The sequence below is a fragment of the Citrus clementina genome, unplaced genomic scaffold (genome assembly GCF_000493195.1).
Source record: "Citrus clementina cultivar Clemenules unplaced genomic scaffold, Citrus_clementina_v1.0 scaffold_1, whole genome shotgun sequence".
Taxonomy (NCBI): Eukaryota; Viridiplantae; Streptophyta; class Magnoliopsida; order Sapindales; family Rutaceae; genus Citrus; species Citrus x clementina.
In genome coordinates this window covers 8430754-8502842 of record NW_006263303.1, presented here as the reverse complement: position 1 = coordinate 8502842, position 72089 = coordinate 8430754, and the positions used below count along the sequence as shown (strand labels likewise).

General features: G+C 35.7%; 2 protein-coding genes and 3 non-coding genes across 5 annotated transcripts; 2 read left to right on the top strand and 3 right to left on the bottom strand.

Moving 5' to 3' along the window:
* Positions 1-12947: 12947 nt before the first annotated feature.
* On the bottom strand, positions 12948-13523 carry LOC112095610. The gene has a single exon (XM_024177718.1). The coding sequence runs from the start codon at positions 13521-13523 to the stop codon at positions 12948-12950; it is 576 nt and encodes a 191-aa protein (XP_024033486.1).
* Positions 13524-14640: 1117 nt separating this feature from the next.
* Positions 14641-14747, top strand: LOC112096038. The gene has a single exon (XR_002904196.1). It is a non-coding gene; the product is annotated as a small nucleolar RNA R71 (small nucleolar RNA).
* A 6575-nt stretch (positions 14748-21322) lies between these two features.
* On the bottom strand, positions 21323-22906 carry LOC18055667 (malonyl-CoA:anthocyanidin 5-O-glucoside-6''-O-malonyltransferase). The gene has a single exon (XM_024178140.1). The coding sequence runs from the start codon at positions 22830-22832 to the stop codon at positions 21429-21431; it is 1404 nt and encodes a 467-aa protein (XP_024033908.1). The 5' UTR covers positions 22833-22906; the 3' UTR covers positions 21323-21428.
* Positions 22907-34812: 11906 nt separating this feature from the next.
* LOC112095958 lies at positions 34813-34916 on the top strand. The gene has a single exon (XR_002904118.1). It is a non-coding gene; the product is annotated as a small nucleolar RNA R71 (small nucleolar RNA).
* An 11818-nt stretch (positions 34917-46734) lies between these two features.
* On the bottom strand, positions 46735-46838 carry LOC112095918. The gene has a single exon (XR_002904078.1). It is a non-coding gene; the product is annotated as a small nucleolar RNA R71 (small nucleolar RNA).
* Between the last annotated feature and the right edge of the window lie 25251 nt (positions 46839-72089).

Genomic DNA, 72089 nt, shown 5'->3' with positions numbered 1-72089 from the left:
GATTAACCAACAGATGTCAGCAGGTATGTTATTCCTCATAAGTAATCGCATGCGTTCGGACCGAGCTTTATAGATCGTAAGGAGGGCATTCTGAGGAAGTGAAGGGAATCGCTTGTGAAGCTTCGCTAGAGTGTCGTTTATGTCCATACCTTCGCCTCAGAATATCAGTTATTATGGGAAACTGAAGTAACCGACTTGATTGTCACGGAGTACCGTTATCCGCCACTTCACCGAGGTAATAAAGTAAAGTACACAAACAGAAAAACAAATTAAAACACACAAAGAAAATTAAAATCGTCCTCTTATTGAATTTACCTCAAGCTCCAACTGGATGTCGTAAACACTTCTCTCAATGTCTCTGAGTTGGCGTTCTAAACCCTCAACATAGGCTACTAACTCTGGTGGTTGTAGAGCCCAAATGCGATGAGTTTTACAAAATTGAATCTGCCTTTTGAGATGCGTTTTGACACGTTGAACTGGTTTAAGAATGTTCAAGAGGAACGGTCTAAGTAAGGTACTCATGATTAAAAATGATAAAAGAAAACTTAATAGTTAAATAAACACACTTATGCAAAAATAATTTCAATTAGCAGAAGAATAATATAAAGAAAGAAAAAAAATCAAATCAACGAAAAGAAAAAAAAATCAATTCAACTCTGGTGGGTCACTCAAATTTATTTCGATATCTTCTCCACGTGGTTAGTACTCTAGATATGGCTTTAATCTTTGACCATTAACTTTAAACGTGACACCGTTCTTTGGATCCTTAATTTCAATTACCCCATGTGGAAAAACAGTATGAACAATAAAGGGACCAGACCATCGAGAGCGTAACTTACCTGGAAATAGGTGTAAGCGAGAATTGAATAAAAGCACTTTCTGACCTGGAGTGAACGATTTTCTCATAATTTGCTTGTCATGGAAGACTTTTATTCGTTGCTTGTAAATCTTGGCATTTTCGTATGCGTCATTGCGAATTTCTTCAAGTTCTCCCAGCTGTAATCTTCTTTCTGAGCTGGCTTGCTGCGTGTCAAAGTTGAATTTCTTAATAGCCCAATATGCACGATGCTCGAGTTCCACAGGTAGGTGGCAATCTTTTCCATACACTAGCCTGTAGGGTGACATCCCAATCGGGGTCTTGAAGGCCGTTCTATATGCCCATAATGCATCATCAAGTCTTAATGATCAATCTTTTCTGTCCGGCCTCACCGTCTTTTCTAATATGTGCTTTATTTCTTGATTGTAGATCTCAACTTTGCCACTGGTTTGCGGATGATACGGGGTCGCCACTTTGTGTGTGATTGAATATTTTGTCAAAAGAGCTTTGAATGCTTTGTTACAAAAGTGGGCACCACCATCACTGATTATCGCTCGAGGGAATCCAAAGCGTGAAACAATGTTGCTTTTCAAAAATCCTATCACCACATTGTGATCATTGGTTCTACATGGAATTGCTTCTACCCATTTTGATACGTAGTCAATAGCAACCAATATGTATTGATGGCCAAAAGAAGGGGGAAAGGGTCCCATGAAGTCGATACCCCATACGTCAAAAATCTTAACCACTAAAATTGGATTTAGTGGCATCATGTTTCTTCGTGTAATGCTCCCCATTCGTTGACACCTATCACATGAAGAACAGAAAGTGTAAGCGTCTCAAAATATAGATGGCCAATAAAAACCACATTGTAAAACTTTAGTCACTGTTTTCTTAGCACTGAAATGGCCTCCACAAGCTTATTCATGGCAGAATGAAAGGATATTTTGAATTTCACTTTCTGGGACACATCGTCTAACAATTTGATCAGCACAATACTTGAACAAATACGGGTCATCCCAAAAGAAATTCTTTATCTCTGCAAAGAATTTAGTCTTGTCTTGCTTGGTCCAATGCTCTGGAAGTTGACCTGTAACAAGATAATTCACGATGTCAGTATACAACGGTAATACTTCCACATTCATCAATTGTTCATCAGGGAATGACTCATTTAATGGTAATGGCTCTGTAGTTGTGTCAAAATGGAGACGAGAGAGATGATCCGCCACAACATTTTCTGGGCCTTTTTTATCTTTGAATTCCAAGTCAAATTCCTACAAAAGTAACACCCAACGAATTAGTCTAGCTTTTGCATCTTTCTTTGTGAGAAGATATTTAAGAGTAGCATGATCTGTGAACACAATTATTTTACAACCAATGAAATAAGACCGAAATTTTTTCAATGCAAACACTACTGCTAGCATTTCTTTTTCAGTAGTTGAATAGTTCAACTGTGCATCATTCAATGTCATACTAGCATAGTAAATGACATGGGGAATTCGATCAACTCTTTATCCTAATACTGCTCCTATTGCATAATCAGATGCGTCACACATGAGCTCAAATGGTAAGCTCTAGTTCGGGGGCTGAATGATAGGTGATGATGTCAACAAATGCTTTAATTTTTCAAACGCCACAAGACATGAATCATTAAAGATAAAAGGTACATCCTTAGCAAGTAAATTACATAAGGGTCTGGAAACTTTGCTAAAATCTTTAATGAAACGTCTATAAGAACCAGCATGCCCAAGGAAAGATCTTACTTCTCTGACTGTTTTGGGTGGAGGAATATTAGAAATGAGATCCACCTTGGCTTTGTCAACCTCAATACCTTTGCTCGAAATGATGTGACCGAGAACAATACCTTGTTTTACCATAAAATGACACTTCTCCCAATTTAAGACCAAGTTCTTCTCGATACATCTCTGCAGAACTAGTGTTAGATGATGTAAACATTGATCAAACGAGTCACCAAAGACAGAAAAGTCATCCATAAAGACTTCAAGGAATCGTTCAACCATATCACAAAAAATACTCAACATGCATCGTTGAAATGTAGCAGGTGCATTGCATAATCCAAATGGCATTCTCCTATATGCAAATGTGCCAAAAGGGCAAGTGAAAGTAGTTTTCTCCTGATCTTTTGGTGCTATGGGGATCTGATTGTATCCTGAGTAGCCATCTAGAAAGCAATAAAATTCATGACCTGCTAATCTATCAAGCATTTGATCAATAAATGGTAAAGGAAAATGGTCTTTACGTGTGACAGAATTCAATTTTCTATAATCAATGCATACACGTCATCATGTAGTTACCCTAGTTGGTATCAATTCATTATCAACATTGGTAACTACTGTGACTCCTGACTTTTTGGGGACAACTTGCACAGGACTGATCCATGAACTATCAGAAATTAGGTAAATGATACATGCGTCTAATAGCTTAAGGACTTCAGTTCTAACAACTTCTTTCATATTAGGATTTAACCGACGTTGCATTTCCCTGGTAGATTTAGCATTTTCATCAAGGTAAATGTAATGCATGCAGTCTACTGGGTTTATACCTTTAATGTCTGCTATGGTCCATTCTAATGCTCCTTTGTGCTCTTTTAAAACATCCAATAACTTACCTTTTAACTCGTCATTTAGGGATGATGAGATGATTACCGGCAGCGTACTTTTTTCTCCCAAAAATGCAAATTCCAATGTGTTGGGCAATGGTTTGAGCTCGAGTTTCGGTGATGATTCTGATGATGGGATGAGTTTCTTTTCTAATGGTGCTAGTTGTTCAACTCTTGACATCCATTTATTAGTGTCCATGGATGATGCTGAGTCAAGTAGGGCGTTGACCTCATCGACTGATCTGTCAATATCAAAATCCAAACCAAAGTGAGTTAAACATGTTTGTAAAGGATCATCATTAAGGTTTGAAATAAAAGTATCATCAACTAATGCTTCAATTAAATCCACATCAACAATTCCATCATCTGCATTATGAGGTTGTTTGGCAATGTTGAAGATGTTCAACTCCATAGTCATGTTGCCGAAGGACAACTGCATATTTCCGGTCCTGCATTGAATGTGAGCATCCGCAGTTGCCAAGAAAGGTCGGCCTAGAATAACGAGGATGTGCTTCCTCGAATCCTGTATTGGTTGAGTGTCAATTACAATGAAATCAACAGGAAAATAAAACTTGTCTACCTGGATAAGCACGTCCTCCACAATACCACGAGGTATTTTCGTGGGCCGATCTGCAAGCTGTAACACCACTGGAGTTGGGTGTAATTCTCCAAATCCAAGTTTTAAAAATACTGAGTAAGGCAAAAGATTTACACTAGCTCTTAAATCCAACAAAGCATTCTCAATTGTGTGGTTCCCTGTACTACATGAGATAGTGGGGGAGCCTGGGTCTTTACATTTCAGAGGAATTTTGTGTTGGAGTATAGAACTAACATTTTCTGTTAAAAATGCCTTCTTTTGAACATGAATGTTTCTCTTTTTAGTACACAGGTCTTTAAGAAACATGGCATAAGATGGAACTTGCTTTATAGCATCAAGCAAAGGGATGTTAACACTTACCTGTTAGAAGATTTCGAGAATCTCACCTGTGGATTTTCCCTTCTTTCCTTTAGCTAACCTTTGAGGAAATGGAGCTTTAGGAACATATTCTCATGGGTTGGTTTCTTCTTTCTCTTTGGATGGTGAGTCCTCAACATTCACAGGTACAATTTGATTTTCTTTTGTCACCGGCATCTCTACTTTATTGTCGACTTCCTTTCCTTTTCGTAAGGTCATTATTGGTTTGACCTCTCCATGCTGTTGTGGTGAACTGGTACTTGCTTCATGCACTCCTTTAGGATTAGGCACTGGTTGACTTGGAAATTTGCCTTTCTCAACAGTCATTGCCAAGGTCTGAACTAAAGAAGCAAGCTGTCCCACCATCTTCTCGAGACTTGAAACTGATTGGGCTTGTGAATTGAAGCCTACTCTCAACTCATTTCATAGTCCATCAATGGTGCGGTTCTGTTGCTCAATCATGGAGTGAGTAATATTCTTGAAATTCTGGAATGCATCATCCCATGGTCTGGGTTGAGAGTAGTTCTGGTTTTGATTGTATGGTCTAAATGGTGGCTGAGAGGCTTGAGGATTTTGTGGAATTAGTGGAGCTGGAGCTGTTGGTCCATTCTGTTGGAATCCTTGAGACTATGAAAAATTAGGGTGGTCTCTCCATCCAGGGTTATACGTGTTGGAGTATGGGTTGTAATTCGATGGTTTTCTCATTACACCTATGGCATTTGCTTGATCTGAGTATGAGTCATGGTTATGTGGCTCTGTTGATTTAGTAGTCGATAAAGATGCTATTTGTCGAGAAAGACCTTTAATTATCGCTTTGACTTCTTTGATTCCCGAAGTTGACTCGCCAATTTGAACCTCATTTACCCCCTTAATTCTTCTAGTATTCCTGAGTGATCGACTCCGTTGTTGGGAATTATCTGCTTGTCGCTGGAAGAATTCTCAAATTTCTGATGCACTTTTTGACATTAGCTCTCCTCCACTTGTTGCCATTAGTCATTCAAAAATTTAGTTACCATTTGTTCCCATGATGCAATGCTATTAGCAGGTAAAATATTTAACCATGAACGAGCTCTATCCTTTAAAGAAAATGGGAATAATCTGAGTTTAACATCATCGTCTAAAAAATTTTCATATTTAAAAGTTTGACAAATGGCATGAAAATCATTCAGATGATTATATGGGTCCTCATTTTCTAGGCCATAAAATGTGGGGAGACAATTTAGCACACTAGGTTTTAATTCAAAACTCCTAGCAGCTACATTTGGGTATCTTATACATGATGTGATCAAATTAGCTAAGGGACTAAAATAGTCCTTAAATGGTCTTTCCTGTGATGCTTGTAAATCCATTTTATTTTTTACGTGTTTGTGTGTGCGAAGTATTTTTTCTAGTTCAAGGTCTATAGGTTCAAGATTAGGAAATAATGACCTACGACCATGCATGCAAGGAACACAAAAATAAATGGGAACAAAACAAATAAAAATAAAGAAAAAGGAGAAATCACGATACTAACCTTATTGCGCTATTAAAACCTTTCTATAAAAATACACAAAAACAAATACGTGAAATAAATTAACTAAAAATAAATTAATAAGATAAACAAAAAAAATTATAAAAAAAAATTGAAAATTAAATTATAGAATTTTAAAGAAGAGAAAAAGAAAAGAAATACTAACCTTTAAATGTAGATTCATTTTTTTTTCTTTTTCTTTTTAATAAAAAAATACAAGAAAACAAATAAAAGAAATTATTCACAAAAATTAATTCTATGAATTAAAATTACTTACCTCCCCGACAATGGCGCCAAAAACTTGTTGTGCAAATTTTAATGTACTCGCAAGCGCACGAATCTATTGTAGTATAGATCAATGGTGACGAGTGTCGATCCCACGAGGAGGTGGATTTTAATTGTGTGTAGAATTAACTTTATAAATGGGTGATTGGATTTGTGGTGGAAATGATTTGGAATATGCTAAAACTTAAATTAAAATGGCGAGAATAAATTCTAAAATTGGAATTGAAATGGCGAGAATAAATTGAAGAGAATTCTATTGAAATGAAGCACTTGGGTATCCGGATCCGTATCAACATGCACATGGGCTAAATATTCCTTATTAATACCAATTAAATCATGAGGGGGGAATCCACACCTCATGAATCACACTCTAATCAATATGGTGCTAAGGGCTTATCGTGTCAAATAATAATAACCTTATACTAGAGAGCCGGTGTAACCAAGGCGGTATCTAGACAAGATTATTATTATTTGTCAACGAGAAGTCAAAACATCCACAAAAACTAGAGGGGAAGAGAAAATAAATTTACCAAATTAAGCTCATGACACATGTTGAGACTTCACCTTCAACCCAAGCTTGAAAGAAAATTAGCCACTCATAATTGAACTAGGGGTAAAATGAGAATTTATTAAAATACATAGAAAATACAAGATGGAGAAGGAATTAAAGAAAATGGATCCCAAAAATGGATTCAGAGATATCAAATTAAGGGGGAAAGACCCTTTTTTTATAGATACATGAAGTAAATCATGGCCATCGGATTAAAAACAGTTTGGACGCTCAGGATTGCGCCACGTCATCAGTAAACAGTACGCGGTTTGACCACGTAGATGAACAGTAACACGGTTTGACTCGGATGAACTGTAACGCGGTTTGGTTGAAAATAATCCTTTGTGATGCATGTACCATACGCGAGATTTTTCGTCCACTGATATGCTGCACGTCACCATCAACAGTACATAAGAATTTTAGCCCAACAGGATCGTGACACCTCATCAGTCAATGCCACATCATCGGTCAATGCCACGTCATCGTCCGTCTATGTGAACAATGTCGTGAACAGTAACGTATATAGTATCGTACACGTGAATAGTACCGTACATGTGAACAGTGTCATTTTTCCTTTTATGCTCCTCCTAAGGTTTTCGACCGTCTTGAGTTCAAAAGTGATGTCCGTTTTGCCATCTGATCTCTCGTTTATCGTGAAATGACTATGATGCCCCTAAAATACATAAAATACTTAATTAAAATAAAACAAATGGAATTAAATCAAAAGAAGGTTAAATTCATAAATGTAAAGGTGTTAGTAAGACTTGAAATGTGAAATGACGGTTTTTTCCTTTATAAATATGCATTTTCTAACACTCAACACCTGGCCCTCAGCTGTGATGGCTGCAATGATCGCTAGTAGTTGCTTGGCCTGCTCAAGTGTAGGCGTAACATTTGGCTGCTGCAGCAGCTAGCTCGGCATCAACTTGCTCCATTTCATCTGCAGAGTCTGGAGGTGTTGCCATTTTTACTTTACCCTTGTCCTTTCCTTTGCTCGCAAGGACTGGAATAGATGGTTCCTCTTCAGGGTCTTCCTCTTCCTCTTCTTGAATAATGTGCTGCTACTTTCGTCCTCAGGTGGGTCAGATGGTTCAACATCTTCTGATTCAACTACTGCTTGTGGTTCAGCTACAGTTTCTTCTGCTGGTTCATCTGTAGCAGTGGCTTCTTCACTGGCTTCTGCTGGAGCATCTGTGGTGTTGGTGCCAAAATTGTACTGATGGAGCAGTGACTCAGGGAAGTTCCGGTGAGTGCGTTTCATGTACAAGGCAAATTGGTGTAGTTGGTTGTCCAGGTGCTGGAGATAGTTCCAAAACTGATCGTTCTCCTGCTGTTGTGCGTCCGTACATTGAGTTATACTTGTGCTGAGAGCCTGGATGGTCTGTTCGAAGCCAAGAGCTCGTCTTGCTCCTGTCATAGCAGCTGGTTCAGTAGTTGTTCCAGCACTCTCACCAGCAACTCTCTCAATGGTTCGTGCCGTAAAGGCACTATCATTCTTGACATGGTCATCTCTAGCGTCAAGACGAACACCTGAAACTACACAAATGCTGGTGACAAGTGAGGGAAATAGCAAGGCAACAGTTCGGTGAGTCTTGACTGCACACTCTCGGATTTCTTTTACAATGATGCTACCCACATCTATGGGAAGTCCGCGAACAAGGACATATAACAAAACCAATTTCTCTTGCGAAACCGTAGTAGTGTGAGTGGTGGGCATAAGCCTAGATTTCAAAAATTTCACCCACACCTTAGCAATAGGCTTCAAATCTATCCTATTAACTACACGCCCTTCCTCGTTAGCCTATGATGCCCTTTCTATGGTAAGAGTTGTGAAAATGGTGGTCCACTTTTTCGAGGTCAATTTATCACGCAACTTGGCATACTCACAATTAATTTCAGCGGGTAAATTATAAAAAAGTATTTATAACTCGGGAATCTAATGGAACAAGTTTGTTTCTTACCCAAATGTTGTGTTGATCAGAGCTTACCAAATTGGCGTAAAATTCTTTGACTACTTGAAGCACATGATCACGAGGGTGATTGCAAAGCTCTAACCATCCTCGCTTTGCTGCAGCATTATGAATTGTTTGTACAATTCCAGTGAGTTGTTCTAGAAATTGAAACCCTTTCTCTTCCAGAATCTTACGCGACTCTATGAATTCTTCATATTTTTCTTCGGCGTGGTAGCTCTGGAAGCGTGACGGATCTTTGAGGCAGTTGACTGTTTTCTTATACCTCAGCATTGTTGTAGCAGTAACAAATTGAAGCTAATGTGCCTGAGAGTAAAAAGAGTAGAAGAGTTTAAGAATTGTTAGAGTTGTCTTTGCGAAGGAGATGTGGAATAGTGGCGTAGAGCACTAAGCACAGTGACTCTTTTTTATAATGGACTTTAATTTGAAGATAAATACGGTAACTAGAGATAATTGAGGGAATAAAATATTTGAATTAAATGTGCATATCCCCAAAATTATCGGCCAGTGAAATTAAAGCTTTAATTTCGGAGATTTGTTTCGGCAATTTCTATCCATATCCATGCATCCATCTATCACGATTTTATCTCCAACGGTAAGTGAAAGGCTCAAGCTTTTAATTTACTGTAACGGTAAAATTAATTACTGCAGCACCCATTCGCTTGTTCTAACAACGGATACATACTCCACACTAAAGCTTCTGACACGTGGATCACCTCTGCATTCTGCCATCATACACTCTCACTTGTCAATATGGAATTCAATTGTCATACTTACTTCAAACTAAAATTAAGTCTAAAATTATTAAAAGAAATAAATAGATCAAATTAAAGTGATAATAAAGAATGCAATAATGTAAAAGGATAAAAGTAAACGGTTAACATAAAAAAAATAAATAAATAAGATGGTAAAGAGGGAGAGTTGTCTATAAAACCAAAGGATATCACAATAGGTTTGAAGTGGTTGTCTCCCCAATGGGTTACCTCCCATGGAGCGCTTGATTTAAGGTCCTTCAGCCTGACCTTCTTTCATTGCTTAATAACTGGGTTCTTTAAGGAGTAACACCTCCTTTGAACAATCTGCTGCTGGATGTATGTAGTGCTTAACCCTGTGTCCATTAACCTTGAATTCTTGACCTGTTTGTTCATCTAAAAGATCAACAGCTCTATGAGGATAAAATTTGAGCAACTTAAACGGGCCAGACCATCATGACTTGACTTTCTCGGAAATAATCTTAGTCTTGTGTTGTGAAGCAATACTAATTGTCCAAGGCTAAATTGCCTATGTTGAATATACTTATCGTGCCAGTGTTTTGTCCTCTCTTTATAAATTCTTGCATTTTCGTATGAAAATAGCCGTAATTCATCAAGCTCACAAAGCTGAATCTTTCTTTGCTTTGCTGCAGTATGAATATCCCAATTTAATTTCTTCAGTGCCCAATGTGCTTTATGCTCTAGCTCTAGTGGCAAATGACAAGCCTTTTCATAAACAATTCGGTAAGGGGACATGCCGAGTGGAGTTTTGTATACTGTTCTATAGGCCCATAGAGAATCATGTAAGTGTAAAAATCAATCCTTGTTGGGTTCACCACTTTTTCTAAGTTTCTTTAATCTCTCTGTTGGACACTTCAGCCTGACCATTAGATTGTGGGTGATATGCTGTAGCTACCTTGTGTCTGACTCCATATTTTACCATTACTGCAGCAAAGATTTTATTATAAAAATGTGTTCCCTCGTCACTAATAATTGCTCTAGGAGTACCAAATCTGGAAAAAATATTTTTCTGCAGAAACGCCACCACTACTTTAGCATTATTGGTAGGTAATGCTGTAGCTTCTACCCACTTAGAGACATAATCCACAGCAATAAGGATATATAAGTTCCCAAAGGATAAGGGGAAAGGTCCCATGAAATCTATTCCCCAAACATAAAAAACTTCCACTTCTAGTATGTTGGTCAATGGCATTTCATGTCTGCTAGTTATGTTCCATGTCCTTTGACACATGTCACAATATTTAACAAACTCATAAATATCTTTAAAAATAGTTGGCCAGTAATAACTTGATTGCAATACTTTAGCAGCTGTTCTGTGACCACAAAAATGTCCTTCATATGCTGCAGCATGGTATGACTCCAGTATATGGGGAATCTCTCCTTCTGCAGCACATCTTCGTATTACTTGGTCTGGGCACAGCTTACATAAATGTGGGTCATCCCATTGGTAACTTCTAACATTATGAAGAAATTTCTTTTTCTCTTGAAACTTGAGCTCGGGTGGTAACAATCCACTTACTAAATAGTTAGCAAAATATGCATACCATGGAGATTCTGACTGCTGTAGCATCTGTGCTTGCTGTACCACCAACAGCTGTTCATCAGGAAAAGTTTTAGTGATGTCTTTCCTTGTCAATGTGCTTGTGTCTGCTTCCAACCTTGATAGGTGATCTACTACTTGATTCTCAGTCCCCTTTCTATCTTTAATTTCCAGATCAAATTCTTGTAGCAATAAGATCCATCTGATTAATCTTGGCTTGGCATCTTTATTTGAAATTAAGTATTTGATGGCTGCATGGTCTATATATACAGTCACTCTAGTGCCCACCAAGTAGGCTCTAAATTTGTCAAAAGCAAATACTACTGCTAGCAATTCTTTCTCTGTAGTGGTGTAATTGATTTGAGTATAAGTAAGAGTTTTGCTTGCATAATATATGGAGTGAAAAACCTTATCCCTTTTTTGCCCTAATACTGCTCCCACAGAATGGTCACTAGCATCACACATCAATTCAAATGGTAAAGTCCAGTCTGGAGATATGATTACTGGAGCAGTAATCAGAGCTTTCTTTAATGCTCCAAATGCTTGATGACACTCTTTGTCAGAGTAAAAGGGTTTATCATATTCCAGCAATGAGCATAATGGTTTAGCCACCTTAGAAAAATCCTTAATGAATCTTCTGTAAAATCCAGCATGACCCAAAAAACTCCTAATACCCTTTACTGAAGTTGGAGGTGGCAGTTTAACTATTACCTCTATCTTGGCTTTGTCTACCTCAATGCCATCCGTGGATACCTTGTGGCCCAATACTATTCCTTCTTGCACCATGAAATGGCATTTTTCCCAATTGAGTACTAAATTGGTCATCTCACATCTTTTAAGAACTTCTTCCAGGTTGTGCAAACCATCATTGTATGTTTCTCCAAAAACTGAGAAGTCATCCATGAAAACTTCTAAAGTCTGCTCTACCATGTCAGAAAATATAGACATCATGCATCTCTGAAAAGTTGCTGGAGCATTGCATAACCCCAAGGGCATTCTTCTGAAGGCAAATGTTCCATAAGGACAAGTAAATGTTGTCTTCTCCTGATCTTCTGGAGCTATAGCAATCTGGTTGTAGCCTAAATACCCATCTAAGAAACAATAGTATTGTTTTCCAGCAAGTCTGTCCAACATCTGATCTATGAATGGAAGTGGAAAATGGTCTTTCCTTGTGGCTTTGTTGAGCTTTCTATAATCCATACATACTCTCCATTAGTTACTATCCTTGTAGGAATAAGTTTATTCTTCTCATTAGCTATTACTGTTATCCCTCCCTTCTTTGGAACACATTGCACTAGGCTCACCCATGAACTGTCTGATATTGGGTATATGATTCCAGCATCCAACCATTTGATGATTTCCTTTTTCACCACTTCTTTCATGATTGGGTTCAACTTTCTTTGGTACTCAACTGAATTGCTGGAGCAATCTTCTAGCAGGATTTTATGCATGCAAATTGATGGGCTTATCCCCTTTATATCTGCCATTGTCCATCCAATTGTTCTTCTGTATTTTCCAAGCAAATCTACTAAACTCTATTCTTGACTTGCATTCAAAGTAGAAGAGATGATTACAGGGAGTGTGTTATTTTGACCAAGATAAGCATATTCTAAATGTGAAGGTAACAGTTTTATTTCAGGACTAGGAGGTGATTCAATAGATGATAAAGTTGTTTTTATTTTCCTGTCTGAAAGATTCAAATGTTCAATAAACCTGGTATGCCTATCAGATTGCTTTTCTTCCATCCAATCTATCTGAATTGCTGTAAATCTTCCTCTTATACATCATCAAAGGTATTGACTTTGTCAAATGCCTTACTGTAGCATCTATCCATTCTGTCCGCTACAACAAAATCCACTACACTCAAGAAATTGCAGTCTTCTACTTCATCAGGATTTCTCATAGCCTCTAGTACATTAAATGTGACTTACTGATCATTCACTCTCATGGTGAGCTCTCCTTTCTGCACATCTATCAGAGTCTTTCCAGTTGCTAGGAAAGGTCTTCCAAGTATAATGGGTACTTCTTTATCAGCTTCAAAATCCAGTACAATGAAATCCACTGGAAAGATGAATTTATCAACTTTCACCAGTACATCCTCTATTTTTCCTTCAGGGTATACATGAGATCTGTTAGCCAATTGTAGAGTGACTGTTGTTGGTCTGCATTCCCCTACTTCAAGCTGCTTAAATACAGATAATGTCATCAAATTAATGCTAGCTCCTAGGTCACAGAGTGCTCTGCCAGCATACCTAGTTCCTATAGAACATTGTATTGTGAAACTCCTTAGATCTTTCACTTTTGCTGGAATCTTATTTTGGAGCATATAACTATTTTCATGTGTTAAAGCAAAAGTTTCAAACTCTCCCAGCCTTCTTTTTCTTGCCATGATGTCCTTTAGAAATTTCACATAATTTGGCATTTGCTCCAAAGCTTCCACAAAATGTATGTTTATATGTAATTGCTTCAGCACTTCCAGGAATTTGCTAAACTGCTTGTCCATTTTTTGCTTCTGGAACCTTTGTGGCAAATGTGGTGGATGTCTAAACTGCTAGTTAGATTCAGGAGGTACCAAACTTTGTTTGTTTAGATTGGTGCAGGTTGTGGCTACTGGTGTTGCAACTTCTTTTTCAGCATGTTCTGGTTGAATTTCTTTTGCAGTTGCTGTAGCTTGGCCCATGTAATTAATGTCTTGATGGGGAGTTTGTTGTAACATGCTTCATTTTTTAGTTGGTTTTTGTGCTGAATTGCATTCTATCCCATTTTTGGTCACCTTGACTGGGATATCAACATTCTTTCCAAATCTCAAACTAATTACTTTGCAGTGTTCTTTGTTCTCTCTTCTAGGGTCTTCTGTGTTGCTAGGTAGGCTTTCTTGAGTTCTACTGGTCATTGTTGTGGCTAGTTGTCCTATTTGATTCTCCAGGTTTCTCAAGGATACAGCTTGACTCTGCACAATTGCTTCATTCTTTGCAATATATTCCTTAATCAGTGTTTCCAATGAAGTGATTGGATCCTGACTGATATGTTTTTGCCCTTGACTCTGCTGAAGAAAACCAGGTGGCTGTGTGTTTCTATTTTGTCCATTTAATACTGGAGCATTTCGATTCTGACTGCTCTATGAGAAATTTGGGTGTTGTTTCCAGTCAGGGTTGTAAGTATTTGAATATGGGTTGTTCTGAGGTTGTCGATTGAAATTTCTCACATAGTTTACTGAAGCTGGATTCCTAGGACAACTATCAAAGTCATAGTTTACTGAAGCTGGATTCCCAGGACAACTATCAAAGTCATGCTCTTCACCACAGTATACACAAGAAAGTTCAACAACTTACTTTACTGTTGCTGGAGCAGATGTCAAGGCATTTACCATGTTAGTCAATGAGGTTACTTGTGCTGATAAAGCTGTAATTGCATCAATGTTATGTACCCCTGCTGATCCTCTTGCTGCTGGTTGCCTGGCTGAAGGCCACTAGTAATTATTATTGGCAATTCTTTCCAGGATTTCATAAGCTTCAGTGTAGGATTTGGATAACAGAGCTCCAATTGCTGAAGCATCCACCATTAACCTAGTACTTGGATTCAACCCATTGTAGAAAGTTTCCAATTGTATGCAACAAGGAATACCATGATGAGGACACCTTCTAAGCAATTCCTTGAATCTTTCTCAAGTCTCGTACAAACTTTCATCTTCCAGTTGATAGAATGAAGTAATCTCATTCCGCAACTTTGCATTTTTTGTTGGTGGGAAATATTTCATTAGGAATTTATCAGCCAATTCATTCCATGTAGTGATGGAATCAGATGGTAACGAATTTAACTATGCTCTTGCTCGATCTCTTAAGGAATAAGGAAAGAGCCTCAACCTTAAGGCATCTTGTGTTGCTCCAGCAATCTTGAAAGCATTACTTACTTCCAAGAACAATTTAAGATAGAGATGAGGATCTTCATTTGGCAATCCATTGAATTGCCCAACTGTTTGCAACATTTGAAATATCACTGGCTTTAACTCAAAATTTGTAGCGTCTACTTCAGGTCTGATGATGCTAGGATGTACAACTTAAGGAGTTAGCACAGCATAATCTTTTATGGCTCTGTCTCTGTCATCAGCCATATAAATAATATTGTTGTTACCTGGTTGTCTCCCGTTAGCATGTTCATTCTATTCTTCTTGAATGTTGACTGGTTGTAAGGGCCCGTGAGGGTTCAAATTTCCCTCATCCTGCAAATTATTCATGCTTGAAATAGTCTTTAAATTTCTTTGTTCTCTTCGCAATCTCCTGACAGTCCTTTCAATCTCAGGATCGAGTTGGAATACCACAGATCTGTCCTTGCACATTCACGTATCGATCTGCCAATCAATAGAATGAATCAAGTCAAATTTGGCGCTATCACGATTTACTTCACACTTCAAAAATAAACAATCAATCCCTGGCAACGGCGCCAAAAACTTGTTGGTAAATTTTATAAGCAATAACTATCAATGCCAATGTGTAAGTATACACAACAAGTAATAAAGTTATAAGTATTCAAGATCATCTCCATATGGATTGATGTTATTCAGAATGCTATAACACTCACAATAACACAACTCAACTTGAAACCAAAACAAACAATTGTCAAATAATTTCTATCGTAATCAATAATTGAAATAAGAATTAAATAAGACAATACTGTAATGAAATAAAATAGATTAACTGTGTCTAAGATTCAATGGAGAATATAGTAGTTGAATGATCAAACTCTCCTAATAGGGTGACTGTTGTTTACTAAATTAGCACCAGTTGTTAGAATAAGTGTTGCAGCACCGGGCAGAATAAATCGGCATCCTCAACTATCGCATGTTGGAAGTCTCATACCTTTAAATCTACTAACAATGACCAGTTACTCATATATTTATAGTACGACATTATAACATTTAATCTTTTTACCCTACAAGATGAACACCTATATCTAGAGTGTCACAAATCTTAACTTCAAGTATTGCCTTTATGGGATTCAGGATAACCTAATCTAGGAAACTCGACTTAAGAACAAGTAATACTCTAATAATGTCCGCTAAGACATGCCCTTTTGCTGCTCTATCTTAACTGAAACTATTAAATGGGTGGTCAATCGAAATAACAATTATATTCATAAAAGCTATTAGAGTAAAATGCTACAGCAATACCATAACAACATATAAGAACAGTTAAGAACCCATTGGATTATTTGTCACTCAACTACAAGTAAATTTAGTTCATAATCTGGGTGAGAAAAACAAACATAAACATATTGGTCTCGGAATACATCAAATCAATTAAAGGAAGAAGATAAATATAAGTTGAGCATGGTGAAAATCAAAGCCAAGTAATTCTGCATGATTCTCCAATGTTGCCGAAACAACACTCTTCAATTCTCATCTTCTTCTTCTTCGTTCCTTCTAATTATTCTAATGATAATTCCATTCGCCGCCTTTCTTTATGGTATTGCCTCCTTTTTATATTGCAAATTAGGGTAAACACAAGCCCATGAGCGTGCATGCGATAAATTAAGAAACATGTGCTGACCCACACCTAAGTTTTCTCCCGCATTTATTTCCAGATTGCTACAGCACGGGTTGCTTTAACATCCGCAACAGCATTGCATTGCTCCCGATTGTGCTTTTCTTCTTTTATGGTTGTCTTCTTTCCTTCTCTTGCTCATCTAATGTCTCAACATCCCCTCATGAATTAAGACTTTCCAAAAACCTACAATTATGCATCTGTTTTTATCACAAATTACTATGATTCAAACAAAACTTATTAATACTCAACTAAAATGAATGTTTAAGTAAAATGTACTCAAAATGTAATAAAAACATCTTATTTGTTCTCTAAATGACCTTGATTCAAGTCTAGAATTGATATAATAACTCTCATTTCCTAGAGTTATCAGCGACCGATTTACTACATAACAAGCAGTTTTGGCTACTTCTACCCATAATGAATTACGTAGACCCACAATCCTCAACATAGCTCTTATTCTTTCTGTAAGAGTTCTGTTCATCCGCTCTACCACTTCATTTTGTTGAGTATATGGCACCTTGAACTGTTTCTATATACCTTCTTGCTTACAGAAAGTAAGAAACTTGCCGTTTGTATATTTTCCACTGTTATCTGTCTTTAAGCACTTGATTATTTTTTTGGATTCATGTTCAACCCGTACTTTGTATTGTTTGAATACTGGAAACACATCTGACTTTTTCTTGATTGGATACGCCTAGCATCTCGTGGAATGATCATCAATGAAAGTCACTAAGTACTTTGCACCTCCCATGGACATATTCAGCGATTCCCAAACATCATAATGAACCAAATCTAAAATACATTTATTTCTGGCATTGGATCTGCTGAACTTCAATCCATGCTGCTTATTTGTAACACAATGTTTGAAAAATGGTAAGTTTACCAATTTGAGCCCCGGAAATAATTTTCGCTTAAAGAGAATCTTCAAACCTTGTTCTGACATGTGACTGAGTTTGATGTGACTTATCATCGTTGATTCTTCTCTATTTGACGCGACACACGCATTAACTTCCTGTAGTATTTCCCCCTTAAACATGAACAGATTAGCACCAATCTTTTCTGCCTTCATCAATACAAGCGCATCTCTAGTAATCTTAATGATCTTATTTTCAACATAGTTTTGCACCAATGACTATCTATTTGTCCCAAAGACAATAATTTTTTCTTTAGGCCATTGACATGTCGTATCTCCCCAATTGTGCGAATTGTACCATCAAACATTTTTATTTTGATATATACAGATCCTCTTGTGATAGGTTCATATGTGTGAAACCATTTTCTCTTAAAGGTTATGTGTCGAGTAGCTCCTGAGTTTATGAGCCAGATGTCAGATAGCCGTTTTCGACCTTTTGAAATAGTTATTGCCTCGCTGTAGAGAATTTCGTCATCATCCGAGGTACTTGCTACACACCCTTGAGCATTTGATGACTCAGGTTATTTGCCCTCTCTTCTCTTCTGGTTGTTCCAACAATCTTTCTTGACGTGTCTTTTCTTGCCACAATTGTAGTATTTAACATTTTTCTTATTTCTGGATTTTGATCTATCACGATTGTGACTTCTACTGGGGCCACGTTCCGTTGATCTCCCTTTCGTCACCGATAGTGCTTCTGCCTGCTGCAAACTCGTCAACCTATCTTTCTTGTTTTTCTGTCTACTCTCCTCATTTAATACGGATGCAATAACATCGTTGAAAATTAGACTGTCCGCTGGATTGTTGTTTATCATATTGATGATAAGTTGATCATACGAATTTGGTAGACTTTGAAGTAAAAACTATGCACGTTCATTTTCCTCTATTTTATTACCCAACGTTATGAGTTGTGAAAATAGAGTCTTCAAGGTGTTGATATGGTCAGTCACCGATGTAAATTCTGCCATTCGAAGAGTATAGAGTTTCATTTTTAAGAAAATCTTGTTGTGTAGAAACTTGGCCTCGTACAATTTTGTGAGAGTATCTCATATTTCCTTTACTGTCGTTTTCTTCGCCACACTAAATAACATACCATCTGCAAGTGTCAAGTGTAGATCAGTAATGGCATTACTCGTCCATCTCATTCCACTTGTCATCATCAGTTATCTCCATAGGCCTTTCTCTAATTACTGCTAAGCAATTATTTTTTCTCAAAATTGCCAACATCTTTATTTTCCATAACGAGAAATTATTTCCGTTGAACTTCTAAATTTCATACTTTGCCGCCATTTTGTTGATAAATATCGCACACAAACTAGTGTACCACCTTCAATAGTTGTGAGTATGTGTGAGAATGCACACCAGGAAAGTTCTCAGGAAAGATTGGATGGGTCACAACGGTCTTATTTAAAACCTAGACTCCTTAGACTCTTAGGACAGAACTTTCCTAGACATGTATAAAATTACACAGTTACTCCACTCACACCACTATTCCCTACTTTGCACCACAAAATTCTTGGATCGCTCCCACAGTTTCTTGTGAACAGTACCGTATATGTGAATAATTTTATATATGAGAACAATACTGTATATATGAACAGTACCCTTTACATGAACAGTACCCTTTACGTGAGCAGTACCCCGACTCCAAAAATACAACCAATAGCTCTAATACCACTGTTGGAAAATTGATGAGTGAAGCAGACACGCAATTAAAGTGAAATTGAGAAATAATGAGACACAAAATCACACAGGGACACAAAAAATTACGTGGTTCGGTTTTTAGCTTATATCCACGGGCGAAGACAGAAGAAAAATATTTTACTAGTAAAAAGGAATTAAAGGTATTTTAGTATTTTAACTCATTATCCAAAATCCCAATACACCCAAACTCTCAAATCACTAATCACTCAAGAGTTTTTTAAAACTCTTGTCTCTCCATAAGGAAGAAGAAAATGAGCTGAAGAAATTGAATGCCGAAGGGGGAATGAAGCCTTCTATTTATGGGCTTCATTCCCCTTTCCTTTTTAATTAAAATAATAATTATTTTATAATTTTTATTTTTATAGTCAACACGGCACCATCAAAAAATGGCAGGCCGTGTTAAAAATGTTGATGGTTTGGCACCGCCCATCTAGAAGGGTTGTGCCAACTATGACTTTGACAGCATCAAGTTAACTACTTGCGATACTAGTGGTGATTGTGGGTTAGTGTCGCTATGTTATTCGAAGGCTGAGAGAATTCTTCTCTCTCTTCATCTCAGCTTAATAATAGTTTTTTATTATTAAAAAATTAAAAAAATATAGCATTGTGGGGATAAACAAAAATTTAATCATTCAAGCATTTTAAGGACAAACAAAAGCAAGCAGTCCACATGCTTTCTATTTGTCTCACTCTTCTTTTTGTTTTTTTAATTAAAAATATAAAAAGGGAAGAATTATTATAACTTGCATCTCTCTCACCTTCCTCCATAACTCTCCACATTAAGGACCTCAGTCACTCGACTTTATCTGACTTTCTCTCCTCCGGTAACCAATAATTTTCACAACAATTTTCATACAATTAATATCCCAAACCAAAAATTCATTTTTATCATCAAATAGTTACAACCAAAATTTAAAAAATTAATCCAAGAATGCACAAAAAAAAAAATCATTTTCTTTCACTGATCATCTTTTGTATTTGGTAGTCGGAGAGTTCTGTATTTGGTAGCCGGAGAGAGTGAAGAAGCGGTGAGGGGTAGCGACGATTCGGAGATGAGGATAAAGTCGAGGACGAGTAAAGAAGTGAGTGAGGTAGGATGAATTTGAGCTGTGCAATAGCCATAAGTGCGGGAGGATCGATATCACTCTAGATCCACTCACACTGAGAGAGCACTAGCAGATGCAGTAGCGAGAGATAGGGATGGCAAAATAGCCCGGACCCAGCCCGGACCCGGATGAACTCGTATTATCCGGTGCGGGTTGAACTCAGTCCGAAGATAAAAATAATGCAGATCCGAAATTCATTTTATAAACCCAGACATATCCAGGTCCGGATCCAAATTTACGTAAACCCGAATATCCAAAATCCGAACCCGGATATCTTTATTTTAAAATTTATTAAATAATTAAATTTAAGTTATTAAATCTAAGTATAAAAGCAAAAAAGAAAAGAAAAGAAACGCTAAAACAAAATGCAGCCGCAGCAGCCCCGTTTCTCCTCTTCTCTCTAATTAGCATATTTGTCACTTGTAAATGAATTGAAATGAATATGGAGCCTTCTAGATGTTGAGCACTCGTCCCTCCTAAGTAGGCTTGGGACCCAAGGCAACGCTTGGGTTCCATGACTTCATTGACTCATAATTTTGTGATATTGATTTTATAGGCAACTAACTCCATATTGTCCCCACAGACAGCGCCTGGTCTATTGATGCAAATTTTTTATCATAGTTCTTCACTCTATATTTGTTATAAATAATTTCGAAACTTGAGTATAAAATCAAAGTCCATTTAATTACAAGAAGCAAGCAATAGATCAAGTTTCACACACGAGGGTGCTAATTAGCCCTCTAATTAGCATATTTGTCACTTGTAAACTGAATTGACCACACCTATGCATTTCACTTTAAAGATTTGTTTTAATTTTACTCAAAGATAAGGATTTGATATTTGAAAAAAAAAATTTAACAAAGTAACGATATTATTAAAATTAAAAAAATAAATTTTAATACATTAAAATTATATTTTTTTAATCTATTAATATATTAAAATTTTTATTTTTTTTTATTAGAAGCATTCTCATTAATAAATAAGGATATCCTCGCTAGAGGAGCATGCATACTCGTGTTCCATAGAGTGATGAACGTAATAATATATAAATCGTATTTATAACAATAAATTTATTGTTTTCAACATCGGAAGGGAAATTTACTGCCCGGTAGTGGAAAAAAAAAAAAGGTCTCCTAATTCCCCTTTTATGATTGCAGGCCATCAGTAAAAAGAGAAGCAAAAACCTCCATTTGATGTTTCTCCAAAACAACACCAACTTCAATACCACCACTCCCATCTCCACTCTCCGCCAAAGAGATAGCTCCCGTTTTATCAATTGACACAATCTCCACCTTCTTCGGCTTTCCCCACCCGAAATCCGACCCGTAAACATCAAAACGGTTTGACCCGGCAACCGAAAGAATTCGTTGTTGCAGTCCTTCCCCTTTCATCATGCCCAAGACGTTTACAAACTTATCCTCTGATCCTTCAATAACATCACCCTTTAGCTCTTTGATACAATCACTTAGCTTCTCTGCAACGAAAGCTTCCCCATTTTCCCCCATCAAATAACTTGCTTTTTGAACTGTACCTTGTCCACCAACACAGTTACCAAAATAATTAACGGGAAGTGGAGGATCCAAACGGCTCCTACAATCCGCTGCAACCCCAAACATAACATTAGTATCAGTTTCTTCTCCATAAGCTTTTACTAAGCAAACGAATGAATGAGCACATGCAAGCACATGAGTCGATAAATGAAGTTGTTCAGCCGACTTTCCTGCTTGAAGAATATTTTCCTTAATCTTGTCCCTCAGTTTCGTTATATCTTCAGGTCTCATCTCAAATGTCATTCGAACCAAATCAGAGTTAACCTGTTTCATAGGGATGATCTTCAAGCTCCGTGTGTTGGCAAATTCCAACCAGTGGTTCGCGTACACAACGTCGAGCCCTTTCGGATCTTTGATGACACTCCGGTCAAAGCAGGGTGTTAGTTGAAGGGGTAACGACGAAAGGACGACGTCGTTTTTATCTTCTTGTAGTTGTAATTGTTTGCACAAGTAAGCCCAAGATTTCACAAACATTGTTGAACTTTTCCCGTCAAGTACAGCATGGTGAGATGAAATGCCAATTGAAAAACCTTGATTGGGAAACAGTGTTATCTGGATAGCTATGACCTCAGCTTTATCGTCGGATATCGACGGCTCGGGCACCAAAGGGCGAAACTCAACAGCCCTGCGGATTCCGTTGCTAGAGAGATGATTGAAGTCGGCGTTGTTGGACTCGGCAACTGTGAAAGAAACGCCGTCGTTTGGGAAGAAATAAACAGCTGGCTTTGGGGCTTCTAGCGGCCACATGATGTGACCAGCGAGAGGGAGATAGTGATGGACAGTGAGTGAAAGAGAGTGCTTCAGCTTTGGGAGGATCACCGAGCTGAATGAATCCCAAGTTAAGTCACAGATTTGGTAGAAGAAGAGGCGTTCAACTGGAGGAAACTTGAGCCAGAAGAAGTCGAAATAGGTTAGAGGAAGAGTGAACGACGTCGTTGAGTCGGAGGAGAACGGGGTGACTTTGATAGCCTCGTGTATTTTGACCGATGCTGCAGCCATGATAGAGAGAGAATTATAACCGGAGAGATTATTGAGATACAAAACTAATCGTTTAGACTCACTTTTTGTGGAACTCAATTGTATAGGATTTCCATTTCCCTTATCTGTGGTTTCCTAAAATGACCAAATAGCCCCTCATCATCGAGAGATGAATTGGTCCAACAAATATATTAGTGGGATATAATTTTTTTTTTAAATCATCGTCACTTTAATCAAATAAAGATATTAATAAAAAATAAAAATAAAAATTTTAATATATATTTAAAATTATATTTTTTATTTATTATTGTATTAAAATTATTTTATTTTATTTTATTTTTTATAAATATGAATGCAGTAAAGATATTTTCATTAAATAATGAATATATATATATATATTGAAAAAGGAGAATAAGAAAGATCTCACGTACAAAAGAAAACAAAAAATTTTGTCTTGTTACATTTACCATTATCGAAACTCTTTGGACTGCAGCACATAAAGGATAAAATTCGACAGTTTTCTCGAGGGTCATGTTGCGTATACCAGCTGGATTGCAATATAAAATGCACTTCTCATACAACAATATAATACCATAATGTAGCACCCAGAAGTTGAAGAGCCGTGTAATACAAAATAATTTGTTTACAACGACAAGAATTTGGCCCCAGCTTCGGAGGGCGGCACATATCAACAAGTGAGGTCATGAATGATAAGGGAAAATTGAACTGGGCCAGGCGCACGATTTTAGCTCATACATTCACTAAGAAATTGTTACTATTTGACAAATTTTGATAGGAATCCACAGTTTTTTAGTTTGAAACGATGTATGAATCCCAATATTTTATTTATCACCTAGATATTTTGAGGTGTGTGGCTGCGTGCCGCCCGCTCCCACACAAGTGCTTGTCATAAAAGTTCAATTTTTACTCCTAGGGCAATTTATTCTAGGGCCTTCATTGCACCTCTTCTCTGTATAGCCGACAAATTTAAGCTCCCCAATTCTACCAATAATAACTGTCGGCCATCATCAAAGTGAAAAGTGAAAATAAACCTCTGTTTCCTGCACGAGGTCGCTACTAAAGGGACAACCGGACGAGTTTTGTCTAATCTATTGACAAACCACCACCCTCTTCACGCAGAGTAGATTAATTGGAAGGAGGATCGATCTTTACATGATTCACGGTCTTCTACTTTTATTAACTATTTATGGTAAATTTATAAAATGTTTTCATCAACATCTACTTTAATCAATATTCTTCCAAGAAGGAGGAGCTTGATTGTACATCTTAGATTGGTTTTTTTTTTTTTTTTAATGTAGTTATTGATGATGATGACGGACGTCAATGGAAAAATAAATAAATGAATTCATATTTATATTATCCTCAAATGGAAATGTCGTTTTAATTTGGGTGTTTCAATCGTTTTTTATTTTTTATTTTTATCACCAAACCATTCACTGTCTAGCAATTAGGGATGGACACTATTAAGTTTGGTTCAGTTCAAGCCTATAACTGAACCAAACTGAAACCAAATAGTTCATGAATTTATGAACCAAATTATAGAACTGAACTGAACCGAACCAAATTAATTCATTTCGGTTCGGTTCGGTTCAGTAATTTGACTTGGTTTGGTTTCATTTCAACCTATTCATTCATTATTTAATAAAAATGATATAATAGTAATACACTATTACTACAACAATAAATCAATAATCCTTAGTCTATAAATCCACAAATAATAAACAACATAAAAAATCTAACAATAGTAGATTAACATAATAAAATCCAACAATAATATAAAAATCCATAAATAAATAACATAATAAAATCTAACAATAGTAAATTAACATCATAAAATCCAATAATAATTTAAAAATCCACTACATATTACAAAAGAAACTTCAAACTTCCGTGGCCAACGAGCACTCTTCCTATCACCACTTCTTCATCCTTCCACATCCACAATGCCTATATTATCTCTCCAAGTCAAAATAAGTCATTAATCAAGCACCAATAATTAAATAGAATATGTTTAAAAAAAACAATTAAATAGAATAAATTAAAATATATGTTATGACATATATAAATATAATCATATGTATTAACTAGCAAATAAAAGTAATAACTTCATTACCTAATATTCTTCATTTTCCTACTAAACATATTCACTTTCGTTTTTTCTAATTTTAATTTTAATTACTTCACTGAACCGTTTGGTTCGGTAATTTGGTTCGGTTTAAAACCGAACCAATTAAAAACCAAATGTTTCAGAAATTTTGAACCATTTAGTTTTATAATGTGAACCAAACCGAATTAAATTACTATAATATAGTTCGGTTCGGTTTGGTTCGGACTGAACCAAACTAAATGCCCACCCATACTAGCAAAAATGAATTATTAAATTTGGATGGTTTATCAACAATTCTTTAGTTGGCTTAATTAACACTTCCTATAATTATAATTAAGTGGCTCTCAAAATTATGGGAGTACTATATAACCCTTGTCTCTTAAAATTGGTTTATGAATTTAGAAGAATATGCACAAGGGTTTACGTCTGGATTAATTGCAATTTAAAATTGGGTCCATGTTTAGTTGCCAAATAAGAAGGATTAATTTACGTATAATATCTTTTTATTTCTTTTACATTATAATCATTGATTCAATACTCACAAAAAAATTATCTCAACACTTAATCTTTATGCATGGTGTATACCAGTCGACTAAGTGAATTTTCTTTTTTTTTCCCCTTATTTCATGTAGCCATTGCTTCTCTCACTTTCAAAGAGGATAATTTCTTTCTCTGCTTTCAACAAGCTCAATTAAATCCAAATTTCTCTTCAATTCCGGTAAGCTTTTTTTTTCTTTTTTTGATAAAAAGAGGGCTCTAAAAGAGAAGAGCTAGGGGGCACAAAATGGGGTTGTGCCACCCCATACATATCCGAATACAAAATAGGACTCAAACCTAAAGGGACAGAATTAAAAAAATGCACTCCAACAGGCAATCTCAAAGCATGCGTAGCAAGGAAATCAACCGCCAAATTTGGTCGCGGTAAATGTGATCAATTTGAATACTCCAATCCCTCCTCATGAGCTCCTTAATCATCTCGATTATAGTCGAAAGTTCATTGACATTAGCATTATTCTCCTTTAGAAGCTGTACCACACTACAATTATCTATTCCAACTTAGATACGTCTATAGCCAAGGTCCCATACCATTCTTAACCCATGCAAAACGCCCCAAACTTCAGCCTTTATAACCGAACACACTCCCAGATTTACGCTGAATCCATGCATGAATCTACCATGATAGTCTCGTAACAGACCGCCTGCACCCGCATCTCCATTTCCTTTTCTTGCACCATTCGTATTTAAACACAAAAAAGGCCATGGTAGAGGAGCCCAACTAATCCATTTCTGAATCTTTGAATTTCTTTTATAGACTATGCTTGAGAGGGTAGAACAAATATTCTCAGCCCTTGCCTTAATATCTCAAACGATCAAATCACCATTCCATCTCTTATTGTTAAACATCACCTGATTCCTCCAAAACCAAATTCTCCAAGCAGCAACACCAAACATAACCTGCCAATATAAACTCCCCATATCACAGGACCTTCTCCTAAGATTCATCATGAGCTATTGCTGAAGAGGATAACTAAAAACGTCATGTTGTCTAGGCACGAGAACAAGCTTCCTCTACACACTTTTCGAGTATGCACAGTCCCGGATTGCATGCAAAGAACTCTCAACTTCTGCATGGCACCTCTCGCATAATGGATCAATGTCCAGATGCCTTCTAGCAAGCTCATATCCCGTCTTCAATCGATCATGGCATAATAACCATAAAAAAATTCTTACGCTTTAAGGCCCCTTCCATTGCCATAAATTCCGCCAGTCTTGACTATCTTCAACGGGAGAAGGATTTGTAAGCACATGATAAGCTGATTGGACTGTAAAAATTCCCGTATTTGAAGCACCCCAATACACCCTATCATCACCTCTCATTGCCGACGGAGAAGCCATGGAAGCAATCCTTAAAACAACATGGTTATTCAACAAAGAACTGAATTTGTTCCACAACCAATTCCCATTTTGATTAACACATTCTGCCACCGACATATTTCGCATGCTATCAGGAATTGAAGCCACCGTATAGTTTATTAAGGTATCACCATTAGTAACCCAAATATCATCCCAAAACTTCACCCTTTGGCCATTTCCAATACTCCAACGCAAACCCTTCTGGAAATCTTTCCAAATCTTACCCATAGAACACCATAAATAGGAACCATTTTTAGTTGGAACATCAGTAATAAGCATATCATTAGTCGCAACATATTTAGATATTAAAACATAGGAGCATAGCTTGCTAGGATTTATAAATAAATCCCAAGCCACTTTCATTAATAAGGCTTTTTTCATAATTTCCATGTCCTTGAAGCCAAGCCCTCCATTACTTTTGGGACTACAAATGTTGTTCCAGCTAACCAGGCTTAGCTTACGTTAAGGTCCAGCCCCACTCCATATGAATCTTCTACAAAGTTGATCAATTTTAACTCTGACACTAGACGGGAGATACGTGGTCTGCATAGCATAAATCGGAATCGCCTGAAGCACCGATTGAGCAAGAGTAATTCGCCCTGCCAAAGACAAGTGCTTGGTTGCCCATCCTGATAGCCTCTGATCAATTTTGTCAATGGTACTCTGATACGTTTTCTTAGAAACCCGATCATGTAAAAGAGGCATGCCAAGATATCTTCCCAAATTATTTGTAATCGAAAAGCCTAAAGCCTTGCCAATTCCACTAGCTAAAGTGACCGGGACATTTTTGGAGAAGAAAATTTGGGTCTTCTGTTTACTCACTTTAGTGCCCGAGATCCTGCAGAAATTCTCCAACACGCCATTCAACACTTCAACTTGGGCGTAATTTGCTTACAAGAAGAGAAGCAGGTCATCCGTGAAAAATAAATGACTTAGCGGGGTGCCAATTCTAGTCAACCGAATGGGCTTCCATCTACCTTGATTAATCGCCTGAATAATACCATGGCTTAATCTTTCAATACAAAGCACAACAATATAAGGTGCAATGGGGTCTCCTTGTCTAATTCCTCTCCCTGTCCGAAAATCTTCAGTCATTGCTCTGTTCCACAAAACATTCATTTGGGCTGTGGACAAGCACTTCATTATGAGATGAATAAATCGCTCCGATAGCCCAACTTCCTTTAAAGTTTCCTGAATAAAGCACCAACTCAGCCTGTCATATGCCTTTTCCAAATCAACTTTAACCGCCATTATTCTTTTACCCCCCACTTTTTTCTTCATTGTATGAATCACTTCTTGACTAATAACAATATTCTCTGTAATATGTTGACCCGGTACAAAACTGGTTTGTTGGGGGCCAATGAGATATGGAAGAAGAGCCTGTAGCCTGTTTGCAATAATTTTCGTCACCATCTTATACGAAATTGTGCAAAGGCTGATAGGCCGAAACATCTTAAGGCTTGTTGGATGATCAACTTTAGGGATAAGGACCAGTAAGGTTCTGTTGATCTCTGCAGTGATATGATTAGAATTAAAAATATTCTTAATGAAAGAGCACAACGACATACCAATTGTACTCCATTGCGCTAGGTAAAAACCAGCATGAAATCCATCAACTTCGAGGGCATTGAAGGGACTCATACTGAAAATAGTCCTTCTAACTTCCTTATTTGTTACAGTAGACATCAAACTTAAGAAATATCATAAGAGATCATAGGGAAACACCCCCTGACAGTATACGGGCTATTCACCCCTTGTTCAGGAGTGTATAATTTCGAAAAGAATCTTCCTGCAAGCTGCTTAATGATCTCAACGTCATATATCCATTGACATGTCTCATTTTGAATCGCAATAATCCGATTCTGACGACGCCTGGTTAGAGTTTTTTTAATGGAAATGGGTAATGTTGCGGTCACTGTTGTGCAAATTTTAATGTACTCGCAAGCGCACGAATCTATTATAGTATAGATCAATGGTGACCAGTGTCGATCCCACGAGGAGGTGGATTTTAATTATGTGTAGAATTAATTTTGTAAATGGGTGGTTGGATTTATGGTGGAAATGGTTTGGAATATGCTAAAACTTAAATTAAAATGGCGAGAATAAATTCTAAAATTGGAATTGCAATGGCGAGAATAAATTGAAGATAATTCTATTGAAATGACGTACTTGGGTATTCGGATCCGTATCAACATGCATCATGGGCTAAATAATCCGTATTAATGCCAATTAAATCATGAGGGGGGAATCCACACCTCATGAACCACGCTCTAATCAATATGGTGCTAAGGGCTTATCGTGCCAAATAATAATAACCTTGTACTAGAGGGCCGGTGAAACCAAGGCGGTACTAGACAAGAATATTATTATTTGTCGACGAGAAGTCAAAACATCCACAAAAACTAGAGGGGAAGAGAAAATAAATTTACCAAATTAAGCCCATGACACATGTATGCAATAAATTTTGGAGGTAACTCACCTGCCGATCGTACTTTAGCCTCGATTAACCAACGGATGTCAGCAGGTATGTTATTCCTCATGAGTAATCGCATGCGTTCGGACCGAGCTTTATAGATCGTAAGGAGGGCATTCTGAGGAAGTGAAGGGAATCGCTTGTGAAGCTTCGCTAGAATCTCATTTCTGTCCATACCTTCGCCTCAGAATATCAGTTATTATGGGAAACTGAAGTAACCGACTTGATTGTCACGGAGTACCGTTATCCGCCACTTCACCGGGGTAACAAACTAAAGCACACAAACAGAAAAACAAATTAAAACAAACAAAGAAAATTAAAATCGTCCTCTTATTGAATTTACCTCAAGCTCCAACTGGATGTCGTAAACACTTCTCTCAATGTCTTTGAGTTGGCGTTCTAAACCCTCAGCATAGACTACTAACTCTGGTGGTTGTAGAGCCCAAATGCGTTGTGTTTTACAAAATTGAATCTGCCTTTTGAGATGAGTTTTGACACGTTGAAGTGGTTTAAGAATGTTCAGGAGGAACGGTCTAAGTATGAGACTCATGATTAAAAATGATAAGAGAAAACTTAATGGTAAAATAAACACACTTATGCAAAAACAATTTCAATTAGCAAAAGAATAATAATAAAAAGAAAGAAAGAAAAATCAAATCAACGAAAAGAAAAAAAATCAATTCAAATTTGGTGGGTCACTCAAATTTATCTCGATGTCTTCTCCATGTGGTTGGTATTCTAGATATGGCTTTAATCTTTGACCATTAACTTTAAACGTGACACCGTTCTTTGGGTCCTTAATTTCAATTGCCCCATGTGGAAAAACAGTATGAACAATAAATGGACCAGACCAACGAGAGCGTAACTTACCTGGGAATAGGTGCAAGCGAGAATTGAATAAATGCACTTTCTGACCTGGAGTGAACGATTTTCTCATAATTTGCTTATCATGGAAGACTTTCATTCATTGCTTGTAAATCTTGGCATTTTTGTATGCATCATTGCGAATTTCTTCAAGTTCTGCCAGCTGTAATCTTCTTTCTGAGCTGGCTTGCTGCATGTCAAAATTGAATTTCTTGATGGCCTAATATGCACGATGCTCGAGTTCCACAGGTAGGTGGCAAGCTTTTCCATACACTAGCCTGTAAGGCGACATCCCAATCGGGGTCTTGAAAGCCGTTCTATATGCCCATAAGGCATCATCAAGTCTTAATGACCAATCTTTTATGTCTGGCCTCACCGTCTTTTCTAATATGTGCTTTATTTCTCGATTGGATATCTCAACTTGGCCACTGGTTTGCGGATGATACGGAGTTGCCACTTTGTGTGTGATTAAATACTTTGTCAAAAGAGCTTTGAATGCTTTGTTACAAAAGTGGGCACCACCATCACTGATTATCGCTCGAGGGAATCCAAAGCGTAAAACAATGTTGCTTTTCAAAAATCCTACCACCACTTTGTGATCATTAGTTCTGCATGGAATTGCTTCTACCCATTTGGATACGTAGTCAACTGCAACCACTATGTATTGATGGCCAAAAGAAGGGGGAAATGGTCCCATGAAGTCGATACCCCATACGTAAAAAATCTCAACCACTAAAATTGGATTTAGTGGCATCATATTCCTTCGCGTAATGCTCCCCATTCGTTGACACCTATCACATGAAGAACAGAAAGTGTAAGCATCTTGAAATATAGTTGGCCAATAGAAATCACATTGTAAAACTTTAGTTGCTGTTTTCTTAGCACTAAAATGGTCTACACAAGCTTGTTCATGGCAGAATGAAAGAATATTCTGAATTTCATTTTCTGGGACACATCGTCTAACAATTTGGTCTGCACAATACTTGAACAAATACGGGTCATCCCAAAAGTAATTCTATATTTCTGCAAAAAATTTAGCCTTGTCTTGCTTGGTCCAATGCCCTGGAAGTTTACCTGTAACAAGATAATTAACTATATCAGCATACCAAGGTAATACTTATACATTCATTAATTGTTCATCTAGAAATGACTCATTCAATGGTAATGATTCTGTAATTGTGTCAAAATGAAAACGAGAGATATGATCCGCCACAACATTTTCTGTCCCTTTTTTATCTTTGAATTCTAAGTTGAACTCCTGCAAAAGTAACACCCAACGAATTAGTCTAGCTTTTGCATATTTCTTTGTGAGAAGATATTTAAGAGCAGCATGATCTGTGAATATAATTATTTTACAACCAATGAGATAAGATCGAAATTTTTCCAATGCAAACACTACTGCTAGCATTTCTTTTTCAGTAGTTGAATAGTTCAACTGTGCATCATTCAATGTCATACTAGCATAGTAAATAACGTGGGGAATTCGATCAACTCTTTGTCTTAATACTGCTCCTACTGTATAATCAGATGCATCACACATGAGCTCAAATGGTAAGCTCCAGTTTGGGGCCTGAATGATGGGTGATGATGTCAACAACTGTTTTAATTTTTCAAACACCATAAGACATGAATCATTAAAGATAAAAGGTACATCCTTAGCAAGTAAATTGCATAAGGGTCTAGAAACTTTGCTAAAATCTTTAATGAAACGTCTATAGAAACCATAATGCCCAAGGAAAGATCTTACTTCTCTAACTGTTTTAGGTGGAGGAAGATTAGAAATGAGATCCACCTTGGCTTTGTCAACCTCAATACCTTTGCTTGAAATGATGTTACTGAGAACAATACCTTGTTTTACCATAAAATGGCACTTCTCCCAATTTAAGACCAAGTTCTTTTCGATACATCTCTGCAGAACTAGTGTTAGATGATGTAAACATTGATCAAATGAGTCACCAAAGATAGAAAAATCATCCATAAAGACTTCAAGGAATCGTTCCACCATATCAGAAAAAATGCTCAACATGCATCGTTGAAATGTAGCAGGTGCATTACATAATCCAAATGGTATTCTCCTATATGCAAATGTGCCAAAAGGGCAAGTGAAAGTAGTTTTCTCTTGATCTTTTGGTGCTATGGGAATCTGATTATATCCTGAGTAGCCATCTAGAAAGCAATAAAATTCATGGCCTGCTAATCTATCAAGCATTTGATCAATAAATGGTAAAGGAAAATGGTCTTTACGTGTGACAGAATTTAACTTCCTATAATCAATGCATACACGCCATCCTGTAGTCACTCTAGTGGGTATCAATTCATTATCGGCATTGGTAACTACAATGACTCCTGACTTTTTGGGGACAACTTGCACAGGACTGACCCATGAACTATCAGAAATTGGGTAAATGATACCTGCATCTAATAGCTTAAGGACTTCAGTTCTAACAACTTCTTTCATGTTAGGATTTAACCGACGTTGCATCTCCCTAGTAGTTTTAGCATTTTCATCAAGGTGAATGTAATGCATGCAGTCTACTGGGTTTATACCTTTTATGTCTGCTATGGTCCATCCTAATGCTCCTTTGTGCTCTTTTAAAATATCCAACAACTTACCTTTTTGTTCATCGTTTAGGGATGATGAGATGATTACCGGTAGAGTGCATTCTTCTCCTAAAAATGCATATTCCAAAGTGTTGGGCAATGGTTTGAGCTCGAGTTTTGGTGGTGATTCTGATGATGGGATGAGTTTCTTCTCTGATGGTGCTAGTTGTTCAACTCTTAACTTTCATTTATTAGTGTCCATGGACGGTGCTGAGTCAAGTAGGGCGTTGACCTCATCGACCGATCTGTCAATATCAAAATCCAAACCAAAGTGAGTTAAACATTTTTGTAAAGGATTAGTACTAAGGTTTGAAAGAAAAGTGTTATCAACTATTGTTTCGATTAAATCCACATCAACAATTCCATCATCTGCACTGTGAGGTTGTTTGGCAATGTTGAAGATGTTCAGCTCTATAGTCATGTTGCCGAAGGACAACTGCATATTTCCAGTCCTACATTGAATGTGAGCATCCGCAGTTGCCAAGAAAGGTCGGCCTAGAATAATGGGGATGTACTTCCTTGAATCCTGTATTGGTTAAGTGTCAATTACAATGAAATCAACAGGAAAATAAAACTTGTCTACCTGGATAAGCACGTCCTCCACAATACCACGAGGTATTTTCGTGCATCGATCTGCAAGCTGTAACACCACTGGAGTTGGGTGCAATTCTCCAAGTCCAAGTTTCACAAACACAGAGTAAGGCAATAAATTTACACTAGTTCCTAAATCCAACAAAGCATTCTCAATTGTGTGGTTCCCTATACTACATGAGATAGTGGGGGAGCCTGGGTCTTTGCATTTTAAAGGAATTTTATGTTGGAGCATAGAACTAACGTTTTCTGTTAAAAATGCCTTCTTTTGAACATGCATGTTTCTCTTTTTAGTACACAGGTCTTTAAGAAACTTGGCATAAGATGGAACTTGCTTAATAGTATCAAGCAAAGGGATGTTAACACTTACCTGTTTGAAGATTTCGAGAATCTCACCTGTGGATTTTCCCTTCTTGCCTTTAGCTAACCTCTGGGGGAATGGAGCTTTGGGAACATATTCTTGTGGGTTGGTTTCTTCTTTCTCCTTCGGTGATGAGTCCTCAACATTCACAGGTACAATTTGATTTTCTTTTGTCACCGGCATCTCCACTTTGTTGTCGACTTCTTTTCCTTTTCGCAAGGTCATTACTGCTTTGACCTCTCCATGCTGCTGTGGTGAACTGGTACTTGCTTCATGTACTCCTTTAGGATTAGGCACTGGTTGACTTGGAAACTTTCCTTTCTCAACAGTCATTGCCAAGGTCTGAACTGAAGAAACAAGTTGTCCCACCATCTTCTCGAGGCTTAAAACTGATTGAGCTTGTGAGTTGAAGCCTGCTCTCAACTCATTTCGTAGTCCATCAATGGTTCGGTTCTGTTGCTCAATCGTGGAGTGAGTAACATTCCTGAAATTCTGGAATGCATCATCCCATGGTCTGGGCTGAATGTAGTTCTGGTTCTGATTGTATGGTCTAAATAGGGGCTGAGAGGCTTGAGGATTTTGAGGAATTTGTTGTATTGGTGGAGCTGGAGCTGCTGGTCCATTCTGTTGGAGTCCTTGAGACCATGAAAAATTGGGGTGGTCTCTCCATCCAGGGTTATATGTGTTGGAGTATGGGTTGTAATTAGATGGTTTCCTCATTACACCTATGGCATTGGCTTGATCTGAGTATGAGTCATGGTCATGTGGCTCTGTTGATTTAGCAGTCGATAACGATGCTATTTGTCGAGAGAGACCTTCGATTATCGCTTTCACTTCTTTAATTTCTGAACTTGACTCGCCAATGTGAACCTCATTTACTCCCTTAATTCTTCTAGTATTCCTGAGTGATCGACTCCGTTGTTGGGAATTATCCGCTTGTCGCTGGAAGAATTCCCAAATCTCTGATGCACTTTTTGACATTAGCTCTCCTCCACTTGTTGCCATTAGCCATTCTTGCACATTCGGTAGTAATCCCTCCAAAAAGTATTGGCATTGGTGCCATTTCTCATACCCATGATGTGGACACTTCAAGAGTAGCCCATTGAATCGCTCCCACGTTTCGAAAAACTGCTCGTCATCTCTCTGGGTAAACCCCGAGATTTCCCTGCGAATAGTATTGGTTTTATGCACTCGGAAATATTTATTCAAAAATTTTGTTACCATTTGTTCTCATGATGCAATGCTATTAGCAGGTAATGTATTAAGCCATGAACGAGCTCTATCTTTTAAAGAAAATGGGAATAATCTGAGTTTAACATCATCGTCTGAAAAATTCTCGTATTTAAAAGTTTGACAAATAGCATGAAAATCATTCAGATGATTATATGGGTCCTCATTTTCTAAGCCATAGAATGTGGGGAGACAATTTAGCACACTAGGTTTTAGTTCAAAGCTCCTAGCAGCTACATTTGGGTATCTTATGCATGATGTGCTCAAATTAGCTAAAGGACTGAAGTAGTCCTTAAATGGCCTCTCCTGTGGTTGCAAATCCATTTCAAATTTATTTTTAATGTGCTTTTGTGTGTGAAGTGTTTTTTCTAATTCAAGGTCTATAGGTTCAAGATTAGGTAATAATGACCTACGACCATGCATGCAAAACAAATAAAATAAAAATAAAGATGGGAACAAAACAAATAAAAATAAAGAAGAGGGAGAAATTACGATACTAACCTTATTGCGCTATTAAAACATTTCTATAAAAATACACAAAAATAAATACGTGAAATAAATTAACTAAAAATTAAATTAATAAAATAAAAAAAAATTACAAAGAAAAAATTAAATTGAAAATTAAATTACAGAATTTTAAAGAAGAGAAAAAGAAAAGAAATACTAACCTTTATATGTAGATTCACTTTTCTTTTTCTTTTTTTTCTTAATAATTAAAAAAAATACAAGAAAACAAATAAAAGAAATTATTCACAAAAATTAATTCTATGAATTAAAATTACTTACCTCCCCGGCAACGGCGCCAAAAACTTATTGTGCAAATTTTAATGTACTCGCAAGCGCACGAATCTATTGTAGTATAGATCAATGGTGACGAGTGTCGATCCCACGAGGAGGTGGATTTTAATTATGTGTAGAATTAATTTTGTAAATGGGTGGTTGGATTTATGGTGGAAATGGTTTGGAATATGCTAAAACTTAAATTAAAATGGCGAGAATAAATTCTAAAATTGGAATTGCCATGGCGAGAATAAATTGAAGATAATTCTATTGAAATGACGTGCTTGGGTATTCGGATCCGTATCAACATGCATCATGGGCTAAATAATCCGTATTAATGCCAATTAAATCATGAGGGGGGAATCCACACCTCATGAACCACGCTCTAATCAATATGGTGCTAAGGGCTTATCGTGCCAAATAATAATAACCTTGTACTAGAGGGCCGGTGAAACCAAGGCGGTACTAGACAAGAATATTATTATTTGTCGACGAGAAGTCAAAACATCCACAAAAACTAGAGGGGAAGAGAAAATAAATTTACCAAATTAAGCCCATGACACATGTTGAGACTTCACCTTCAACCCAAGCTTGAAAGAAAATTAGCTACTCATAATTGAACTAGGGGCAAAATGGGAATTTATTAAAATACGAAGAAAATACAAGATAGAGAAGGAATTACAGAAAATGGATCCCAAAAATGGATTCAGAGATATCAAATTAGGGGGGGAGGCCCCCTTTTTATAGATATATGGAGTAAATTATGGCCATCGGATTAAAAACAGTTTGGACGCTCAGGATTGCGCCACGTCATCAGTCAACAGTCCACGGTTTGACCACCTGGATGAACAGTAACATGGTTTGACTTGGATGAACAGTAACGCGGTTTGGTTGAAAATAATCCTGTGTGATGCATGCACCGTACGCGAGATTTTTCGTCCATTGATATGCTGCCACGTCACCATCAACAGTACATAAGAATTTTAGTCCAATAGGATCGTGACACCTCATCAGTCAATGCCACATCATCGGTCAATGCCACGTCATCGATCCGTCTATGTGAATAGTGCCATGAACAATAACGTATACAGTACCGTATACGTGAATAATACCGTACATGTGAATAGTGTTATTTTTCCTTTTATGCTCTTTCTAAGGTTTTCGACCATCCTGAGTTCAAAAGTGATGTTCGTTTTGCCGTCTGATCTCTCCTTTATTGTGAAATGACTATAATGCCCCTAAAATACATAAATTACTTAATTAAAATAAAACACACGTAATTAAATCACAAGAATGTTAAATACATAAAAGTAAGGGTTGTTAGTAAGACTTGAAATGTAAAATGACGGTTTTCTCTTTTATAAATATGCATTTTCTAACACTCAACAGTCACCATACAAAGTCCAATCTCTCCTGGATTTCTGAAGCCACAGTAACTCTTTCTGAGTGAGAACCTCTTCGAGCTCCTTCTAAAGTTTAACTTCAAGTCTAATAAGGCTATGATTAGGCTTAGTTTCCAAAATTCATTGGATCCCACCTATTCTAGCCAACAAATTTTGCTTTTGATAGATAATATTTCCAAAACTTTCCTTGTTTCATCTCATTGTTTGTTTAGTAAAGTCAGCCACTGCATCGAGAAAATTAGCTCCCTTCTTCTAACTGCCATTTAAAAAACTCCCAAACCTCTCATCCATGAGCCATGCAGCCAAAAACCGGAACGGCCTCGGGCCCCCATTCCTTGAATCCACGTTCTGGAATTTGACTAGAATAGGCCGATGGTCGGAATTAATTTTTGGAAGATGCATGACACTACTATTTGCATGTTTGATTAGCCATTCATCATTACAAATCACTTTGTCTAGGCGTTTAGAAAGGTTTCCCCTAGACCAAGTGAAATGAGGGCCTGAAAATTTTAGATCAATCATCTTATAAGAATGAAACTAATGATTAAATAAATTACAAATGCCACTTGTTCGGTTAGAGCCCCCTTTCTTCTCATGTGCGTATAAGATAACATTGAAATCTCCGCCCACCAACCACGGGTCCATCATTTGAGAAGCAATGTTTGCAAGGTGATGCCATAATTCTCACCGGACTGTTGGAATAGGGCTAGCATACACTGCAGTCACCCAACTCTCCAAACCATTGCTAGATATAATCTTAAAGTGAACAAACTGCTTATGATTTAAAACTATTTCTACTGTAATAAAGTCCCTCCCTAGAATCCAAATTCCTACAGAAAAACTCACCGCCTCGATCCTGTGGGATCTCTCAAAACCACAGCCCCGAATGAAATTGTCAGCTTTTTGGCCACTAATTCTTGGCTCAAGCATCACCACAATAGACGGGTTATAGCATTGAATAATTGCATCAAAAGAAAGTCTTAAATCTGAGGCCCCCGCCCCTTGAACATTCCAAAACATGACTGAAATCGACATAATCATAAGAAAATACAAAAGGGGTAGGTCTTTCCTTACTGGGCGGATCCATGGATCGTATCCTCCTTATTTATTGGCGTATCCTCCACAAAATAGTCCTCACCATCTGTTGTATCTTCATCCTCTACATAGGTCGAATCAGCCTCCTTTTCAAGATCCGTATCACCACCGTGTAAATCTGGAGGATCTCCCGAATGAGGTAAGGGTTGACCCTTGGTCCCCAGACTCGAATGATGTAGATTGGCACCATCCATCTCCTGGGTACCTATAGGCTTATTCCTTGGGTTATGGAAGACAATAGTCATATGCTTTAGGGGGTCAAGGGTTGTAGGTACATGATAAGGATTTATCATGGTGCTGGGTTGGGTTTCGAGTAGCATGGTTGACGTTGTAGCCACATTGGGATTCGCCACATGGTTTTGTGTGTCGAATTTAGAGTGCATGGTTATCTTATTGTTTCTGGTTTCTTTGGCTGCAGTAGAAGACTTGCCCTTGTTGGCAATCTTTGATAAGATTCTTGCGGAGTGTCTACGTTTGAATTCAGGTGCATGGGGTTGCAAGGCATAGTGTTTACGTGACTATTTCGGGTCTGCATAGCTGGTCTCTTTTTCTTGAGTTTCAGTAGCCATATGCTGGTGTTCATTGTCCCCTGAATCTTGCAACGCAAGAACGTCAAAGCGAGATTTACTTTGATGCACAATCGGCTGCTCCTCGACTATGCCATGAGAAAAATTCTTGCCAGCATAATTTCTTGGTTTGCTTTTGCGTGATACAACCATCCAAGGACCAAACTTGTTCCCTCCCATTTCAACTACTCTATTATTCTTCTCGTTGGCCACCATTGGTGCGTTATTCTCCACTAGATTAACTGTACTAGTCTCCACCATATTCTTTTCCCCACAATCCTCTGTAACATGTCTATATTTTCCACAGGAGAAACATATCATTGGAAGCCCCTCATACTCCACCAGTTGGATTTGCCCATTCACCTTAATTTACGAGACTAAAGGTTTCACAAGAGAAACCCTTACTACCAGCCTTGCAAATTTCCCTCTTTTAGAGTCCTCTGTATTATAGTCAATTTTAATAACTTCTCCAATTTTGTTGCCAAGTCGTCGCGAGCTATGTTTTTCATAATATTGGATCGTCATGCCTAGCAATCGTACCCATACCACAGTCGAAGTAAGTTCATTAGAGAAGCAATCAAAATTCGGCGTCCAAGGTTGAACAAAAAGGTTTCTACCCATAACAGTCCATGGTCCTTCGGTTAGGGCACGTTCAGCATCAACTGCAGTTTGGAACTTGACCAAAAAGTAATTATTTTCTAGATCAATGATGGAGAAACCAGCTACCATCGACCGCCATAGGACCTCTGACCTATTGCATAAAACCCGATAGCCAATCTGTCGTCCCAACAATTTAACTATTACAGAGTAACGCCATGGCTGCTGCAGTTTCTCTTGCACCCTTTTGGAGAAGTATATTGCAGGGATACCCTCCTCTATTCTCTCAACCACATCTTCATCTTCAATATCCCAATCTTCCTCTGCACTCTTCGTCTGACTTGCCATCACCATGACTGCCTTAATATCCTTATCTCTCCAAGAGGGTTTATAAGGATTATCAACATCGGTTCCTTCAGCTCTAAACCGGGCCTTCTTAGTTGTCTTGTCCTCTCGCAACATTGGCGGATTAGAATTCTCAAACCCTAGACCTAGGTTTTCGTCACTTCCAAAGTTTTTGGAGCTCATGTTTTAATCCAAGAGTCAGCACTCTACAGCTCTTGCACTATCGGTAAGGTAAGCTTTTCTTTCAAAACATGCAACTCATATAAAATAGAGAGATTGCTAGATTTTCTCCTCATCACTTATTTCCCCACTGTTATCATAATATTTAATAACCTCCTAACACTAAAAATTTAAAAGAAAAGAGGGGTAAATGAATTATCTACTTAATATTTGATATGGAAATACAAAATATATATTAGTTATAAAAAGATTTAAAAATAACAAAAGTACAAGAAAAATAATATTATTAATATTTTATTCATACAAAAACCTATATTTCTTATTTTTATTATTTAAAATTTTTTATTTTAACTAGGATTTATAATATTTATTTAATTTATAATAAATCTAAATAAAAATATAATAAAAAAGGTAATACTATAAAATTATGGTGCGAAAAAGGTTTTGCATATTTTGAAAACAGTAAGGGATCAGTAGTATATATCAATTTTAGTGGGAGAAAATAACAATCTTCTTATTAAATATCATCATATTCATGTAATTTTTTTAACTAATTAAACAAATAATTTCGAGGGTTTTACTCTTAATGGAAAAGAAAATTCATATATCTCCTTCTATCTCTCACTATACGGTGAGTACTTAGTTTAATTCTCATACAACTTTCATTCAATTTTTATTTTGTATTATTTTTAGTATAGACATATGGAGGTTTAAAATTAATTTATGCCAGTTTTGTAATGATATAACTTTTAAAAATAATTGATGTTAGCTATGAAATAAAAAATAATCTGCTACGAAGAGAATCATTTAACCATTTGGTAAATTTTATTTTTAAAAGTGTTGTAAGTTTTAAAAGCAATCATATAAGTTTAGTAAATTTTATTGTTAAGCTACTGTAAGAACTAACAAACTAAATTAGACATAATGTTAAATAAAGTTTATTCTCATATCTATAAACATATATATATATATATATATATATATATATATATAATAAATATTTTATGTTATTAATTTTATTTTTTATTTTTTTATCTTATATAATTGATAGTAATAATTTCTTTAAAGTTAAAGATTTTATTTCCAAATTAATAAGAATAATTTTAGATTTTTATAATCTATATAGGTATATTTATGGAATAGTATTAAGTATAAAACTGATTTCAAAATCAGATTTTGAAAAGTTACCCTACTTTTTAAAATCTATTTTAGGATGGAGTAATTTTTTCTAAAGTGATTTCTAAGAAAATTTACCAAGTACTAAAATTAATTTTTAACTTTTTAAAATCACTTTTGAGCTTGTTAAAAACAATCCCAAATAGGCCCTTAGGGTTGCAAGTGTTGTTCGAATTTCTCTTAATTTACTTTTGAATGCGATCACTTGTTAGACAAATTAGTTACTTTACTAATAAGCTGAATTTTATTATTTATAACTTCTTGATATTTTGCTTCTTCGTATGATTGAGAACATAAATAACACAGGAAGTAATTCAAGCAAACTATAAGAGATGACGATTAACAACGAAAATGGATATGAATTTTGGAGAGTGGCTTGATCTCGAAGTTTTCATATTTTTCACAAAGAAAAAAAGGTACCATCTCAAGATTACATTGCCAATTATTGGCCATTTATATAGGCGTAGCTTCACCGTTAACGTGCATTTTGACTCATATGTGCATGCTACATGTCTTGTAAAGGGGCATGGAGATCAAAATTTTCAGGAAATTTTTTAAGTTATTGTTAAAATAAGTTTTTTTATTAGTATTACTCTTTCTTTGTATTTTAAAATTTATAGGGAAAAGAATACCTACACTCCCAAGATTCGAAAAAATAATTAAAAAGACCCCCAAGTTTTTAATAAGGGACACCATGACCTTCTTTTGACCATAATATCCTTTAACTCTATAAATCCAAAATAATTAATCTCAAAATTTTATAATAAGTAGAAATATGACATTAAAATAAATGTAATAATATCTACATTTTAAAATATTTTTAATATTTAAAAAATATTTTTATATTTTACAATCTATTAGACCTATTTTATTATAATTAAAGTAATTTCTAATAATAAATAGAAACATAATATTACAATAAATAAATTAAAATTAAAATTATTTTGAATATTATGTAAAAATAATAATTTTAATATTATTAATATGGATATATTTTGTTAATTGTAAAATCTATTTAATCTAAAAAATTTTAAAAAAATCTTTATAATAGAAACAAATATATTATTAAAAAATGCAATAATTTATAATTTTAGTATTATTTTAAATGCTAAAATGATTTAATATTATTAGTCTACTACATAGATTATATTATTTATATTAAACTTGTAAGATTATATTATTTATATTAAACTTGTATTAATTAAAAAATTTTAAAGTCAAATTTCTAAATACTGAATCAAAGGATATTATAGTTAAAATGGGATCTTAGTGTTCCTTTTTGAAAACTAGTGCGTCTTTGTGACCATTTTCCCAAATGTTGGAAGTGTGGGCATCCTTTTGCCAAATTATCATCGAGAACATTTTGGTATATCTCTTATGCTTATTCTAATCTATTCAATATATGAAATTGAAATATTATTTCTATATTATATTTTGTGTGAGAGTGTCAATTTAATGTCTTATAAATTAAAAATATGATCTAACGAGCACCAATGTCTACCATATGGGGAGTATGTACTTGGACATAAGGTAGAATTTTGTGGCTTCCTTTAAATAATGTCAAAAGTGTAGATTAATTAGACATCACCACGTGATATTGTCGCTGACCATAAGGTGAGCACTATTGCCTATGAGATCATTACTCTATAAATTATTATCTTTACACAATTGTGTTGTATTGTTTAATGGGTACTAATGTACAAATAATCTAATAATCTTAAAAGTAGTAATGCTCACCGGATGATATGCTTTTATTAAATTTTTCTATTTCTACGGGATGAAATGCTTCACCGGAAAAAATGAAAATGACCATTTTGGTTGTTGTACTTGGAACATAACTCTTTAGTATTCATATGTTATCTATTTGTTTTAAAATATGGGAAGGAGGAGAAAAATTTTCTTATACATGTAACAAAAGTAAATGTGTTTAATTATTCATGACGTTATATGTCACATATGTGAAAAAAGGGCAGTTACAGAAAAATAAATAAATAAATAAAAGGTTTGGAGCACAAAGAGAGAGAAGAAGTTGTCAAATCGACCCAAAAACCCAACCCGAACCCGCCAAATTGACCCGGCCATATCTCTGATTTCCGGCCACCTCATCGGCCATGCAAGGTAGCAAATGAAAGCTCTTAAGCCGGCCATCACTCCCTGCCGTCACTGTCACCAAAAATTGACCGGAACGCTGCCGTTTCTAGCACTAAAAGTCACGGCCAAAACACATCATCACTGCTATTGATTTCATTGGAATTAGGCCACTCCACCAGCTGGGTTTTACTCCTCACATCACCACCTTTCATTTCCAACCATCCACAATCACCAGTTTGCCACCGTTCAGCTGTTGAAGTTTCACGGCTATCGAGATTGATGCTGGCACCGTCGCCGCATGTGGGAGCTCACATTGTTACCATTAAACTTAGCTCGGTCAAAAGTGTCTAACCCGAGCTTCCCGGTCATTGTTGGTTGAATTCGAGTCACCGTTGATCGGTAAGGCAATTCGATAATTTCACATTTTGACGGAAATTTTGTAATTTACAACCCTGTCGAGATTTTAGTAATTTTTGAAATTAAGGATTGGTTGTAATTACGATTCCAATGGTAATTTGGTGATTTAGATTTCGAAGTATTTTAATTATTTATGTATACGAGTGTAGTGTGTGTATAGGCTCAAAGGGGTTAACTATGAACATTTTATAATAAGGTTGGTTAGAAAGTCTCAAACGGATCAAATATGGCCTTATGTCATCTTTTAGGGCTCTAAATAATCTTTCATATCCACTAGTTCAACGGAATTTCAGATGCGGCTGCAAATCTTCTTTTATTTTACTTTGAGGAAAATATAGAGATCTTGTACAATAAATTGTAAAGCTGTACATGCAAACAAGGTTATTCTTCAGGGATAATAGGCTCAAAAACTCACTTGGGCTTATTATGAAATGTACATTCCTCCAAATGCCTTAATCAGCTTCACTCATCAAATTTCTCAATTTACATTTTAACATACAAAAGGAAAAACATGGTGTAACATAACTTAAGGTCAAAGATAATACAAATACAAAAATTTAGAAATCGTCATGTTATCTAATGTTAAAAGATCACACAGAAAAAAACTCTTTTTTGTATTTTTACTTTTTTCTATGTTAAAGAAAACAATAAAAAAATTGAGACTGGTTGCAGAAGCTTAAAGGAGATAATTTAGAGAAAAAGAGAAAAAGAAAGGAAAAAAATTAGAAAGCAAAATATATTTTTTTAAGAAATAAAACTCTAAAATTAAGAAGATGCATTTCTAGAGACACTATATTCTATATTCTGTCATCTTCAACTCAAATTTTTATCCAAAGTTAGTCTTTACAACAAAAATCAGTCAAAACATCATTAGAACTGAGACATTCCACAATTGTCAACTATTCCCTCCCCCAACCTAAATGAGACATTTGTTGAGTGTTAGAAAATATATATTTATAAAGGAGAAAATCATCATGTTACCTTTCAACTCTTACTAACATTCTTACTTTTATGTATTTAAGTCTCTTGTGATCTAATTATGTGTATTTTATTTTAATTAAGTATTTTATGTATTTTAGGGGCATCATGGTCATTTCACAATGAACGAGAGACCAGACAGCAAAACGGACATCACTTTTGAACTCAGGACAGTTGAAAACCTTAGGAGGAGCATAAAAGGAAAAATGGTATTGTTCAAATGTATGGTACTATTCACATTACGGTATTGTCTACGTTACTGTTTACGACACTATTCACATAGACGGATTGATGACGTGACATTGACCGATGATATGGCATTGACTGATGAGGTATCACGATTCTATTGGACTAAAATTCTTATATACTGTTGATCGGTGACGTGGCAGCATATTAGTAGACCAAAAATTGTGCGTATGGTACATGCATATACACAGGATAACCAACAACCAAACCGTGTCACTGTTCAAACCGCATCACTGTTCAAATCGTGTGGTCAAACCGCGTACTGTTGACTGATGACGTGGCGAAATCCTGAGCGTCCGAAATATTTTTAATCCGTTGGCTATGATTTACTAAATGTATCTATAAAAAGGAGGCTCTCTTCCCCTAATTTGGCATCGCTGAATCCATTTTTGGGCTCTATTTTTTGTAATTCTTTTTCCATCTTGTATTTTCTATGTATTTTAATAAATTCTCATTTTACCTTTAGTTCAAATATGAGTAGCTAATTTTCTTTGAAACTTGGGTTGAAGGTAAAGTCTTAACATGTGCCATGGGCTTTATTTGGTAAATTTAATTTCTCTTCTCTTTAATTTTTGTTGATTTTTTGACTTTTCGTTGACAAATAGTAATAATCTAGTCTAGATACTGCCCTGGTTTCACCGGCTCCCTAATACAAGAATATTATTATTTAGCACGATAAGCCCTTAGCACCATATTAATTAGAGTGTGGTTCATAAAGAGTGGAAATCTCCCTCATGATTTAATTGGCATTAATAAGGAATATTTAGCTCATGGTGCATGTTGATGCAGATCCAGATATCCAAGCGATTCAATTATAATAGTTTCCTCTTTAATTTAATTATGCCATTCCAATTTAAATTCTAGGATAGTCTAAGTCACTTTCACCACAAATTCAACCATTCACTTAGAAAAATGAATTCTACACACAATTAAAATCCACATCCTCGTAGGATCGACACTCGTTATCATTGATCTATACTGCAATAGATTCGTGCACTTGCGAGTTCAATAAAATTTGCACAACAAGTTTTTGGCGCCGTTGCCGACGAGGTAAGTTATTTTAATTTGTAGAATTATTTTTGTAAATAATTTCTTTTAGTTATTTTTCTTGTATTTGTTTTAATTAAAAAAAAAGTGAATCTACATTTAGAGGTAAGAATTTCTTTTCTTTTTATGTTCTTTAAAATTCTGTAATTTAATTTTTAAATTATTTTTCTTTGTAATTTTTTTTGTTTATCTTATTAATTTATTTTTAGTTAATTTATTTCACGTATTTGTTTTAGTGTGTTTTTATAGAAATGTTGTAACAACGTGATAAGGTTAGTACAGTAATTTCTCCTTATTGTTTATTTTTATTAATTTTGTTCCTATTTATTTTTGTGTTCTTTGCATGCATGGTCGAAGGTCATTATTACTTAATCTTGAACCTATAAACCTTGAACTTGAAAAAACACTTCGCACACACAAACACGTTGTAATTAAAGATAAAAGTGAAATAGATTTGCAACAACAACAAGCACCACATGAGAGGCCATTTAAGGACTACTTCAGTCCCTTAGTTAATTTAAGCACATTTTGCATAAGATACCTAAATGTAACTGCTAAGAGTTTTGAACTAAAATCTAGTGTGTTAAATTGTCTCCTAACATTCTATGGCCTAGAAAATGATGACCCATATAATCATTTGAATGATTTTCATGCTGTTTGTCAAACATTTAAATATGAGAATTTTTCAGACGATGATGTTAAACTTAGACTATTCCCATTTTCTTTAAAGGATATAGCTCGTTCATGGCTCAATACATTGCCTGCTAATAACATTACATCATGGGAACAAATGGTAATAAAATTTTTGAATAAATATTCCCAGTGTATAAAACTAATGTTATTCGCAGGGAAATCTCAAAGTTTACACAGAGAGATGACGAGCAGTTTTTCGAAACATGGGAGCGATTCAATGGGCTACTCTTGAATTGTCCACATCATGGGTACAAGAAATGGCACCAATGCCAATACTTTTTGGAGGGATTATTGTCTCATGTGCAAGAATGGCTAGTGGCAATAAGTGAAGGAGAGCTAATGTCAAAAAGTGCATCAGATATTTGGGAATTCTTTCAGCTACAAGCGGATAATGCCCAACAATGGAGTCGATCACTCAGGAATACTAGAAGAATTAAGGGAGTAAATGAGATTCACATTGGCGAGTCAAGTTCAGAAATTAAAGAAGTCAAAGCGATAATTGAAGGTCTCTCTCGACAAATAGCATCGTTATCGACTGCTAAATCAACAGAGCCACATGACCATGACTCATACTCAGATCAAGCCAATGTCATAGGTGTAATAAGAAAACCATCTAATTACAACCGATACTCCAACACATATAACCCTGGATGGAGAGACCACCCCAATTTTTCATGATCTTAAGGATTCCAACAGAATGGACCAGTAGCTTTAGCTCCACCAATGCAACCAATTTCCCAAGTTCCTCAAGTCTCTCAACCATCATTTAGACCATACAATCAACACCCGAATTACTCTCAAGCCAAACCATGGGAGGATTCATTCCAGAATCTCAAGAATCTTACTCACTCCACGATTGAGCAATAGAACCGCACCATTGATGAACTACGAAATGAGATGAAAGCAGGTTTCAACTCACAAGCCCAATCAATTTCAAGCCTCGAGAAGATGGTGGGACAACTTGCTTCTTCAGTTCAGACCTTGGTAATGACTGTTGAGAAAGGTAAGTTTCCAAGTCAACCAGTGCCTAATCCTAAAGGAGTGCATGAAGTAAGTACCAGTTCACCTCAGCAGCACGAAGAGGTCAAATCTGTCATGACCTTGCGAAAAGGAAAAGAAGTCGACAACAAAGTGGAGATGCCGGTGACAAAAACAAATCAAATTGTACCTGTAAATACTGAGGATTCACCATCATAAGAAAAAGAAGAAACCAACCCACGAGAATACATTCCCAAAGCTCCATTTCCTCAGAAGTTAGCTAAAGAAAAGAAGAGAAAATCCACAGGTGAGATTTTTGAAATCTTCAAACAGGTAAGTGTTAACATCCCTTTACTTGATACTATAAAACAAGTGTCATCTTATGCAAAGTTTCTTAAAGACCTTTGTACTAAAAAGAGAAACATCCACGTTCAAAAAAAGGCATTTTTAATAGAAAACGTTAGTTCTATACTCCAACACAAAATTCCTCTAAAATGCAAATACCCAAGTTCCCCCACTATCTCATGTAGTATAGGGAACCACACAATTGAGAATGCTTTGTTGGATTTAGGAGCTAATGTAAATCTGTTGCCTTATTCAGTATTCATGAAACTTGGACTAGGAGAATTACACCAAACTCTAGTGGTGTTACAGCTTACAGATCAATCCACGAAAATACCTCGTGGTATTGTGGATGACGTGCTTATCCAGGTAGGCAAGTTTTATTTTCCTGTTGATTTCATTGTAATTAACACTCAACCAATCTAGGATTCAAGAAAGCACATCCCCATTATCCTTGGCCGACCTTTCTTGGCAACTGCGGATGCTCACATTCAATGCAGGATTGGAAATATGCAGTTGCCCTTAACAACATGACTATAGAGCTAAACATTTTCAACATTGCCAAACAACTTCATAATGCAGATGATGGAATTGTTGATGTGGATTTAATAGAAACAATAGTTGATAATACTTTTCTTTCAAACCTTAGTGATGATCCTTTACAAACATGTTTAACTCACTTTAGTTTGGATTTTGATATTGACAAATCGGTCGATGAGGTCAACGCCCTGCTTGATTCAGCACCATCCATGGACACTAATAAATGGAAGTCAAGAGTTGAATAACTAGCACCATCAGAGAAAAAACTCATCCCATCATCAGAATCACCACCGAACCTCGAGCTCAAAGAATTACCCAACACTCTGGAATATGCATTTTTGGGAGAAGAAAGTACTCTGCCGGTAATCATCTCATCATCCCTAAATAACGAACAAAAAGGTAGGTTGTTGGATGTTTTAAAAGAGCACAAATGAACATTAGGATGGACCATAACAGACATAAAAGGTATATACCCAGTAGACTGCATGCATTACATTCACCTTGATGAAAATGCTAAACCTACTAGGGAAATGCAACGTTGGTTAAATCCTAACATGAAAAAAGTTATTAGAACTGAAGTCCTTAACCTATTAGACGCATGTATCATTTATCTAATTTCTGATAGTTCATGGGTTAGTCATGTGCAAGTTGTCCCCAAAAAGTCAGGAGTCACAGTAGTTACCAATGCTAATAATGAATTGATACCCACTAGAGTGACTACAAGATGGCGTGTATACATTGGTTATAGAAAATTGAATTCTGTCACACGTAAAGACCATTTTCTTTTACCATTTATCGATCAAATACTTGATAGATTGGCAGACCATGAATTTTATTGCTTTCTAGATGGTTACTCAAGATATAATCAGATTCCCATAGCACCAAAAGATCAAGAGAAAACCACTTTCACTTGCCCTTTTGACACTTTTGCATATAGGAGAATGTCATTTGGATTATGTAATGCACCTGCTACATTTCAACGATGCATGTTGAGCATTTTTTCTGATATGGTTGAACGATTCCTTGAAGTCTTTTTGGATGACTTTTCTGTCTTTGGTGATTTATTTTATCAATGTTTACATCATCTAACACTAGTTCTGCAGAGATGTGTCGAGAAGAACTTAGTCTTAAATTGGGAGAAGTGTCATTTTATGGTAAAATAAGGTATTGTTCTCTGTCACATTATTTCGAGCAAAGGTATTGAGGTTGACAAAGCAAATGTGGATCTCATTTCCAATCTTCCTCCACCTAAAACAGTTAGAGAAGTAAGATCTTTCATTGGGCATGCTAGTTTTTATCGATGTTTCATTAAATATTTTAGCAAAGTTTCTAGATCTTTATGCAATCTACTTGCTAAGGATGTACCTTTTATCTTTGATGATTCATGTCTTGTGGCATTTGAAAAATTAAAGCAGTTGTTGACATCATCACTCATCATTCAGCCCCCAAACTAGACCTTAGCATTTGAGCTTATGTGTGATGTGTTGTGCAAATTTTAATGTACTCGCAAGCGCACGAATCTGTTGTAGTATAGATTAATGGTGACGAGTGTCGATCCCACGAGGAGGTGGATTTTAATTGTGTAGAATTAATTTTGTGAATGGGTGATTGGATTTGTGGTGGAAATGATTGGAATATGCTAAAACTTAAATTAAAATGGAGAGAATAAATTCTAAAATTGGTATTGAAATGGTGAGAATAAATTGAAGAGAATTCTATTGAAATGACGTACTTGGGTATCTGGATCCGTATCAACATGCATCATGGGCTAAATATTCCTTATTAATGCCAATTAAATCATGAGGGGGGAATCCACACCTCATGAACCACGCTCTAATCAATATGGTACTAAGGGCTTATCGTGCCAAATAATAATAACCTTATACTAGAGGGCCGGTGAAACCAAGGCGGTACTAGACAAGATTAGTATTATATGTCGACGAGAAGTCAAAACATCCACAAAAACTAGAGGGGAAGAGAAAATAAATTTACCAAATTAAGCCCATGACACATGTTGAGACTTCACCTTCAACCCAAGTTTGAAAGAAAATTAGCCACTCATAATTGAACTATGGGCAAAATGGGAATTTATTAAAATACGAAGAAAATACAAGATGGAGAAGGAATTACAGAAAATGGATCCCAAAAATGGATTCAGAGATATCAGATTAGGGGGGGAGGCCCCCTTTTTATAGATACATGGAGTAAATCATGGCCATCGGATTAAAAACAGTTTGGACGCTCAGGATTGCGCCACGTCATCAGTCAACAGTCCACGGTTTGACCACGCGGATGAACAGTAACACGGTTTGACCCGACTTTGAACAGTAACGCGGTTTGACCCGGATGAACAGTAACGCGGTTTGGTTGAAAATAATCCTGTGTGATGCATGCACCGTACGCGAGATTTTTCGTCCACTGATATGATGTGAATAGTGCCATTTTTCCTTTTATGCTCCTCCTAAGGTTTTCGACCGTCCTGAGTTCAAAAGTGATGTCCGTTTTGCCGTCTGATCTCTCCTTTATTGTGAAATGACTATAATGCCCCTAAAATACATAAAATACTTAATTAAAATAAAACACATGTAATTAAATCACAAGAAGGTTAAATATATAAAAGTAAGGGTTGTTAGTAAGATTTAAAATGTAAAATGACGGTTTTCTCCTTTATAAATATGCATTTTCTAACACTCAACATGATGCATCTGATTATGCAGTAGAAGCAGTATTAGGACAAAGGGTTGATCGAATTCCCCATGTTATTTACTATGCTAGTATGACATTGAATGATGCACGGTTGAACTATTCAACTACTGAAAAAGAAATGCTAGCAGTAGTGTTTGCATTAGAACAATTTCGATCTTATCTCATTGGTTGTAAAATAATTGTATTCACAAATCATGTTGCTCTTAAATATCTCCTCATAAAGAAAGATGCAAAAGCTAGACTAATTCGTTGGGTGTTACTTTTGCAGGAATTCGATTTGGAATTTAAAGATAAGAAAGGTACAGAAAATGTTGTGGCTGACCATCTCTCTTGTCTCTATTTTGACACAATTACAGAACCATTAACATTGAATGAGTCATTTCTCGATGAACAATTAATTAGTGTGGAAGTATTACCGTGGTATGCTGATATCGTTAACTATCTTGTTACAGTTCAACTTCCAGAGCATTGGACCAAACAAGACAAGGTCAAATTTTTTACAGAAATAAAGAATTTCTTTTAGGATGACCCTTATTTGTTCAAGTATTGTGCAGATTAAATTGTTAGACGATGTGTCCCAGAAAGTGAAATTCAGAATATCCTTTCATTCTGCCATGAACAAGCTTGTAGAGGCCATTTCAGTTCTAAGAAAACAGCTACTAAAGTTTTACAATGTGGTTTCTATTGGCCAACTATATTTCGAGATGCTTACACTTTCTGTTATTCATGTGATAGGTGTCAACGAATGGGGAGCATTACGCGAAGAAATATAATGCCACTAAATCTAATTTTAGTGGTTGAGATTTTTTAGGTATGGGGTATCGACTTCATGGGACCATTTTCCCCTTCTTTTGGCCTTCAATACATATTGGTTGCTATTGACTACGTATCGAAATAGGTAGAAGCAATTTCATGTAAAACCAATCATCACAAGGTAGTGATAGGATTTTTGAAAAGCAATATCGGTTCACGCTTTGGATTCCTACGAGCAATAATTAGTGATGGTGGTGCCCACTTTTGTAACAAAGCATTCAAAACTCTTTTGACAAAGTATTTTATCACTCACAAAGTGGCAACCCCATATTAAAATACAAGTATGCAACCCAAGAGGGGGGTGAATTGGGATTCTAAAAATTATTCAATTTATAAAGAAAAACTTAATGTAAATATAATCCAAATTCAAAGCAATAACAATTAAGTTGATCACAATATAAAAAGATAAGGGAAGAGGGATTCAAACACAGAGATTTTTACGTGGTTCGGCCAACCTCGCCTACGTCCAAGCCTCCAAGTTTTTCGGGCTTGAGGATTCCACTAAGCAAGCCTCCAAGGCTTCAAATGCTTACACTTGACTTCCAAGGTGTCAATAAACCTTTACAACAAGAGATTATCCCCAATCTCTTAACCCAAGTGTATCCCAACACTTACAATCACTCAAAGCAAAAGATTACAAATTGTTTTGCCTCTCACAATATATAAGATTACACAATGATGCTTAATATGTGAATAGATGAAGCAAGAATGTGTTCTAAGCTCTATGAAGATTGTATTCTCGAATATTAGCTCAATGGTCGTGTTGTGATCAATCTTCTTTGAATTTGAATGAGCTTATTTATATTTGGTGCTGAAAAACTAGTCGTTACAAACTGTCGGCCCGCAAACGGTTCACCGTTAACTATTAACGGTTAACCGTTTAGGCTGGTCAAAAGTTACCGTTAGGCCAAATTTCAAATAAACGGTTTGCCGTTTAGGATTAACCTTTTGCCGTTAAATTCCAGTGATCTGCAAGATGAACATCAGTTATCCGTTTACATTAAACGGTTAAGGATTTGCATGAAGTGACTTCTCTGGATATTATCAGTTAACCGTTTGTAATAACGGTTCGCCGTTTGTCTCCAGTAACCTGCAAAATAATTCAGCCTTATCCGGTTTCGTTAAATAGTGCCAGAGGAAAAAACAACCTTTAATTCTCGATGATATCGGTTAACCGTTTAAATAAACGGTTCACCGTTAAGTTCCAGTAGCCTTCCCATCTTTTGTGTTTTCTGTTTTTCATAAACGGTTAGAGCTTTAGGCAATAAGTTGCTCTCTAGTATGAATCGGTTAACCGTTTAAAGGAAAACGGTTTACCGTTTAGTTCCAGAATTACATTTTAAACCAGATTTTGCAGAGAATCTTTTTCTAATTTGAAAGTCCATCTTTTATGAAAAATGAATGGAATGTTTATTAAGGCTTTCGTTTATTAAGGAATAGTTCCAATATTTTTATCAAAAATCATTTAAAGTTTGTTATCATCAAAATCAATATTATTAACATATTCATGTTAACAATCTCCTCCTTTTTTATGATGACAAACATCATTCAATATTTAGATCCCCCTTAATATGTGCTCCCCCTAAATGTATGGCCAGATTAAGAAATGTCCAATAAAAAAAATTGTTGCTCAAGAAAACATTTTTAAATTCATTCTAAATCTCCCCAATTATCTCCCCCTTCATCATCAAAAAGAAAAGAGAGAAGGAAAAAAAACGCAAATCCTTTAAAGAAGTTACCCGGTTTTGGTGAGCGAAAATTTTGGCAGAGTTTCCCCTTAAAAATGAGCAAAACTACTAATAAAAAATGAGATTAAAACAATTCCAAAATAGATTAACACCAACTTCATCTTTCAACAACCCAACAACTTCATGAACAAACAAACCAACACTTCAATATCCAATAAACCACAAATTTCATCAACCAATAACCAAGTCATCTAATCAGCAAGAACATCATAAACATATGTCATCAAAATCCAGAAAGAGCATATAGAGGAAACAATGTATATAAAAATATAAATGGCAACATGTAAACAACCAAAATATGAGATATATGTGCAAAAACAGAACCCAGAAACTATGGAGGTGGAGAATATGTGCTCCCCGGATCATAGCCGAAATAGCGGAGAAGAGTGCGCTGTCCAGCGATAAGCTCAAGCTGCTGATCGATGCTCTGCTGCTGGAAGGTCTGAAAGTCAGAACGTAGCTGCTGCTGGTCACGGGAAACAGAGTCCAACCAATCAAGAATCAGCTGCTGGCGCTCCGAAATCCGCTGAACATCAGTAATCAACTGCTGCACAACATCTTAAGCAGGGGGCTGAACTGGGGCTGGAGGCGGCATAGAGGCAGATGGCTGCTCAGGAACAGCAGATGGCTCAAGAGCTGGAGGCAGCTCGGAAGAGGAGGGAATGTCAGCATCCATCGCACGCTCCTCAGAGTCTGAGTCAGCTGAAGGCCAAGGGACAAAACGGTGACGCGGAGGATGAGGAAGAGCTCCTAATCTAAAGTTAGGAAGCTGGTCAGGAGGATAGATATCATTGAGCATCCGGTCGTCCTCTGGAGCAATCAAGGTATCCCAGTTTTTGGAGTTGCTTGTCTTTATCCACTGTCCATTCTTCCTAGAGAAACCGATACTAGTCATGGCCTTGGGACCAATCCGTCTAGTCTCCATATGTCCAGTATCAAGAAGAGGCACCTCAAAGCGTCGCAGTATCTTAGTGATGATACTGCCATAAGGAAGGAAGCGGTGATTGACCGCGGGAGTACTCAACATGTGCCGCACAATAATATACCCGAGGTTAATGGGACGGTCTGTAAGTAGGCTATCTAGTAGGCCAACATCCAACCTCGTAACCTCATCCGAGTGACCCTTCCTAGGTGTCACTATGTGCTGTAAAATAGTGTGAAGAATACAAACTTTGAGAGGTAAAAGTTGAGACCGAAAATAAAGCAAACAAATCTCATCTGATAAGTCTCGACGACGACATATATTACGAACGTCATCAGTATGAGAAAAACTGTCAAAGGAAAGGGTTTTCCTAGAGGTGTAAATATCAAGCCCCTCACAAAAGATACCAAGCAAGTCAGCTAGATCCGCATCATCAAACTCTATTGGCACACGGCCAACTTAAGTAACTATCCTATTTGGGCGAGTATTGAAAATTTCCATGTTCGAATAAAAGACTCGCACTAAATTTGGATAAACACGGTTATCAAGGTCAATGGCAGCCTCCCAAGGCTGAAGCATATCCCTAATGCATCTACCACATACAACTAAGTTGCGGAAATCATCAATATCAACAAAGAAGGAGTCAAGTACCTTTCGACCGTTGAAGCGATCTTCGAACCACTTGGCCAAGGAAGGTGTGGGGAAGTGAATGCGTGCAAATTTAGAGACTTCCCGTGGTGGTATAGGATTCCTTGGAGGCACAGATTTACACCTGAGATTTCTCCGAGAGGGTTCAGCCATGGAGAAACACAATGAAGTGAGGAAAATGCAAAAGAGATGTGATGAGAAGAAAATGAATCGATGAATGGCTTATGAATGAATAGAGGATGTGAGTTGGATGTTCAATTTGATTGAAGAAGGGTAAGAATCGGATTAAAAAAGAAGAAACCCGACCCGCGGCAGTTAGGGTTTCAATTTGGGATTTTTGAATTTTGGACTTGATTTGAAGTTTTGAATCGGTGAAATTGTTCTAAAGGTGATAAGAAATGATGTTGAGGGTTTGATTTGACAAGAAAAGTAAGAAAAATGAGGGTTTGAGGGCAGAGAAACCTTCGGTTGCGCAACAATGGCGAAAACAGTGAAAGGGTAACTGGAGAAGGAGAAGAAAAACCTTTGAACAGTTTTTATAATCGCGAAAATGGTTAACCGTTTATTTTATCTGTAATTTTGTACATTTGATTTAATTTTTGGCCAGCAAATAATATATTCCAAGATCATTTAATTGATCTGAAAATATTTTATGAGCCATTTTAATGCATGATTCATGAACGTGTTTTCAACTAATTTAATTCATATAATCAAGAATTAATAAGGTAAATTCATCATTTGACTATCAAGCTCAAGCATTTCATAAATATTTGATCACCACTAAGTCAATCAATTCAGTACACTCAATAGCATGAATAGAGACATTAATGCGAAAATTTCTTCATCCCAAGTTCATGCCAAATTTTTGAAAATTGTTCTTCGCAAAGTGGTTTTGTGAAAATATCGGCAAGTTGTTTTTCCGTAGAAATAAACTCTAATGCAATATCTCCCTTTTGAACATGATCTCTTAAGAAATGATGTCTAATTTCTATATGCTTGGTTTTAGAGTGTTGAATGGGATTCTTTGAGAGATTTATAGCACTAGTATTATCACACTTAATAGAAATTTGTTCAAGATTAATGCTATAATCTCTAAGAGTTTGTTTCATCCAAAGAGCTTGTGCACAACAACTTCCGGCAGTTATATATTCAGCCTCGGTAGTTGAAAGTGTGACAGAATTTTGTTTCTTGTTAACCATGAAACAAGAGAGTGTCCTAGAATATAGCAAGTACCACTAGTGCTCTTCCTATCCACTTTATAACCGGCAAAGTCCGCATCTGAATAACATGTTAAATCTATATGAGTTCCCCTAGGATACCAAAGGCCAATATCTATGGTTCCACTCAAATAACAGAAAATTCTTTTAACAGCAAGCAAATGGGATTCCTTGGGACATGACTGAAATCTTGCACACAAACATACACTAAACATGATATCGAGTCTACTTACAGTCAAATAAAGTAGGAATCCGATCATACCTTAATACATTTTGATATCCACTTCTTTGCCTTTTTCATCTTTGTCCAGCTTGGTTGTTATGCTCATTGGTGTATTTTTGGTCTTTGAGTCATCAATGCCGAATCGTTTGAGTAGATCTTTTACAAACTTGGCTTGATTTATGAAAATTCCTTCCTCGTTTTGTTTGATTTGAAGTCCAAGGAAGTACTTCAACTCACCCATCATACTCATCTCAAATTCTTTGCTCATACACGATGAAAATTCTTTACACAACAATTCATTAGTAGAACAAAAAATAATATCATCAATATAAATTTGAACAATGAGTATATCTTGGTTCTTATGCTTAACAAATAGAGTAGTATCCGCTTTTCCCATCGAAAAATCATTTTCCAACAGGAAATTCTTAAGTCTATCATACCATGCTCTAGGTGCTTGTTTTAATCCATACAAGGCTTTAAGCAACTTATAAACGTGATTTGGAAATTTTTCATTTTCAAAACCAGGGGGTTGTTTTACATACACTTCTTCCATAATATACCCATTTAGGAAAGCACTTTTTACATCCATTTGAAATAAGATGAAATCTTTATTACATGCAAATGCCAACAACATTCTAATTGATTCTAGTCTAGCAACGGGTGCAAAAGTTTCATCAAAATCAATTCCTTCTTCTTGGTTGTAACCTTGAGCCACTAATCTAGCTTTATTCTTTACAACCACACCGGATTCATCCATCTTATTTCTAAAAATCCATTTAGTACCTATGACGGATTGATGTTCCGGTTTAGGAACTAATTCCCACACATTGTTTCTTTCAAATTGATTTAATTCCTCTTGCATTGCCATAATCCAAGATTCATCATTTTCCACATCCTCAAAGGATTTGGGTTCAATTTGAGAAATGAATGCATTATGCTCACAAGTATTCCTAAGTGATGATCTAGTTGTAACACCTCACGAGGGATCTCCTAAAATTACATCTTTAGGGTGAGAAGAGACATATCTCCACTCCTTGGGGAGTGTTTGAGAGATACCATCTTGTTGCTCCAGCTCTATATTTGTTTGTTCTTCTTGTCTATCCTCTTGATTTTCTTATGGTGCATTCTCTTGATTCTCTTTTGATGATTCTTCTTATAACTCTCCATCTGCATTATCATTAGCAACTCCTTTCTCCGCAGAGGAGGGGTTAGATTCATCAAACATAACATGCATGGACTCCTCAACAACTAAAGTTCTTTTATTATAAACTCTATAAGCTTTACTTGAGATTGAATATCCAAGAAAGATGCCAACATCAGATTTTGGATCAAATTTACCAAGATTATCTTTTGTGTTTAAAATAAAACATTTGCATCCAAAAATTTAGAAATAGCCAATGTTGGGTTTTCTATCTTTCCAAAGCTCATAGGGAGTTTTATTGAGATGGGGTCTAATCAACACCCGATTTAAAACATAGCAAGCGGTGTTGACGGCTTCGGCCCAAAAATATTTAGGTAATGCATTTTCATTTAACATGGTCCTAGCCATTTCTTGAATAGACCTATTCTTTCTCTCAACAACTTCATTTTGTTGTGGAGTCCTAGGTGATGAAAATTGATGCTCAATGCCAAGATTATTGCAAAAGTTCTCAAATGCATAATTTTTAAATTCTCCTCCATGATCACTCCTAATGCATATAATATCACGCCCTTTTTCATTTTGTAATTTCTTATAAAGTACTTTAAAAGCATCAAGAGCATCATCCTTATTGGCTAAGAATAATACCCATGTATATCTAGAATAATCATCCACTATCACAAATGCATAATATTTGTCATTTAGACTAGCATATCTAGATGGTCCAAATAGATCTATGTGAAGAAGTTCAAGTGGTTTTAAAGTAGAGATATGGTTTTTGTTTTTGAAAGAGGTTTTGATTTGTTTTCCAAATTGACAAGCTTCACAAATCTTATCTTTTTGAAAACCAATTTTCGGAAGACCTTTAACTAAATCATTTTTCGAAATTTTTAAAATCAAATCCATACTTGCATGTCCTAATCTTCTATGCCATAGCCAACTATCATCATGTAATGCGGAAAAACATTTATCAAGAGTAGATGCACATTCTATGTCAATGATATAAACATTACCACATCTATTACCAACAAACAAGGTTTTGCCATCACATGAGTTCTCAATAACACAACTAAATTTATCAAAGATAACTTTATAACCTTTGTCACATAATTGACTAATGCTAATTAAGTTGTGTTTCAAGTTCTCAACCAAACATACATTCTCAATTAGAGTTGAAGAGACTTTACCAACATTTCCAATTCCAAGAATTTTTCCTTTTGAGTTGTCTCCAAAAGATACATCTCCACCATTTTCAATTTTGGTGAAGCTTGAGAACCATGCATAGTTTTCGGTCATGTGCCTTGAACAACCGTTGTCCAAGTACCATTTATTTTTCTTCTTCTTCAAGCCCTACAAGAAAAAATCTCAAGTTTTAGGTACCCAAAGCTTTTTGGGTCCTTGAGAGTTAGCAACGGTTCCTTTTGGAACCCAAATGCATTTGACACCATAATATGCATTCCTTTTCACGGGACATCTATATTTCATGTGACCATTTTGATTACAATAATGACATACAATCTTATGATCATTTGTGGAGGTAGCTTTAACAAAATAATTCTTATAATACTTTTGCTTCAAGTTAGGCTTATATCCAAGTCCTTCTTTATCAAAAACACATTTTTGTGAGTTAAGCATATTATCCAACATCTTTTGCCCATTTGTAAATTTCAAAACAATTTCATTCAATTCATTACTCTTTTTCTTGAGCATTTCGTTCTCATTTTTCAACTCATCTATGTGTGATTCTAAATGCTCATGTAAGATGCTAGGTTTCTCATTTGATAATGCAATTTCATCATGCAATGTTTTATTCCCTACTTCTAGACATACAATTCTTGTATTTAGAGATTCATTTTCATTTTTAAGCCTTGCCATTTCCTTTTTAAGACATACATTCTTTTTACCAATCTTCATCAACTCATTATGCAAATCTTTAAAAGCATCATACAATTCATCATAGGTGGGATCACTTACCTCATTGAGATGATCATCCCCTCCTATTGCCATGACTGCTAGGTTTGATACTTCTTGCAATCCTTCTTCATCACTTGATTCTTCCTCACTATCATCCCAAGTTGCAACCATTGCTTTCTTCTTGAGTTTGTTGATAAGTGGGCACTCCGATCTTATATGTCCAGGCTTCTTGCTTTCATAGCATGTGATTGCCTCCTCCTTCTTCCTATGGTTCTTGAAGTTTCTGAAATTTTTTCTCTCTCCGGTTTTCTTGAAGAATTTTCTGAACCTCCTTGCTAGCATGGCTAGCTCTTCATCATCTGGTTCACTCTCCCCATCACTCTCATATTTTGAAGCTTTGAGAGCAATGCTTTTCTTCTTCTCCTCATGTCCTTTTTCTGCGGCTAAATCCTCTTCATATGAAATGAGAGAACCAATTAAATCATCAAGAGGTAAAGTATTTAAATCTTTGGCCTCTTCAATAGCGGTCCTTTTAGGTCTCCATTCTTTTGGAAGTGACCTAATGATTTTCTTAACTTTCTCACTATTTGAGAAGGTTTTCCCTAAGGCACCTAGGGTGTTCACTATGTCCGTGAATCTAGTATACATAGAATACACATTTTCATTTTGTTCCATTTGGAACAACTCGTATTGACGAGTGTATCTACTGATTTTAGACTCTTTTACTTGATTTGTCCCTTCATAGACAACTTCAAGTTTGTTCCATATCTCTTGTGCACTTTCATAACTAGATACTCTATGGAATTCTTTCTTATCAAGGTCACAAAACAAAGCATTCATAGCCTTGGAGTTTAGAGATATTTTTCTCTTTTCTAACTCACTCCATTGACTAGATGGTTTAGGAATATCATCTCCTACTTCATTTTTAAACATAGGCATAAATGGACCGTCACAAACAACTTCCCAAATTTCATAATCTAAGGCTTGCAAGTAGATTCTCATTCTAGTTTTTCTATAAGCATAGTCATTTCCATCAAAGAATGGTGGTCTAGTTGTAGATTGCCCTTCTCTAAAGGTTGAGTCATTTAGGGTTGCCATGGATCTTTTACTCTAGACGATTAAGTCTTAACAAGAGAACAAGGCTCTGATACCAATTGAAATACAAGTATGCAACCCAAGAGGGGGGGTGAATTGGGATTCTAAAAATTATTCAATTTATAAAGAAAAACTTAATGCAAATATAATCCAAATTCAAAGCAATAACAATTAAGTTGATCACAATATAAAACGATAAGGGAAGAGGGATTCAAACACAGAGATTTTTACGTGGTTCGGCCAACCTCACCTACGTCCACGACTCCAAGCTTTTCGGGCCTGAGGATTCCACTAAACAAGCCTTCAAGGCTTCAAATGCTTACACTTGACTTCCAAAGTGTCAATAAACCTTTACAACAAGAGATTATCCCTAATCTCTTAACCCAAGTGTATCCCAACACTTACAATCACTCAAAGTAAAAGATTACAAATTGTTTTGCCTCTCACAATATATAAGATTACACAATGATGCTTAATATGTGAATAGATGAAGCAAGAATGTGTTCTAAGCTCTATGAAGATTGTATTCTCGAATATTAGCTCAATGGTCGTGTTGTGATCAATCTTCTTTGAATTTGAATGAGCTTATTTATATTTGGAGCTGAAAAACTAGCCATTACAAACTGTCGGCCCGCAAACGGTTCGCCGTTAACTATTAACGGTTAACCGTTTAGGCTGGTCAAAAGTTACCGTTAGGCCAAATTTCAAATAAACGGTTTTCCGTTTAGGATTAACCTTTCATCGTTAAATTCCAGTGACCTGCAAGATGAACATCAGTTATCCGTTTACATTAAACGGTTAAGGATTTGCATGAAGTGACTTCTCTGGATATTATCAGTTAACCGTTTGTAATAACGGTTCGCCGTTTGTCTCTAGTAACCTGCAAAACAATTCAGCCTTATCCGGTTTCATTAAATAGTGCCAGAGGAAAAAACAACCTTTAATTCTGGATGATATCAGTTAACCGTTTAAATAAACGGTTCACCGTTAAGTTCCAGTAGCCTTCCCATCTTTTATGTTTTCCGTTTTTCATAAACGGTTAGAGCTTTAGGCAATAAGTTGCTCTCTGGTATGAATCGGTTAACCGTTTAAAGAAAAACGGTTTACCGTTTAGTTCCAGAATTACATTTTAAACCAGATTTTGTAGATAATCTTTTTCTAATTTGAAAGTCCATCTTTTATGAAAAATGAATGGAATGTTTATTAAGGCTTTCGTTTATTAAGGAATAGTTCCAAGATTTTTATCAAAAATCATTTAAAGTTTGTTATCATCAAAATCAATATTATTAACATATTCATGTTAACACATATCATCCGCAAACCAATGGCTAAGTTGAGATCTCCAATCGAGAAATAAAACACATATTAGAAAAGACAGTGAGGTCAGACAGAAGAGATTAGTCATTAAGACTTGATGATGGGTTATGGGCATATAGAACAGCTTTCAAGACCCCGATTGAGATGTCACCCTACAGGTTAGTGTATGAAAAAGCTTGCCACCTACCTGTGGAACTCAAACATCGTGCGTACTGGGCCATCAAGAAATTCAACTTTGACTTGTAGCAAGCTAGCTCAGAAAGAATATTACAGCTGGCAGAACTTGAAGAAATTCGCAATGATGCATACGAAAATGCCAAGATTTACAAGCAGCGAATGAAAGTCTTTCATGACAAGAAAATTATGAGAAAGTCTTTCACCTCAGGTCAGAAAGTGCTTTTATTCAATTCTCGCTTGCACCTATTCCCAAGTAAGTTACGTTCTCGATGGTCTAGCCCCTTTATTGTTCACACTGTTTTTCCACATGGGGCAATTAAAATTAAGGACCCAAAGAACGGTGTCACGTTTAAAGTTAATGGTCAAATATTAAAACCATATCTAGAGTACCAACCACATGGAGAGGATATCGAAGTAAATTTTAGTGACCCACTAGATTTGAATTAAGATTTTTATTACTTTTCAGTGATTTGATTTTTTTCTTTCTTTTTACTATTCTTTTGCTAATTGAAATTAATTTTGCATAAGTATGTTTGTTTAAACCATTAAGTTTTCTCTTATCATTGTTAATCATGAGTGTCATAGCTAAACAGTTCCTCCTGGACATTCTTAGACCACTTCAACGTGTAAAATCTCATCTCAAAAGGCAGATTCGATTTTGTAAAACACATCATATTTGGGCACTGCAACCACCAGAGTTAGTATCCTATGTTGAGGATTTAGAAAGCCAACTCAGAGACATTGAGAGAGGTGTCTACAACATCCAGTTGGAGCTTGAGGTAAACTCAATAAGAGGAAGATTGTAATTTTCTTTGTGTGTTTTAGTTTGTTTTTCTGTTTGTGTGCTTTAGTTTGTTACCCCAGTGAAGTGGCGGATAACGGTACTCCGTGACAATCTAGTCGGTTACTTCAGTTGCCCATAATAACTGAAATTCTGAGGCGAATGTATGGACAGAAATGAGATTCTAGCAAAACTTCACAATCGATTCCCTTCAGTTTCTCAGAATGCCCTCCTTACAATCTATAAAGCTCGATCCAAATGCATGCGATTGCTCATGGGGAATAACATACCTACTGACATCCGCTGGTTAATCAAGGCCAAAGTATGATTGGCAGGTGAGTTGCCTCCAAAATTTATTGCATACATGCCTGGTTGTGGTAAAAGAAACTATGCAAGAAAACGAAGAGCTCAAAGAATTTATGTTGCTTGTCATAAGTGTGCAAGAATGAAATGCGATAAAAAATCATGTTCTTTAGAAATGGTGTCTGATAACCGAGAAGATAAGATTCAATTCATTAAGGATGGCTTGAATAAGGAGTCATTGGATGATATCCTTTTGTCTCTTGAAACGCATCCCAGTAAAAATGTACAAGGAGCAATTCTCCAGTTATGACCATTATTCCAGAAAGAGCATGTACGATATAGTCTTGGGAATATAAACGACCATGTTTGCCAGTTTATAAGAAAACTGGATGGGAAGCCTATCCTCAACCTATAGAGGGCTTTCAAGCCATTTCTGGACGTAAAACCAGAGGAAGATGTGAGCCACAGTCGCAACTACCTATAAATATCATTTTATTTAACTGTTATTTTATTTCACTATTGTTTTATCATTCGCATTATTGTCTTTAATAATTTTATTTTATCATTGTTTCTTTTTCTTTTTACTGTTTCCTTTTTTACTCACGAGCCATGTGCTTTACGCGTTAATTGACACTGACATGCTACCTCATACACAGTTGTGACCCACTATAACCAAGATTCTTAAATATAACTTTTTGTTAAGCACTCACAAATTCTTTTTGAGAAGTATCACAATGGCAGCTACTCTCAATAAACAATTCAAGAAAATTTGTATACTTTCTGGATTTAATTATGGCAAACATAAAGAGTTCGTTGAGGCAGGCATAGATCTTGGTCGAAGTATAGCACAGAGAAAATGACACTTGGTGTATGGAGGAGGTAACCGAGGGTTATCAAAATTGATCTCAGAAGCTACTTTTGTCATAGGACGCCAAGTGTTAGGCATCATCCCAAAAGCCCTAAAACCTTTGGGCAGTTTGTCTGACTCACCGACTGGAGAAGAGTTAGTCGTCTCATGTATGCAAGAAAGAATAACTGAAATGCTTAATCATGCTGATATTTTTATTTTCCTACCAGGAGATCTTGCAACTCTATAGGCACTTATCACATTAGTATCTTGGGCTCATCTGTACATTCACCAGAAACCCATCGGTTTGCTAAATGTCAATAACTTTTATGATGGCTTCATCGCATTTCTTAACCATGCAATAAAAAAGTATTTCATTCCTTCCACAGTGCAAAAACTTTTTATTTGTGCTTATACTACAAATGAGCTACTTGATCTGTTACAAGCTTATAGACCGGAGCCAGACCCCTGGACCTTTGTGTTGGAGCGTCCAAATAATGATAGTAACAGTAGCCGCAGTAAGAAGTACAAATTAGATTTAACTCTCCGCTTGTAAATATTTTCTTCTATGTTACACCACCCAGATGATGTTTTCTAAACTCTACTTATTTCCTTTAAAATATTGAGGACAATGTTTCGTTCCGGTTGGGGGAAGGGAATAGTCGACAATTGTGAAATCTTGGTTAAGTTTTTACTAATTTTTTTTTTGTAGAAACTAACCATGGCTAACTTTTTGTGTTGAAGATGGCTGAATATGGAGTATAGTGACTTTACAAATGCATCTTCTTCGTTTGAAAAAAAAATTAAAAAAAATTCTAGACATTTTCTTTTTCTTTATTAAGTTTTGACAATCATTTTTCTTCTTCTTTTTAATTTCTCCTTTATAAATATACACTTTCAAATTTTTGAGTCGAAGATGGCTGAATATGGAGTGTAGTGCCTCTAAAAACGCATCTTCTTAGTTTAAAAAAATCATTTTCTTTTTCTATCATTTTAAGTGTAACTTTTCTACATCATTTTTTACCTTTCTGCATGCATATTTTCTTTTCATGTTTAGAATAGGTTGGGGGGTAGACTGTCATTTAAAAAAAATTGTGTATTTTTTTTTATATTGGATGACATGATGACTTTTAAATTTTAGTATTTGTATTATCTTTTGTCTTAAGTGATGTTACGCTATGTTTGCTACTCTACATGTTGATGTCGAAGACAAATATGAGTTGCTTGAAGAAATGCACATGTCATAATAAGTATCAAGTGAATTTTTGAGCCTATCATTTTTCTTGGAGAGTAACCCATTTTGCCCATTCTTCATACAGCTTAGCAGTTTATTATTTTATATACGATCTTTAGATTTCTTTTGAGTCAACCCCCTAAAAGGAAAAAATTAAGATAAAAAATGAAAAAAAGAAGAAAAAATGTATATTGCTACATCTTGAAGTCCATCTAACTAGTAGATATAGAAGATTATTTAAAGCCCTAAAAGATGATGGAAAGACCATTTTTGACCCGTTTAAGCCTTTCTAGCCATCCTTTTTGTGAAAAATCCATAGTTAACCCTTTTGAGCCTTTAAAAAAAAATATTTCTTTGTCAAACTTATCATCTTGACCCACTCTAATTTGGAGTATTACCCGATATCTTACAAGTTTCATCACCTATTTATGTTTGAGAAAAATGTACATAATTATTTTGTTTAGTGAAGTTGTGCCAAACAAAAGAAAAAAAATAAAAAAATTGTTGTTTTAAAAAAAAAAGAGAAAAAAAATAATAATAGGTGAAATCCACCTTGTAATTTCTAAAAGATTTCTATTTTTTCTCAAACATATATTTTATTTTTTCTTATTTTCCTTCATTTGTTAGCCATGTACTTAGCCTACGTTACATCCTAAAAAAAGTCCTTCCTGATTTTAGGGAGCTATAGTCTGAAGTAGAAGCTAGTTATATGGGCTAAAAAGATGTAGTGGTGCATAAAAAAATTAAAAAATAAATAAAAAGTTGGGTTGACTAGCATTTTTGTTTGACTTAAGATCGAATTATTTCTGAACTGTGGGCATATTTCTTTCATCTCGGTGAGAGTGTGTGATATCACTTCTTTATTATTTTCTCTCAAATTTAGTATTTATTGAAGTGACTATTTTTATTGGGTTTAATTTCCTTGTGAGAGTGTCACTACTTGCAGTGAGATTTTGGGGTTTGACATGTCATTCTTGAAAGTAGTTGTGATAAAATCTACTGGGCTGATTTATGTGGATGGTTGATGTGGGTGTGATGTTTCTGTAGACTGTAGATAATGTTTATACTTTTATTTGATTGTTATCATTAGTCTGATTAAATAAACACGAGTGTTTAAAAAAAATCATTTTGGGTTTGAATTTTATTTTTGCTTTATTTGCTAAGGACTAACAATAAGCTGGTTGGGGGGTGTGTTGAGTGTTAGAAAATGTATATTTATAAAGGAGAAAATCGTCATTTTATATTTCAACTCTTACTAACATTCCTACTTTTATGTATTTAAGTCTCTTGTGATTTAATTATATATGTTTTATTTTAATTAAGTATTTTATGTATTTTAGGGGTATCATGGTCACTTCACAATGAAAGAGAGATCAGACAGTAAAACGGACATCACTTTTGAACTCAGGACAGTCAAAAACCTTAGGAGAAGTATAAAAGGAAAAATGGTATGGTTCACATAAACGGTACTATTCACATTACTGTATTGTCTACGTTACTGTTTACGACACTATTCACATAGATGGATCGATGACGTGGTATTGACTGATGACGTGTCACGATTCTATTAGACTAAAATTTTTATGTAATGTTGATCGGTGACGTGGCAGCATATCAGTGGACCAAAAATTATGCGTACGGTACATGCATATACACAGGATAACTTACAACCAAATAGCGTACTGTTGACTGATGACGTGGCGCAATGCTAAGCATCCGAAATATTTTTAATTCAATGGTTATGATTTACTCAATGTATCTATAAAAAGGGGGCTCTCCTCCCCTAATTTGGCATCGCTGAATCCATTTTTGGGCTCTATTTTCTGTAATTCCTTTTCCATCTTGTATTTTTTGCGTATTTTAATAAATTCTCATTTTATCCTTAGTTCAAATATGAGTAGCTAATTTTCTTTCAAGCTTGAGTTGAAGATGAAGTCTCAACATGTGCCATGGGCTTTATTTGGTAAATTTCATTTCTCTTTCCCTTTAATTTTGGTGGATGTTTTGACTTTTCGTTGACAAATAGTAATAATCTTGTCTAGATACCGTCCTAATTTCACCGGCTCCCGAGTACAAGATTATTATTATTTGGCACGATAAGCCCTTAGCACCATATTGATTAGAGTGTGGTTCATGAGGAATGGAAATCCCCCTCATGATTTAATTGGCATTAATAAGGAATATTTAGCTCATGGTGCATGTTGATGCAGATCCAAATACCCAAGCGCTTTAATTATAATAGTTTCCTCTTTAATTTAATTCCGCCATTCCAATTTAAATTCTAGGATAATCTAAGTCACTTTCACCACAAATCCAACCATTCACTTAGAAAAATTAATTCTACACATAATTAAAATCCACCTTCTCGTGGGATCAACACTCGTCAGCATTGAACTATACTGCAATAGATTCGTGCACTTGCAAGTTCAATAAAATTTGCACAACAACATTGTCCTAAATGTCTTAGAAGAAAATAGTAGAGTTTAAAAGACATAACCTAGCGACTATTAGAAAATATTTATAAACGGAGAGTTAAATCTAATTTACACTTTTTACGAGGGTTACTGACATCATCATCAGTTGCCCAATTCAACGCCAAAGTCATGTGATCTTACTCTGGTTTGTAAGCTTGCAAAAAATTAAGTAACTCATTAGCAGTAGAAGCATAAATAAAAGTTTTTTCGCTGACGGTGGAATGAAATAATTTTTAATTGCATGATTAAGAAATGTTATTAAGTCATCATAAAAGTTATTAACATTTAACAAACTGATGGGTTTTTTATGGATATTCAAATGGACCCAAGAAGCAAATGTGATTAGCGCCTCTAATGTTGCAATCTCCTGGTAAGAAAATCAAAGTATCAGCACGATTTAACATTTCAAATATTCTTTCTTACTTACTTAAGACAACTAACTCTTCTTCAGTTGGTGGGTTGGACAGACATCCTAAAATTTGTAAGGCTTTTGGAATCATGGCTAGCACTTCCCTTCCTCGAACGAAAACAGCTTCTGAGACAAGCTTTGATAACCTTCGGTCACCTCCTCCATATACAAGGTGTAGTTTTCCCTCTGCTATAACACAACCAGGACCTACGGTTGCTTGAATGAACTCCTTATACTTTCCATAGCGAAATCCAGAAAGCACACAAATGTTCTTAAATTGTCTGCTTGAAAATGTTGTCATTAGAACAATTCTAAAAAGAAACAATTTGTGAGTGCTTGAAAATAAGCTCTTATTTAAGGATCTAGGTAATGGACACAATGATACACATTTATAAATGGGGTGGTGTGTTTGTCAAATGACAGATGAAGCTTTGGCTCAATAATTCAAAAGTAAACAGAAAACGAAAATAGTAAAAAGAAAAAGCAAACAGTGATTAGACATAAAATCACACAATAATAATAATAATAATAATAATAATAATAATACAAAAGATAAAAGTACAATAAAATAAAAAATATTTATTGGTAGTTGTGATTATGGCTCACATCTTCCTCTGATTTTACGTTCAGTAACGGCTTGAACGCCCTCTATGGGTCGAGGATAGGCTTCCCATCCAATTTTCTTATAAACTAGCAAACATGGTCTTTTAGAGTCAGATTCCCAAGACTAAACTGTGTACTTTCCTTTTGGAATAACTTCCATAAATTATAAATTTCACGTTGCACATATCCACTCGGATGCGTCTCAAGAGATCGTAAGATATCATCTAACAATTCTTTACTCATGTCATCCTTAATAAATTTGATTTTATCTTCACGATTTACACAAACTATTCCTAATGTTTTACAACGTGGTTTGTTGCAAGCAAGTCTTACACAGTGAGGACATTTAGAGCCAAGTCGCTTAGCTTTTTTTTTTAACAAATGTGCTTTTACCAAAACCAAGCATGTAAGAAAAAAATAGATAAGAAAATCCACCTATCAGTCGGACCTTTACTTCAATTAACCAACGAATGTCAGCATGAATCTCATTAATTATTAACAAACGTAGTCGTTCACAACGAGCTTTGTAAATCTTCTTAAGAGCATTTTGAGGGAAATAATGAAAACGCTTATGCAATTTATGTTATATTTCTTCCATGCTTGACTTTAGGATTTCAGTTATTATAGGAAACTGAAAATACCGACTTAAAAAGTCATGGAGTATCGTTATCCGCCATTTATATGGGAGAGTGAATCAAAACAAATTAAAGAAACGAATCAAATCTGCAAAATCAAATCAAAAGTGAAGAAGAACAACAAAATAAAAACACACAATGAATATAAACAAATATGTAACTCATCTTCGCCCTTTTATCGAATTTACCTTATGTTCCAATTGGAGTTCATAAATATCATCCTCTATTTCTTTGAGTGTCTTTCTAAATCTTTAACATGGGATACTAGCTTTGGTGGTTGTAGATCTCAAATAGGATGTGATTTACAAACTCGGAGCAAGCTTCTCAGGTGAAATTTTACACGTAAAAGTTCTCTAAGATGTTCGAAGAGGATTCTTCTCTTGGAGGTACACATAACAAACATAAAATAACATAACAAACATAAAAAACGGTGAAATAAAACACGATCATCAAATAAACACAATTAAAAACAACATAATGCACTCCATTCAAGAAATAGAAAGGAAAAAGAAAAAAATTAACAAACGATAAAATAACAGTAAACAGAAATGATAAAAAAAAATCAAACAAAAGGCTTAATTAAGATTTGGTGGGTCACTTAAATTGATTTCAATGTCTGCTTCACGTGGTTGGTATTTCATATATGGTTTCAATTTCTGACCATTAACTTTAAAAGTAACACTATCCTTTGGATTATCAATTTTTATTACTCTAAATGGATACACAATTTTTACAACAAATGGACCATTCTACTTTGACTTTAACTTCCCTGAAAGCAAATGAAGACGAGAATTATAAAGCAACATTTTTTGACCAATTTCAAATGCTTTCTGAAAAATTCTTTTGTCATGAAAAACTTTAGTTTTTGCCTTAATAATTCTGGAATTTTCATATGCATCATTCCTTAATTCCTCAAGTTTATTCAATTGCAATTTACGCATATTACCAGCATAATCAAGATTTGAATTAAAGTTTATCATAAACAAGCCGATAGGGTGACATTCCTAAAAATGTTTTAAAAGCAGCACGATATACTCAAAGTACATCAGTTAGTCGAAGAGACCAATCTTTACAGTTTCGATTACCTGTCTTTATTAAAATTTATTTAATCTCCCTATTTGCTAATTCAACTTGACCACTTGCTTAAGAGTGATAAGGGGTAGCAACTTTGTGTGTAATTCCACATTTCTTCATTAAGGACTAAATGGTTTGTTAAAAAAATGCTTACCTCTATCACTAATAATGGCTCGAGGTATTCCAAATCTGATCAAAAGATTTTTCTTTTAAAAAACGGATCCCAGTCTTGTGATCATTGTGCCGACAAAGAATCATCTCAATCCATTTTGAGACATAATCAACAGCAACCAAAATATATACAAATCCAAATGATGATGGAAAAGGGCCTATAAAATCAATTCCCTAACAATCAAATATTTCAATGACAAGGATGAGGTTTAAATGCATCAGGTTTTGCTTTGAAATAGATCCTATCATTTGATAATTTTTACACACTTTGCAAAATGCATGTGAATCTTTAAATAATGTAGGCCAATAAAATCCACACTGCAGTATTTTTGCAGCTGTCTTTTTTGAAGAAAAATGGCCACTGCATGCTTCAGAATGACAGAATTAAATGACCCTACTTACCTCGTCATCTAGTATGCATCTTCGAAAAATTTGATTAGAACAGTACTTGAACAGGTATGGGTCATCCCAGTAAAAGTTTTTCACTTCTGTTAAGAATTTCTTCCTGTCTTGGGAACTCTAGTCACATGGCATTTCACATATTGCAAGATAATTAATAATATTATCATACCAAGGCATTTTATTTATAGAAAACAAAATTCATCAGGGAAAGAATTATTGGTGGTTGTTGTTTCAATTGAAAACTCATTTGTAAGTCTTAAAATATGATCTGCAACAGCATAATCACTAGCATCACACATTAGCTTAAAAGGCAAAGACCAATCAGGAGGTTGCATTATTGGAGCTGATGTCAAAAGACTAATTATCTTTTGAAAAGCTTGTTGACAATCTTTAGTCCATTCAAATGGTGTGTCTTTTATTAAGAGTTTACAAAGTGGTCTAGATATGGCACTAAAGTCTTTTATAAACCTCTTATAAAATCATGCATGTCCTAAAAATGAACGGACTGCTCTAATTATCTTAGGTGAGGGTAATTTTGAGAAGACTTCAACTTTGGTTTTATCAACTTCAATTCCTTTTAAAGACACGACATGACCCAAGACAATTCCAGAGGTGGTCATGAAATGACATTTTTTCCAATTTAAAACTAGCTTTTTTTCTTTGCACCTTTCCAAAACTCTTTCCAGATTATCAAGACATGTATCAAAAGAATTACTAAATACATTTAAATCATCCATAAAAACCTCTAGATAATTTTCAACCATGTCACTAAAAATGCTTAGCATACATCT

Coding starts and splice junctions, on each gene's coding strand:
- LOC112095610 (XM_024177718.1), bottom strand. CDS start 13,523: ATGGACAAGCAGTTTAGCAAATTCCTGGAAGTGCTGAAGCAATTACAT.
- LOC18055667 (XM_024178140.1), bottom strand. CDS start 22,832: ATGGCTGCAGCATCGGTCAAAATACACGAGGCTATCAAAGTCACCCCG.